This window comes from Erigeron canadensis, chromosome 4 (assembly GCF_010389155.1).
Source record: "Erigeron canadensis isolate Cc75 chromosome 4, C_canadensis_v1, whole genome shotgun sequence".
NCBI lineage: Eukaryota > Viridiplantae > Streptophyta > Magnoliopsida > Asterales > Asteraceae > Erigeron > Erigeron canadensis.
Window position 1 is genome coordinate 2,250,565 of NC_057764.1, and position 60,948 is coordinate 2,311,512.

At 33.6% G+C, this 60,948-nt stretch overlaps 2 protein-coding genes across 3 annotated transcripts; both read right to left on the reverse strand.

Moving 5' to 3' along the window:
• Positions 1–32,046: 32,046 nt before the first annotated feature.
• LOC122596320 (ATP-citrate synthase alpha chain protein 2) lies at positions 32,047–40,869 on the reverse strand. The gene is made up of 13 exons (XM_043768872.1): positions 40,770–40,869; positions 40,463–40,576; positions 39,377–39,553; positions 38,866–39,027; positions 38,677–38,757; positions 37,974–38,025; positions 37,734–37,848; positions 37,563–37,644; positions 34,285–34,380; positions 34,107–34,208; positions 32,970–33,086; positions 32,766–32,882; positions 32,047–32,333 (listed from the first exon to the last, which is right to left on the reverse strand). The coding sequence occupies exons 2-13, from the start codon at positions 40,559–40,561 to the stop codon at positions 32,262–32,264; spliced, it is 1,272 nt and encodes a 423-aa protein (XP_043624807.1). The 5' UTR covers positions 40,562–40,576; positions 40,770–40,869; the 3' UTR covers positions 32,047–32,261.
• Positions 40,870–46,458: 5,589 nt separating this feature from the next.
• Positions 46,459–60,544, reverse strand: LOC122594840. 2 transcript variants are annotated; one of them, XR_006323122.1, is made up of 10 exons: positions 60,433–60,544; positions 59,193–59,551; positions 58,399–58,432; positions 58,090–58,311; positions 57,677–57,766; positions 57,468–57,533; positions 56,812–56,903; positions 54,847–54,975; positions 54,700–54,747; positions 46,946–46,987 (listed from the first exon to the last, which is right to left on the reverse strand). XR_006323122.1 is itself a non-coding variant. In XM_043767147.1 (9 exons), exons 2-9 carry the CDS (start codon positions 59,516–59,518, stop codon positions 46,879–46,881), a joined length of 987 nt encoding a protein of 328 aa, XP_043623082.1. In that variant the 5' UTR covers positions 59,519–59,551; positions 60,433–60,535; the 3' UTR covers positions 46,459–46,878. The 2 variants fall into 2 exon arrangements, 1 of the variants encoding a protein (XP_043623082.1); XM_043767147.1 differs by lacking the exon at positions 54,847–54,975 and having other exon boundaries at positions 46,459–46,987; positions 60,433–60,535.
• Positions 60,545–60,948: the final 404 nt, after the last annotated feature.

A 60,948-nucleotide genomic window follows, 5' to 3' on the forward strand; every position in this document is an offset into this window, starting at 1 on the left:
TGACACGCATCACAAGTATCCACCAAAGTTTGAGCTTCCTTGAAAATCATTGGCCAATAAAAACCTGCATCAAACACTTTCTTATTAGTAACGGAAGGTCCATAATGACCAACGGTTGGCCCTCGGTGACATCCATCCAAGATCAAACGAGTCTCTCCACCCGCAACACATCTTCTAATCATTCCATCTGCACAAACACGAAACAAATAGGGTTCTTCCCAATAATAATGCTTAACATCGGAAAAGAACTTTTTCCTTTGTTGATTTGTCCATCCTTTTGGAAGTACCCCTGCAACAAGATAATTAGCAAAATCTGCATACCATGGAACATTAGATACAATACTCATCAAAGACTCATCCGAGAAGGTATCATCAATATCATCTCCCCTTGGTTCCTCACGATGAGGATCCTCTAACCTACTTAAGTGATCGGCCGCCAAATTTTCAGCCCCTTTCTTATCCTTTATCTCAACATCGAACTCTTGCAAAAGCAAGACCCAACGTATGAGACGAGGTTTAGCATCTTGTTTAGCAAACAAGTACTTAAGGGCTGAATGATCGGTAAAAACAACGGTCTTACTAAGCACCAAATACGACCTAAACTTATCAAATGCATACACAACCGCAAGCAACTCTTTTTCAGTAGTAGTGTAATTCTGTTGAGCACCGTTAAGAGTCTTGCTAGAAAAGTAAATAGGACAAAAATGATTACCTTCTCGTTGTCCTAAAATAGCTCCAACTGCAAAATCACTCACATCACAAATTAATTCAAAAGGTTGAGACCAATCAGGAGAAACCATAATGGGTGAGTGAGTCAAACAATCTTTTAATAATTCAAATGCCTTCAAACAATCCGAATTAAACTCAAAAGGCACATCTTTTTCAAGCAAACGGGTCATAGGTCGGGTTATCTTAGAAAAGTCTTTAATAAATCTACGGTAGAACCCGGCATGACCTAAGAAACTTCTAACGCCCTTTACATTAGTTGGTGGAGGTAACTTAGCAATAACATCAATTTTAGCCTTATCTACCTCAATCCCCACGCTAGACACCTTATGACCTAACACAATGCCTTCTCTAACCATGAAATGACATTTTTCACAACTAAGAACAAGGTGTGCCCACTCACATCGCTCAAGCATCTTATCCAAGTTGGAAAGACACTTGTCAAAAGAGTCACCAAAGACCGAGAAGTCATCCATGAAAACTTCCATAGATGTCTCCAACATATCTTGAAATATCGCGATCATGCACCTTTGGAAGGTGGCGGGAGCATTACACAATCCAAATGGCATTCTACGATAAGCATACGTGCCAAAGGGACATGTAAAGGTCATCTTTTCTTGATCATTGTTGTCAATGGGTATTTGAAAGTACCCGGAGAAACCATCAAGAAAACAAAATACTCGTGTCCGCTAACCGTTCGAGCATTTGGTCAATGAAGGGTAACGGAAAATGGTCTTTACGGGTTGCATCATTTCAATTTACGATAATCAATACACACCCGCCACCCGGTAACCGTTCTAGTAGGTACAAGTTCATTATGTTCATTAGTGACTACGGTCATCCCCCCTTTCTTTGGTACACAATGGATCCGACTTACCCATGGACTGTCAGAGATAGGATAAATAATTCCAGCATCTAAAATTTTTATTATCTCTTTCTTAACGACATCTTTCATATTAGGATTTAGCCTTCTTTGTCTTTGAACACTCGGTTTGAAATTTTCATGCAAATTAATCTTATGTTTACAAAATTCGGGGCTAATTCCGGGTATGTCAGTTGTACGCCAAGCAAAGGCTCTTTTATGAGCCTTCAACACAATCATTAACTTACCTTTTTCATCATCCGAAAGTGATGATGATATGACAACGGGAAGAAGTGACTTACCTTCGAGGAATGCATATTCCAAGTGCTCGAGAAATGGCTTGAGCTCCAAATCGGTTGGTGGATTGTCCACCGAAGTTTCAATCTTCAAACCATCCCTCTCAATCTCCTCGAAAGCCTCATCTTCCGGTGGTGACTCATTTGTGTTTAATTCCATGATTTCTTTCACCATATCCACAATCATCACTTGCTCCTCTTCACTACAAGCAAGCAAAGCTTCTCCTTCATTCGTATCCAAAAAATTCATCAATTCCATTTCCAAAGCTTCATCTTCTTCGATCACATCAATCCTGAAACATGAATCATCGGTAGAGTAAGGATGTTGCAAAGCTTTATCAATTGAAAATGAAATTCTATCATTTCCTATACCCAACGAAATAACTTTATCCTTAACACGAATGATGGCATCGGTCGTATACAAGAAAGGTCGACCTAAGATAAGAGGCACCTTGGTGTCCTCTTCCATCTCAAGAATAACAAAATCGGCCAAAAAGACAATATGGCCTACTTTAACACACAAATTCACAGCAATCCCCATGGGGTACTGAAATGAATGATCGGTGAGCCTAATGCTCATCCGAGTTGGCTTAAGAGCCGCTAAAGACAATCGCCTATAAACTGAAAAAGGCATCAAATTAATGCTTGCACCACTATCGGCCAAAGCATCACAAGTAAGCTTAGCATCAAGAGAACAAGTAATTAGAAAACTCCCTGGATCTTCAAGCTTAGGAGGGATTTGATTTTGCACAATTGTCGAACACTCTGCATTGAGGAAAGTAGCCTTAGCTTCCTCTAGCTTCATCTTGTCCGTTACAAGATCCTTGATGAACTTGGCATAATTTGGCATTCCTGAAAGCAAATCAACCAAAGACACATTAATATAAACCGATTTAATCATGTCTACAAACTTACCGTATTGTTCCTTGAGCTTTTCCTTCTTCAATCTTTGAGAGAAAGGAATCTTAGGCTTATATGGCTTTACTTGAGGCTCAACACCCGCCGGTTTAGCTATCGGTGTAGCAACCGGTGTAGTAGATGTAAGTGGAACGGCCGGTGGTTTCACGGCTTGGTTCGGCTCCACTACTATCTCTTCATCAACTTGTTCATCTTCATCCTCACTATCAACCTGTATAGGAACATTAGTAGCACTAGAAAGAGGAGGAAAAATAGGAGAATTAACTACCTTACCGGACCGAGTAGTAATGGCATTAACATGCTCATTCCTAACATTCGGGTGTTGATACTTATTACCTCCATCATTTGAATCGAAAGGCTTAGGATATTGTTGGGTATTACTTGGAAAAGTTCCTTGTTGACGATTAGAATTACCCATTCTATCAAGCCTCATAAATCCTTGATCGCCGCTTGTTGACTTTTGATATTTTGATTCATCTTATCATTCAAAGCGGTGATATCGGTTCGGTAGTTCTCATTCTTCTTGTCTTGATCAACCATACAAGATCCCTAAGCTCGGCATTAGGATCAACAACTTCAACCGGTTGAACTGAATGACCTCCTTGATTTCTTCCTTGCCATGAAGCTCCAAATGTTGACCTATAATTTCCTGCACCATTAGAATTAAAATTAGAATTTGAATTACCTTGGTACCGGTTTTGATAATCTCCATTCCTTTGAAATAGCCCTCGATTTGCAAACGGTGGTTGATATTGATTTTGAACATAATCAACTTCTTCATTTCGTGGGGCTTTATCACAATCTTCCATGTAATGCTTATCACCACAAATATCACAACCCGCAACCGCCGTCTTTAAATCCTTTTCAATCAACCCAAACCTACCATCCATACTTGCAAATTGCTTATCCATGTGACTTGCCAATGCCTTAATTTCAGCCACAACATCATTACTTCCACCACTATCAACCCGAGCCACACCTCTTCTTCCCGTTTTCACAAGATCCGGTTTAGTTCTACCCGCTTCTCGAATCACACTTGTATGAACCATATCTTCCATAATATTATAGGCTTCATTTTAAGTGACATTATTAATGTTACCTCCACAAGCCCAATCCAATTCCCTTTGAGTGCGGCTATCTAAACCCCGGAAGAAAAGAAGAATGTGCTCATTTAATCGAATACCATGCCCGGGACAATTTCTCATAAACTCCTTCAACCTTTTCCAAGCATCTACCAAATCCTCACCACTATTTTGCTTAAACGCCCGGATCTCCAACTTCATTGTTTCAACCAATTGTGCTGGAAAGAACCGCTCAATGAATCCTTCCCTCAACCCTTCCCATGTCTCAAATATGTTTTCATCGAGATTCTTATACCAATTCGCCGCCTCTCCGGTGAGAGACAACGGAAACAATTCAAGCTTAACACGTGGCATTTGAGTCTCCCCATACTTGAACAATCGACAAACCTTTTCAAACTTCTCCACATGATCATACGGATCCCACTTAACAACCCCGTCAAACTGATTTTCCTCAACCCGAGACAAGTGATTACTCTTGACATTGAAATTCGGAGCGGTGGTTGGTAGACGAATAGCCGAGCCCCTATTAGGTGCAATGACTTGAGTACTCTCCCCAATAGTCCTATCAAACGGATGAACCATGTCTTCGGCCATGTTTCTAGGTGTAGTAGGAGGTGTAGAAGGTGGAGTGGAGTTTGGTGTTGAATGTGGTGAATTTTTAGGTGAAGTTTTCGGTGGTGTTGGTTGTTTATTTTCCGGTGGTGTGGAATGAATGGAACTTTCAACTTCAACGTTTAAGTTTAAGGAATCTATTTTGCTAGGTGAAAGGTTAACGGTTTTAGAAGGTTTCTTCCCACGTCTCTTCGTCTTTCCCGGATTAGATTGAGGACTTACTAGTGGTACACTGGCAGCCCTTGTGGTCATCAACTAAGAAACAAACCTGAAAACACAAACAAAGAAAACCGTAAAACGCACCAAGTTACACAAACAAAACAAAACAGAAAAATTTAAAACTAAAAATAGAAAATTAACCTAAGAAAACAAGTAACTTTCTTGCACGTGAGTACAAGAAAGGATCACCTACGAAATCTCAAATTAAAGATCCTTAATTAATCCACGGCAGCGGCGCCAAAAACTTGATGTGTGAAAATCTAGTTAAATTAAAATCCTTAAAAATACTCCGAATCGAATACCACACACAATTAGGCAGTGGACCCGTCCGTATGCAATATACATTAAAGTAAGTAAAGGTTCGTTCCACGGAGACTACAAAGAGCTAGCGAGTTTTAAGTAGTTAAAGAGACCTTGGTTTTTAAAGACACCACGTCATCTTGATTTTTATATTAAAAAGTTAATTGATTAAAAGAGTTAGAAATTCCGAAGAATTAATTGAAAAGAGAATTGTTGTATATCAAATAGAATTAAAAGATCATCCACTTCGACTCCATGACACATATTATTTAGGTTGCATCTATATTAAAACCAATTCAACTTGTTGATTTTATAACGAGGTAAAACAAAGAACTTACTAGTTGCGCACCTAGCTTATTACCCTATCCGACCCATCAACCAATCTTTCGACCCTTAAGTTCCGGTTACCACCTGCCCTATCAAGACCTACTAGATTGACTAATTTGTATTGTTATTGTAAACAATCTTGTCTATCGATTTTACCAAACCGTTAACACTTTGAATTCTATTATCTATTGTTGTTTATTATCTTGTTACCACAAGTTAACACCTATCAATTGTACCAAATCGACTAGAATAATGTACTCCTAAACCTAGATACCTCTAAATCATTCATACATTATCAACAAAACAGTAGATAGGATCATAATAACTCAAAACATTAAGATTACGACAAAACGTTTAACAATCAACTTGAATTCAAAAGATTATGCAACCATTATTCAATGTGTCACTTCATCTCATTGGATGATGAAGTTATTTAGCTACTCATAATCATAAAAATAGCACAAAGAGTAAAAGTATAAGAGAACATATTGTACCAATGTGTAGAAAACAAGTAGAAGCTAAGAAAATCGATAACCGAATGCCTTGAAGCTCACGAACAACCCCTAGACCTTAATGGACGAAAAAGCTGCTAAATATTGCCTCAAAGAACCCTAAAATCGATTGGAGGTGATTGTATATCGAATGGGAGGGTTTTGGTCTTGTATTTATAGAGTTTACAAAAAGTCTTCACAAACCGACCTACAGGTGCGACGCACCAAGCATCAGGTGTGGCACACCTGGCCTTGTTTCCAAAAATTCTTCTGCCCGATATGCGACGCACCACAGGGTTGGTGCGCCGCACCTCCCTGCTTTCTCACATCTTCCAACTTTCTGAGAAGAAAATGCTCCGCACCAACCTTCCAGGTGCGACGCACCTGCTCTGTTTTCAGCCAAAACTTGTAGTTTTCATTCCGTCTTCACTCGTACGCGTCTATGAACCATCCTAATGCATCTTCTAATCATCCGAAAGCTGTTTCTAACCATTTCACCTGTTCTAAGCCTACAACCACTAACCATACCATCAAAGCATCAAATATACATTAAATTGCACATAATTAAACTTAAAACGACTTAGAAACGATACAGGAATGTATATATAAATGGACATATCACCTGGTAAAGTAGAAGATTGAGTAAAAGTTGGGAATAAGTGTGAAATGTCACATCAAATGACTTTCACACTTAACTTTAACATACACTTTTAAGGAATCAGTTTGAATTCCTTAAAATGTATCCCAACCAAGTATTGTACGGTCAAGTCCACATCAGCATGGACTTTGGCTATAAATACAAGGCTTCTCACAACTTGCAAAATGTTGGAACTTTTGACATTGCAACTTGTAAGATATACTATAAGTAATTCTTACGAGTTATTCCAAGTTATTTAGATCACTTATATTTCAAAGTTGTTTAGATATTTTCACACTTGTGATTATCTTTGTTCCGCAACAACCTTTGTATTTGTTTATATCAATAAATCAAATACATTGAAAAGTACATCGTGCCTCAATGTCACATACTTGATTATATATATTATTTATATAGTTTCAGCACTTTACGCTTTTGCAATTTACTTTCAGATTATTTACTTTGTTGTTAATATCTATATCTGGATCGCATTCTTAACTGGTCATATTCTAGGTTAGAATTGCTTTCCAGTCGAGTTTACTTGTTATTCATCTCAAATTGGGACTTACATTACTATCCTACCTACTTGATAGACTATTGGAAAACTTAATCACGGCTCAGATTCTCGATAACTTCACTTTGCCTAAGTAAAGTAGTCTTGTCCCTAGACTCACACTACTCTTTAAACAAATTCTCGTTAGATTCATTGTTTAAGCATTGATAACCTTAGTTTGTGTTACTAGTCCATCTTTTAGTATACCCGTCTCTTAAGCCATGACTAGATAATAATTCCCTCCGGTGACCACAGTGCACGTTTTCATATCACTGGATCGTGTCTGACATTGTTAAGCACCATGTTCAACTTATTCTAATTATTATGGTGACGGATCCCTCCGTTGGAAGTAAATCACCTTTTACATCTAATTATAGACCGATTAGTGTTTTCCATCTTAGCATATTAGTCCTAGTGTATGATCAGAGACAACCATCAGAATTAAACTAATATATCCAGATATAGAACCTATAATAATATGAAGAACTTATTAACCATGGATCTATGATAAACGGTAAACACAATCCAATAAATTTAACAAATAAAATAAGATAAATAAACGTCTACATGATTACATCGATCCAAACAAGTATTTAGCCTACTTGCCTGACATTATTAATGGCTGTAACAAAATCTGAAAAGATGAAAGACATTGTTTACCAACTGAAAGTAAATAAAAGAGATAGATCTAGGTTGAAAAATAAGATCGGAAGGTGTTAGAAGCTATGAAATCTCCTTGGAATATGCAAAATCGACCTTGGATTTGTATGTGGCGGCTAGGGCTGATGATCTGCGCTCTCTCTTAGGGTTTGAGGGTTTCTTCGTGTATTTAAAGGCTGAAAGTCGGTTTCTGATCTGGGCTGCCCAGCGGCTCTAGGGCCTCTAGTTGTTAGGCTAGCGGTGCTTGCAGCTCCTGCTTCTCTTTGATTTGCTTCATTCGACTCCCGAATTGCCTCCTTGTGTCTTGTAACTTCATAGACCCTCATGTTGAGTTGATTAATGCCATTCATCCTCACTCGCATCTTCCATGAACCTGCGTTTACATCGAATCCATTAAGTACCAATAGTTCCAGAATATTAACTCATAAGACATTGAAATGTGGCCTTATGATGGGGTAATTTATCACAAAATGAACGCTCATCAGGCGGCCATTAGTGAGGAAGAAAGGAAGTGCACCATGGACATGACTCTTTCGTTTATGGGTCAAACCGAGTGTGATGAGGAAGAGAAAAGGTTCATCAAAGAAGCGAAGAAGAAACTGATGGCCGAGTATAAAGGCTTCCTTTTTGGAGACAACGACAATTAGTTTAGCTTAGTTTAGTTTTTTTAGACTAAAAATGTCGGGGGTTTTTCAATTTTTAGGTTGTGTTTTTTTTTATTGTACTTTGTTTTTACGTTCTAATGTAATTTTTTATTTTAAATGAAGTTTTGTGTTTTATTTAGATTTTGTGATAATGAAGTAAAATGTGTATCATTTATATCATTTATATTATGCAGGGTTAAAAATATAAAATTTAGATAAAAGGATAGAATTAAATAATTGGTGGGTCCAAGACTAGTCCTTGTATTAGGTATATTTTGGGGGGATTAATCCTTGAAGTGATTTTTGCCGATGTGGCGCTGACTGGAACTAGTCCGTAAGGGATGAATCCTGACCATTGGGAAGCCTCTTATTGCTTTTCACGATTTAAATATATCTCTAATTCTTTTAAACAATATCGTAATACTCTGTATTAGAAAAATAAAATAGTTATAAACAAAACATGCATTAGTTGAAAAGAATTCAATCTCATCACAAAAGTAGGGGAAAAAAATAGAAAACATAATTACATTAATAAAAGCGGGTTCCTAATCCATTCATCCAGATAAAAACGAAATTTCTTATTTCTATCGCAGTTGGAAAAGGAAAAAAAAAATTTAATTCTCATTATACTAGCTCAGTGATTGAGCACTAGCATTATATGTCGGACGTCTCGAGTTCGAGACATATAACACCCATCATCCAAAAGTTTTCACCTAACGGCTTTTGGTATGAGACCCATGACTATTCATTTGACTTGTTTCTCTTTACCCAACTTAATCACATATTCTACTGGTAACACTTTGCCCTTTATGGCTTAGTGCACTTGCAGCCACGCTCTTATTACCATATCTCCAACTTTAGACTCAACCAGGCTTCTTTTCTTGTCGGTATAAGTTTTTTGTCGTTCTCTAGCTACACGAAGTGCTTCCTTAGCAATGTTAACTTTTGCAGTTGTGATCTCAATGATCTCGGGACCCGTAAACTGCTTTTCACCAGGCTCCAACCAACAACTTGGAGTCCTACATCTCCTACCATAAAGCTTTTTAAACGGTGACATTCCAATACTTGCATGATAGCTGTTATTATAAGCAAATTCAATCAATTTCAAATGATCATCCCATGCTCCACCATACTCTAATACACATGCCCTTAACATATCGTCCAATGTTTTGATTGTTCTTTCACTTTGCCCATCAATTTGAGGATGATAGGCGGTGTTTCAAGTTTACTTTTGTACCTAATTCCCGTTGAAGACTTTTCCAAAAAGTAGATACATACCTCGTGTCTCGATCTGAAACAATAGATAACGGAACACCATGCTTTGAGACGATTTCATCTATATACACCTTCGCCATCTTGGTCATTGGTATATCTTGTTGTGTTGCTAATGAGCACTCTTTGTCAACCTATCCACAATAATCCATACCATATCATTTCCCTTTGGTGTTCTAGGTAGCTTGGTCACAAAATCCATAGTAATATGATCCAATTTCCATTTCGGAATTTCCAACTATTGCAACATTCCATATGACTTTTTGTGATCAGCTTTTACACGTGCACAAGTCAAACATCTTTCAACACAATGTGCAACTTCTCCCTTAATGTTCGGCCACCAATAAATAGACCTTAAATCTGCCTACATCTTTGTAGTACCAGGGTGAACTGAATATCTAGACCTATGAGCTTCTTCAAGGATCAACTCTCGGTTACCATCAAGCAATGGTACCTATATTCGACCTCTATATATCCAAAATCCACGGTTGTTCGTTTCCATCTCAAGACGTTTCTTCTTCCCAATACTTTCCTTGTTAATGTTATCCTTCAACAAAGCCTTAACTTGGGCTTCCTTGATGTGTTCAAGTAACCCCGACTTTGCTTGAACAACTATACTCATCAATCTATAAGACAAATTCTGCACTTTTCTATTCTATGCATCCGCCAACGATTCATAAGATCCATATAAGCAGCCGGCACATTTTTCAAAGCAAAAGGCATGACCAAGAACTCATAGTGACCATATCGAGTATAGAAGGTTGTCTTGGCTACACTTTTCTCCTCAACTTTCAGTTGGTGATAACCCGAATGCAAATCACTCTTTCAAAAATAAGGAGCATCTTGGAGTTAATCAAAAAGATCATTAATAAGAGTAAGAGATACTTATTCTTGCCGAATGCCTATTAAGCTTGCGGTAATCATTATACATACCCATGGAATCATCTTTCTTATTTACAAACAAGATAGGAGCTCCCCAAGACGAGGAACTCGGACGAATAAACCCTTATCAATCAATGATTGAACCGGAGACAATAGCTCCTTCATTTCTGTAGGAGTAAGATAAATAAGGTGTTTTAGCAACAGACTAGTCAAAGCTCAATAGAGAACTTAGATCTCACGGTAGAAAAGAAGATCAAAGAGATTCCCAGGAAACGTATCATAAATATACGAATGATATCAACCCTAGAAACAAAAGGTGAATTTAATCACACAAGCGAGAAAATAACATTTCATCGATTGAAATAAACTTGAGAATCGTTGTCAAGGAAATGACCTGTATACAAAACTTTATTGACCGTTGATAGTGATAAAACCATCTTCCACGTAAACTCACGATTTGATAGAACATAGAACAACATCAACATCTTTCAATTACTTCAACGTCAATTTCATTCATTCCTCCTAGCGTAGAAGGCAAATAGAATTAATAGGGAGGATCCAACTTCAATCTTGAGGAAGTAACCGAAGTATCCTTCATGAACTAATGCAACACTATCATTACTAGTTAATCATATTGGCATCAAAATCACCATGTAAGGGGACCTTTCATACATACTCAACGAACATTACCTTCATTTCCTTTTCATAAGTTTCATGCGATAAATATATTCAACTACCATCGTATCTTAACTTATATATAGCACTTTCATCACACCTTAGGCATTATCTATAGGGTATTCACATATAACAAATCAAAATGAAAGAACAAATACGACATTCATCGCCGTGAGTAAACAATTCCACACATCTCAGGCATCCATATCACTAGAGTTATCACATGGTGTTTACTCTCTACCCATGCAGGTATAATACATAGAGATACCTTCAACTCCATTATCTTGAACAACGGTCAACACAAGCATGGATAGACAAACACGCTCGTGTCGGGATACACTTGCAATTATGTTCCGGACCATAATTGTAATTGCATCCTTTCACATGCATGTTTACTACCACAATTTATGTATCGCCTTCTTTTCACCAATTCCATTCACATAATCTTTATCATCCATACAACATCTCATTTCCGTTGCGGTCCTTGTCACTAACCTCGTGGGTTGGACACCATTCACGGGACACCATTTCACCTAATCCAACAAATTCCCTTTCAATTCAACCACTTCACACATAAATTACAGTGCACACTCATCAAATTCAAGTAGGGAAATAACACATCACTTCAAGGACCGTCTATCGTAGCAATTGAATAATCTAACAACAGAGAATCGAGAAACATGAGAATAAAAGCTAAAAGACATATTCACATATCAACAAAACAATTAGCGTATAGCCTTAATCCTACACTCTCACTCATCCCAAACCCTATCTCTGGCATTTTATCTCAAAGGCTAAGCATACCTACTTAAGCCTAACTTGATCTCTATCGGTTTAAGTCCAATTGCTATGGCCAACCTATAGTTATTGGTTCACTTAAACCATTTCTCTGATACCGACTTGTAACACCCATCATTTAAAAACCAAGGATTTCCAAAAAATTTCACCTAACGGTGTCAAAGAAAGCGCAACAAATATTTAAAAGTTCAAACCAATAATTTCAGTACGGTTTATTCATTAAATGGTGTTACTTTCCATATCATTGAAACACATCTAAATGAGAATCCATCAGTTGCCCAACATAAAATAACCGATCACAAGTCTTAACAATTCATAAAAATTTTAACATAAACTAAAGGTCTAAAGGAGTAGCCACTATGGGTAAACTATAATCATCTTCAAGCAATCTACCCATGCCTCGCTCTTTATTCATCAACACTCAAAGCTTGCTAAACCTGAGGGGACAACACATTTCAAGAAACAAGTGTTAGCTAACGAATTAGCTAAGTAAGATAACACCTCATTTATAAAACGTTTGTCCAATTAAAACATTATATAAGAGTCGTATTACATCATTAAGGCACATATCATCTCACATCATCACATCATTGCATTCAACATTTTTCATATAAGGTAGTTCATCCTAAATGTGCTTATACATCTTTAACATCTTTACATCTCACATTAACACATCATTATAGTGGTGACATAAGTCCCACCCGACTAGATGGTAAAACCTTATGGTTGTCCATCGATGTCGTTAAGGAATGACAAGTCAATCCCTGAATAATCCATATGTACAAGACAAGTGGGGTTGGTAACACCTCCCGTATTACTCTCCACGTTGTACCTCGTTGCAAGGAGCCACCCAAGCAACCATATCAAACGCACAACCCTGGCAAACGCATGTACGGGTTAAGCTTAACACTTCTCACATCATTTACGAGTTTGATTTACATCACATATAGTTTAGGTGTCCACGTTACCGAAACATCATCACATATTCATCTTTTACGTTTGGGCCCTTAAACGTGCACGTGTCATGGCAACTTAATAAGTCTAGTGAACTAGATGAACAAGCTATGTAATCATGCACATTTCACATATCATTAACATATATCACATTTCAATTCATCTCAAGACATTACATAGCATTTCATAGCATATCATTACGTCTCATATCATTGCATAACATAGTTCATTACATATCATATTTCATAACAACTCAAAGCATTTCATATCATTTCACATCATATCACAACGTCACATATCTTTGGAGTAGCATTTCAGGCTTAAATATGCATATACATAGCCCATATCACCTCCCGTGTAATCCCGATTAACCATAAGTAAACAAGAGATAAATTGGGAAGTTATTATACGAAAACCATGTTTTTGTTGAACCCTCAGCGTGTCAAAGTAATGTATTTTACCTCGTTGAAGAGCACAACAAATGATAACGTAAGTTACCGAGCTTTGCAAGTATTCCCGACTACCTATAATCATTAAACGACATAATAAGCTAAACCAATACCCACTTACTTAAGGTCATGACTCAAGTCTAGATACCTAGAAACACGACTCATGACAAGGCTTGATGCATCGGAGGTTCGAGTAATACTTTAGAGCTCACAAAACTCGACGGAACTCGACCTTCACTCACTAACTCAACCTTTCGGGTGACTTGACATTAGAATCATCTTTAAAAACATTATCATTAGAAAGTATACTTTCTCATGATTTTGTGGATAGCTTATTTGTCAAAAACGGAGTTACGGTTTGAAAGTTATACGCATTTCAAAATTGATACTTTTAGAGACTGTATAGTGATCTCGACAAGGGTAATTTTGATCTCGACAAGATCATCCGGCCCTCCAACCTTACTGACTTTTAGTCTCGACAAGGGTCCCTTTCCCCTCGACGAGATCAGATCGCAGGTCCCTTTTTCACTTGTTTTTCACTCCAAAACGAATCCAAACTAATTGCAAACCATCTCAACCCCCATGAACGACTTTTAACCCTTAAAATTCATCATTTTAAGAATCTAATGATGCCATAAAAACAAACTTAAACATCCAATTGATTTGCAATACAATAACAAACATTTTAGTTTACCGAATCGATTGAACTCACGATTTTGACTCCAATCAACCCTCTAAAGACCTAGATCAGCTATGAAACGAATCAAGGGATTGAAAAGACATAAAATCAATGTAATAATACCTCAAAATACCTGGAGATTACAAAGGGAGTGCAAACTATGGATTGAAACCTCTTCAAATCACCAAGAAACAATCAAAATCACTCGAAAATGGAGCAAGTAAGGGAGGGGAGGCCTAGGGCTGGAAGGATGTGTTTAGAACTGAATAATGAAAAAGGATTAGGGTTTAACTTAGGCCCTTGAACTATACATCTGTACATTCAAGGCTCAAACTAGCTAGCGGGAATACTTACCGACACATTAAACGCATCTTAAACATCTTTGGTGTCTTGAACACATTAACATATACATCATTAAGGCATTATTGCCGCACACATATAGCACATTAATCACAAATAAACATTAAATATCCTAGAGACTTAACGGACACGTAATGTTAACTTAACGACTCAAGTCAACCGTTAATTAAAAAGTTCGGGATGTTACAAGACATGAGAAAGACAATCAAGGAATTTCACATATATAGTCCTCTAGTGAAGCATGTTTGAGTTCTGCAAAAAGGGGCAGAGGTTTATGCTAATTAAATATTGTGCATTCAGGCGGTTTAGTTGGGGGTTTCTCCTCCTACTAGGTATTGGAGGCAAGGTTGTGAAAATTGGCCGATACATCCGCTTTCAACAAGTTTTTATGAATTATGTTATTGTTTCTAGATAATTATGTTTATGTTGAAAAGTTATGTTATGTTTATAATTTTTCTTAAATATAATTTCAAAAACTATTATTTTATACATAAAAAACTCACTATTTACCGATCCGATACTGATCCGATTTTTAAAAAATCCTGACTCCTCCTCACTGATCCGATCTCAATTCCCGAGTTCCGCAACCTTGATTGGAGGTGAGAGGGGTATCTAGCGCGAACACGGTTAAAGACAACATATAACTAGACTCTCCGCTACAAAAAATCCACATCTTTTTTATAAAAAAAAAAGTTAGAAAATAATCAAACAAAACTTTGTTGCGGTGAATTTCAAGAAACTTTCTAGTCGATCACCAAACATTGTATATTTGCGCCTTAGACTTGGAGGCCGAATTCACATGCGAAACTATGGAATTGAGAAAATCAATTGGAAATAAGATTCTCTACAAATCTATAAACATCATGATTACCAAAACATATAAAAGAAAGAAAAGTAAAAGCTTATATTGACATCATCATATATATTTTTCGAAGTTGTTCACTTGCTTCCACCTTATATTCTACCAATTTTTCAATAATTTAGTTTCTTTTTCCACACTAAGTTTGCTACCTTGAAATGTCTACACCTTTGAGTTATCTTATATAAAAAGGAAAATTTACATTTATATATATATATATATATATAATTATGTCTAAAAAGTATATATATATACTTTTTAGACATAATTACATATTTACTCAAAATGCAAGTTTTTAATGTATTAATACAATGTTTCTAAAACATAATTTAAATAGATATGTAATCTCTAATGTTAATAAATTCAATTAAAACTTTACTCTTTTTTGATTTTGTCTAAGATTAACAATACTAATGTGAACTCATTTGGGAAAGATTCTCCTTATAGCTTTTCCATGAATAACAAATTAATGGTAAGTAAAAAAGATTTTGCATGTTAAATAATTTAATTATGGTTAGTAATTTAGTATAACCCTAATAAATATTTAGAGTGTTTTAAACATTTATGTAGTTGTGTGATAAATATATATTAATAGCTTTTTTAGAAACTAAAATTCGATCCTTAAGACAGGTTATTGGGTTTTTTCGGATCTGAAGTAATCTGATGTGTCAATGAGTTACGGGTTTTGCTAAACGAAGCCTTAAGGGCTTTTGTTGATGTGAATTAAATAGTTGTACACCTATCATAAAATTTAGGGATGAGCTTTTGATATGAAAAAATATAATTATTTTATGCACGTTAAGTGAAACACTAAATGTTTTGTTTACCATTTTCCATGAGTTAGAGCACCTCCAATGGAACTTGATGAAAAACTTTTTTTGGAAAAAAAAAATCTTTGAAAAGTTTGATACCATTGGGTACCAAGGCTTTTTTTTATCAAAAGCTTGACAATCTTCAACCCTTTAAAGAAAAGTTTTTTTTTTCATTTCACACACAAAAATAATTTTAGAAAAAGCTTTTGAATTGGAGTGATGACTTTTCTTATTTTAAATTAATAGATTAGTTGGTTGAGAAAATAAAAAGCTTTTTAAAAGCTTTTTCTCATTGGAGATACTCTTATTACATGAAATATTTACGTCAACTTAATTGCACAAATTTATCATAAACAAATCAAATCTTTTAAAAAAGTTAAAAATTGAAAGAATAGAAAAAGATGGTATTGTCTATGTAGGGCATGGGAGACAGCGAATGAAGTGAAGAAAGAAGCTACAATCAGTGGCAACTGGCAGAGCAAGTGGCCACACATCACCCAGTATATGGTGACAACCTACCCTCCCTATATGTTTTCTACTTTTTTTTACTTTGCCAAAAGAATTCATGATTTAAGAATATATGGAAAAAAGAGGGATGATAATAAGAGCTCTCGGGTTATTTCTAATACGCTATTACATACATCAAAAATTATATATTTAATATCAATATCAATATATAAATATTAAAGGTGGTTATGTTTAATGACATCAATGTACAAGTATTATGCATTTAATAACGTATTAAACATAACTCCGGATCATTTCTCTTAAAAAATCATACTATTATTAATAAAAATAATATTTAATTTACAGAATATGTAATATTTTATCGAAGGAATATTTTCAAAGATGGGTTATAGTGCTAAAATGCGCAGCCAGTGTTCGTGGGAGATAAAGAATTGTCTTGTCTTTCAGTCTTTGTGAAACTTTTAAACCTTGATACTTTGATAGTTGCTATATGGAGGTTTCTATTCTGTTGTCGGATAACTTGCGCAACTTGTATGCATAAAGATTACAGTATATATGCATACATATTGACCCTATAAATATACTTTTTATGTTAAAAGATAAAAATGTAAAAAACAAAATCTTTTGCCTTCTCAAAGGAAAAGAAAGTGTACATATACTTTGTTCAATTATATATCCCACAAAACAACGTTAATTACTGTTTTTTGAAAGGTGAATTTCGCTTCAGAACTTTGTGTCGCGACTCGACAACGGGAGGTCTAACATATGTTGTCTTAACCGGGTCCGCACTAGAGAGTTCCCTCGAAGTAGAAATGCCTATTTCAAATACCCGATGGGGGAAAACCCCCTACTAATCCGCCCGAATGCACGACGATCAATATGGTAAACCATGTCTTCTCAGACTTGAACCTGGGTATACCCAAGCCAAGTCTTCATAGAAAGACTTCTTATGTACTTCCCAAGTCTTGAACCCAAGACCTCCTTGCTTGTAAGACAGATATTCAACCACTTAAGTTAACTAAAAATTACCGTTAATTACTTAATATCACAAAAGTTAATTTTACCAACACCACATAAATCGCATATCAATCACATGTTTATTATATCACTAAAAAAGTTATAAATAAATACATAAGGGTAAGTTAATTTCAGACCATATTAAAAGAAGAATCAAAAACTAAAATCTTATCCATTCATTTTTTTTTTCCATTTTCAAATCTCGACCATAACTTTTTTTCTCTCTTTCAAAAATCATTATATTCCTCTAATATATTCAAAATTTTTAATCTCAAAAATTATATAGGTGTTCTTAAAATTTCATTCTCTTTCATTAGAGATGTCATTGCATATACTTTCGACGAACTTTTTATACGGTACGGGCTTCGTTCTTTCAGGTATTAATAATGAGTAATTAGTGGGGTGATAGGTCATAAGATGTGATAGGTCATAGTGGATTATCGGTCATAGGGGGTGATAGGTCATACAGGATAATAGGTCATAGAGGATGATAAAGCATAGGTGTGATCGTTTTTTTTTTCCGATTTGATATGGTACATGCTTCGCCCTTTCGGGTATTAATAAGGGGTAGATAGTGGGGGTGATAGGTCATAGGGGGTGATAAGTCATAGGCGTGATCGGTGATAGGGTGATCTATCTGACGGGCTCCGCCCTCGGATTTAAAAATTCGTCGAAAGTATATCGAATGACTTCTTTAATGAAAGAGCATGAAAATTTAAGAACATCCATATATTTTTTACAATTTATCGATGTATAGTTTTTGAGATAAAATTTTTTGAATGAATTAGATGAATAAAATGATTTATGGAGAAGAGAAAAAAAAAAAGAATTGTTGAGATTTTAGAAACGATAGGAAAATGAGTAACTGATCTGTTCCTTTAGTCTCTTTATTTTTAACATGGTTTCAAATTATCTTTCCTCTACATACATAAATACGTATATACAATACATACATATTACATGTCATACATATCATAAATATCTACTTACATGTTACACATATCTACATATCATACGCCCATTGTTAAGGTCTTTGACCTTGGGGGATCTACCTGGGTACGAGTCCCACTTCCCACATTTGTGGGGGGTGGATTAATAAAGATTTTTCGAGAGTCCTGGATTCATCCCAAGCATACGTGTAATTTAGGAGTATAAGTAGATTAGAATGTCTTTCTAAAAAAAAAAAATAGTTTATACATAAATACATGTATACTACACATACATGTCATACATAGATACATAAATATCACCTCCATGTTATATATATCTTAAGGTCGGGAAAGTCGTGACTTGAGATCGGATCAGTGAAAGGGGAGTTAGGAGTTTTTGAAAACTCGAAACAAAATCGGGAAGAACTCAAATCGGCTTTTATATAAAAAATTCAATTTTTTGAAATAATATATATATGAAAATTAGAAACAGACTATAAACTTGAAAGTTAAAGATAATTGTTTAAAGATAAAAACATAATACTTCAAAGTTCAAACTTATTTGTTCAGAAACATATACGCAACACTTGAAGAAAAATAAACTTTATGAAGTTTGACCGAGTTATGACCGATTCAATCGAGTTTTGACCGAGTCTCCCAAGTTTGACCTGAGTCCAAGTCGTTGACCGAATTTTAGGCCAAGTCGGCCTGACTTGGCCCGTTTAACCCCCGTTTCCAAATCTGAGTCCGAGTTCTCAGTCTAGTTTTACAACCCTGTATCTACATGTCATACATACATAAATAGCTTAATGTCCTTAACCAGACACATTAAGGGCACGTTTGGTTCACAAAATGTTTTGGGAAGGAATGGAATCTTTCAAAGGAATTGGAATTTGAAGAAATGAAATTTGACGGAATGTTTTTGATTTTTTGAAAATTCAAATGATGGGAGGAATGAAATTCCTTCCTCCATCCCCAAGGAATGGAGATTCCATCAAATGATGGAATGTTTACATTCCTATGGAATGAGATTCCCTCTTCTTTGTGCAACCAAACGCACTAAGGAATGGAATTCAATTCCAATTTCATCAGATTCTGTGAACCAAACGCGACCTAAAGCTTTACTGAACCCTAAATTTTCCACACATTTTTCATTGCTACATCGGTAAAATATTATCATTTTTGCATTTATATTTCAGAAAATATCATTATTAAAATCATGCATCTTTCTCATCACTTTCTCAAATAATTTATTATTATATATAAAACAAATTAATAGTATTTAGAAATTAAAGACCAACAACAATAAAGAAAGTTGCTTTGACCCCATCCTAACCTCACTCTTCTTTTTTTTTTCACATCTCTTTACATAAAATAAATGTGAAAAAATATAAGTCTTGAAAAAACACTCGAAAAATCTTGAAAAAATATCAAAATAATGCGTTAGAAATGGTGCAAGTGTTTGGGTTAAAAAACATTTCATGGTCAATTTAACCATACTATAAAGTGTATCGACTGCGATACTTTTAAAACAACATTTTTAAAGTTGTTGCATTATTTAACAAAAAATGTAACATTCTCTATTAAAAAAACGTTACAATAAATCTAAGGTAACAATAGCTAATACAACATATACATTTTTGTGATAGATTTAGATACTCCAATCCAGAAATATCTAACTGTGAGCCATTTCAAAAAAAAATAATAAAAAAGACTAACCGTATATTAACCGTCTCATTTCACTTCTCACTCATTATTAAAAGAAAAACACTTTATTTTCCAATTGTTCACTATGCAATAACTTCAAGGAAATAGCAAAACATCTATTCCTCCATGGCTCGTTGACACACACTACATGGTCTCTCATCGTGGCATGGATTAACATCCCGCACATTGCCACACCTTCCACCATACACGAATTGCTCAGTTTTCACAAGGATCCCACCACTTATTCCTGCAAGCGACGACACATTAACATCATCATTCTTGCCTTCTGTTGGATGACATGGAAGCCAAGGAATAACTACATATCTCCAATAAGTTACCATCGCTCCGCCATGTTTTCAAAAAAATCAAGTCCATTAGCTATTTATGGTTATCAAACCGATCCCATAGTCAACATATAGCTTGGTTATGTTGTTGTAACTTTAGATTTAAGATTTTAAACTCCTTGTATCTTACTTTTGGCCGTGTCTAGCATCTTGCTAGTTTCACATATTTTTTAAGATAATTTTATGTTCAAAAATAAAATAAAAAATGAAAACATTTTAATGTATTCACCTTGTCATATTTTTATACTAATTGCATTAAGGTCTTTAGAATCTGTATTTTATAGCCTTTACATCTTTAATATATTATTTGACTTTACATCTTTAATATATTATTTAATACAATAACAAACTAAAGTGGCATTCAATTCTACTTTTTTTTTTAATAATGTTTTTCATAACTTTAGTGTTCCCATGATAAAACATAATAACTATACAAAATATAAAAAGAAAAAATATGAAAACTTTCATAGTTTCATATATATTATATAACATAAATAGAAATCTCAATGATGCATCTTAATGTACTTTGGTTATGTAAAATTTTTTTAATGTAATGTTTTTATGTTTTCTTATTTTATTAAAGATGTATCAATAAAGTCCGGACCTTAAATTCATTTACGTTTTTGAATTTTATATTCGATACGTAATAATGATGATACATAAGAATACTAATATATCGTTATTCTCAGCATCATATGTATAATACTGCTTTAGAATTACTTCAACTTACTATTAATATCTGTGAAGTGTGAACCATCTATATAAAATGGATGGTTATTTACTTTTTTAAGACATTAGTACCGAGTCGTTATAAATTTATCCATGTGTATTTAGTTATTTTATCTAATTATTTGTCAAGTATAATATAATCACAAAATAATTTTAAATTGCAGAGTCCGTTTATTAACACGGAATACACTGTAAACAATATTCAATGTGACAAGACAGGTCCTTTAACAAAAATCTTGTTAATTGATTTTTTTATTAGAAAGGATCTTAATATTTTCTTATTGTAAACATAGCTTAAATATATCTTTTAAAGACTTATGATTATAATTGTGTATTTTTGATTATGTCGTTTTAATTTTTGTGTGTATTTTAAGATTGGTTATAGTTAACATTAGACTTTAGACTCATGTCTAATACACGGACTTACAACCTTATCAATATTAGATGTTAGTTTACTATGATTTAATAGAATTTTTAGTAAATAAAAAATTGATCTATATTATAAAACTTTGAGTTTTATAGTAAAATATTTTTTAAAAATATGTTCATCAAAGTTGTTTACTGTGACATACATAACGATATTTGAAAATTACAAAATCATAATATGTCCATCAAAGTTATAAACTGTGACATACTTAACGATATTTGAATATTAAAAAATCATAATTGGTCACTATCATTTTATTTTATTTATTGTTACACAAGGTGATATTTCATTCTCATTTTACACTTTTAAATATAATATTTTTATTTTAAATGAAACATATTCTAAATATTTCAATTATAATAAAAAGAGAGTAAATGCCTAGGAACCCTTTAGTCCTACCGAGGAATTGTTTTTCACAAGCTAGCGACCCTACAACGCCACCTATAAAGATTATATTTTTGTATGCTTTATTTTTCGTATATGTGTCGTGACAATTACTAAAAAAAACTTTAAAAAAAAAAGGATTTTAAATCTTAATATATTACATAAAATTTTATTTACTTTTTAGTAATTAATTTATATTTATATGATAGAACATATAATTAAGATATATATTAGCTATTATTCTTTATCCATTATATTGGACTTAATGGTTAAAAATTTGTGATTGAAACAAAAAAAAAATGTAAATTAAAGTAAAAATTGAAAACAAAAGTCAACTTTGTGATTGGTCAAAAAGCGTAAATTTGTGATTGGTCAATATATTTTTAGAGCAAATGCCTTTTAGTATATTAAAAGATTTTATAAAAGAAAAAAAATTGAAATAAAATGTTAAAAAATTTTTTGTTAATTAAATGATGACAATCTAAAACAAAATTCTCAAGTTGATAACTATTGTAATAATTATATATTAAGTATTTAGTGGACAATGAAGGTTAGATCAACTAGCTGGAGTTATCTTTGGTTTTACCCCAGGTCATGGGTTCGACTTTCTAGAGTGACATGTCCTGGGGGTTTTTCCTTTGAATCACCTGTAACGACTTATGGTCTACATCTCGTAGTTTAGAGTACGTGCAGGGCTTCATCATTATACGGTGAGGTGTCCCCTGATATCAAATACCAACTGATTGTTCAAAAAAAAGTATTTAGCGAGGGTAAAAAATATAAATAATTGATGAAAAACAAAAAAGTGTAAAATAGTGAGATTTTTTTAGAAATATTAATAATTATATAATAAACTAATATATTTTGATAATGATTATTAAAATTTTTAATTTATAATTAGATTAATAATGACATTATCAATTTCTAATTTAATAAAATCGAGAGTTATGATTGATTAATATGTTATTAAGTCAGTTTTCTTTTAGTATAGATAAAAATGATAAATTTTCAAAAATTGTATAAAAAACTAGTCAAACTGTAAAGAGTGCTGACTTACTACTAAAACAATATAATTTTCCAACGTTTTATATTGACACATCTTCAAACAAAATTATTAACTTAACGCATTGTGATTAGTCAAAGAGATTGAAACTATTTAATATAATTCAGCGACAGGGTTGAAAGTTATCATATAAATCCAAGAAATCAACTAATTATTAAGTTATCAACATAATAAAATGACAAAGCCGTGTGTCAAAACTTAAAAGATTCGAAAAGCTTGAGCTAATATGATACTCCTCAAATACAAACACTAATTAAAATTTCTATGGTAAAGATAATTTCTATGCCTTAAAAATTTTTGACCAGTCCAATAGACGGGTAGTCGCAAAATATATTAAAAAATAAGAAATTAGGAGAGACACGTATTAGGCTAAAAGAGAGGATTAAGGGTGCTAAGTGTACCCCCAACCCCCTCTTTTAGTTATATATATATATATATATATAGAAAATGGAGTATGTGGCTGTTAGACACCCAAGTTTGGGTGTAGAACCCCTCACATACTAATATTTTAATATATCTATAAATGTTTGGCTCCCCATGCTTTTTATAGATTAAAAAAACAAGATGTGAGGGGTTATACACCCAAGCTTGGGTGTCTAACAGCCACATAAACCCTAACCTCATATATATATATATATATATACATACTAGTTCTCGGGTCCGTCCAATGAACGGGTGGTCCTAAAATATATTAATCAAAGCTAAAAAGTTAGAATTCAAGTATATTAAATCCCTATGACCAATATCACAATTTAATTAATATGAAAACTAAAGAAGGAAACGTATGAAAATTAACTCCATGTAAATATTGACTCCAGTTTACCTTTTTTTTCAACTTTAGTTAAATAAAAAATTTGCAAGTTGTTATATTTAAACTTACTACAAACACAAACAATAATTTTAGACTAAATGATTTAGAGTTTAGCTCAACAAAAAGAGAAAAAAAAAGTGTACGGTATATAATTTGAAAAATACATACCAATTCATCAACAAAAATCATCTCAACCATTTTGATTTTCTTTGAGTTGTTCCACTCCGAAACAATCCATACAATCATACATGCATAACACGAAGTTGTAGATGATGATTAACATGTGTTGGCTTAAGATCTTCAAGATAAACTAATGTGGTCTTATTTTTTGTTGTTGACGAAAAAGCCATAATAAACCTATAATGGACAACAAACTAAATTAAAAGAGATATAATAATAATAATAATAATAATAATAATAATAATAATAATAATAATAACAACAACAACAATAAAGATAGTAATAATAATAAATTATTATTATTATAATACCACTACTACTAATAATAATAATATTAATAATGATAATAATAATTTAAGTTCATAATATATTGAATTTTACAAAAGTGATGATCTTTAAAAAATAAAAACATGTTACTTGGTATAGGAGGAGGTCGAACCTTTTGGTAGTCGTTTTTTTTTTTGGTCGTAGGTTTTTTTTTTGAGAATACGTGAGGATTTTTTCCTGTGTTGTGTATATATAGATAATTTTTAGGAGACTTTTAAGAATAAAAAGATTTATAATTAATAATAAGGTCGGCCTATCTAGATTTAATTGTTTAAAAAATATTTAAAAAATAGAGGATTAATTAGGAGGGGGAATTAGTCTCAAAGTAGGGGATTAGGGTGCTAAGTGTACCCCAACCTCCTCTTTTAGTTATATTATATATATATATACATCAATATATATAACAAGGTGCTAAATTCATTCTTAAACAAACATGAACTTTTGGATGGATTTCATCTTTGATTTAGAACCGTTAGATCAAATTTAGTTATTTCATCTTTTATAAATGACAATATTAATATCTAGGTGATACCCGTGCGTTGCACCGGGCTATCTTATATCAAAGTATTAAACCTTATTTCAATGGAAAAATCACAAACATATTTCAACCTTCTTATAACATATACGGTAGGTTTTGAATATGATAAGATAATTTTGATAATCTTTATGATACTAATCATCAACAAATCTTTAAGTTGGACTTGAGTTTTTTGAATACATATAATGTTATAAGTTCGTTATAAATAATTAAATGCAGCCTTGATCTCAACAAAAAAAAAAAAATTTAATATAAAATTAGCTATGAAGCTAGCTTTAAGTTGGACTTGAGTCCTAAGATCAAGCAACATGGGAACATAACGAATCCAAAAATGAATCTTAAAACCAGAAACGATACTAATTTTATGACAGTGGGTAACATTCTTGCATGTACTTCATCTATTATCCAAGACAAATGCATCAAAATGAATTAAGTTCTTCATGTGGATAACCATCATTCTGGTTATATAATTAACATAAAAAAAAAATAAAATCCACGAAAGACAGGTGGCTAATCTAGTACTAGAATCATTTACGTTTCACTAAAAAAAAAAAAATTCACTCATCCACCCATTTTCAAAAAAAAAAGACCCCTATATAAGATAAGAATCGAGATGGTGCAATTCCATCATTAATATTACAAAGTTAAGTATATGTTTAGCTTATTATACTACGATATCATGTGTGAATTTAACTAAGACATATGCATGAATATGGACAATGGCCTAAGAGTAGATAGTCTAATAAAGTAAGACCACAATACAATACCTTTGCAAAGTAGCTAATGTGATATTTACAAAGTATAGGGATCTCTATAAAATCGGTTTTTGTTGAGATAAAAACTAAATACGTAAGAAGTCAATATATAACCATAGGAGATACATCTCTATACAAAATGAGTAAAACACAATACAAAAAGAGAATACAAAGAAATCAATTTGGCGAAAACACAAAGAATAATTTTTTTTATACATTTTTGCAAAAGTTAATAATTATTCGATGTAGATACATCTTATTACTCACTCCAACATTTCATCAAACATATATTATATACTTCAGCGAAAACCCGCTATTAAGAATCAAAAACATAATCAAAACTAACAAAAACTTAAGCTTTAATCCAATATAGAATCAAGAATCGAAGACTGGTTGCATGTTGCCAACTAATCAATGATACATCCATAAAAACTAAAAAACTCACTACAAACAATATTGCATTTGTTCACATTTTTACTTGAGTGTGAACAAATTAAAATTTTTATCACGCTTAAAAGTGTGAACAAATTAAAATTTTTGTCACGCTTTTTAGTGTGTAGAAATATATTGAATTAAAAGTGTATGAAAATTTCTACATATTAAAAACTGTGTAGAAATAAAAGTTCATACTTTTTAGTGTGAACTTTCATAATTATTTTGTCATACCTCATTTGTTCACGCTAACTTTTTTAGTTACCGTGGACAAATGGGGTGTGACAAAATAATTATGAAAGTTCATACTAAAAAGTATGAACTTTTGTTTCTACATAGTTTTTAGTATGGAGAAATTTCCAAACACTTTTAATTCAATATAATTTTACACACTAAAAAGCGTGACAAAATTTTTAATTTGTTCACACTCACCTAAAAGTATGAACAAATGCAATATGATTTGTAGTGACTTTATAAAAACAACAATCACCTATTTTTTAACATCATGCCTAATCATGCTTTCATAATCTAATCAAATATCTTTAACTATACAAATAATTTTGAATTTATATGATGCAGCTCAATTCAAGAACAATAGTATGATAAAAAATAAATATAGATAAACCCAATTGATTAACATCATTTTTGGATAAGAAAAAAACTAAATAGATAAAATAATCAATTAAAAAAACTCCCTAGTAGATACAAAGTCAAGATTGAAAAATAACAATAAACAATATAAACAAACTAACCTGATTACTTAGTTTATTCATAGTGATTGAATAATTTGTCAAAAACAAAAAATTTTAAGATATTCATTCATTCAAATTAGGTGTTTATTTCTTTCCTTTATTGGTTATATACGTCATTACAGTTTAAATGAATGCTCATCAAATTCAAATTAGGAGTTTATTTCTTTCTTTTATTGTTTATTTCTTTCCTTAATTAGTTTGTTCTGGTGACACCATGTAAAAAAACGCTGACATGGCGGGCTAAGAGAGCGTCAAATGAGTGTTTTCCTTTTATCTATATATAAAGATAGAGATTATACTTTATATAATTTATTAAAATATACCCTTACCATTAACAATAATATGAACTGACCTTCCTTATATTCATATGTACATAAGTCTATAAATCTATATATAAAGTAAATTAGCTAACTTATGAACCTTTCTTATAAATTTATTTATAAAATTAAATTAGCTAATCTTCCTAAATCTCTATATACGTAAAAATAGATATATTATAGTATTTGAGTCTCTATACTCTATTCACCTTATTTGCCGGAAACCTTTTGTTTAACGGTAAATGTTAGATATTGTTGTTTCGAACCTTAACAGTAATCTTAGGTGTTTTGAACCTTAACAGTGACATCTAAATTGAGTAGTATGCTGAAGAGGGCCTCAATTGACCATTTGATCCTAAACCAAGTGGTTTATTAATCGGGAATCTAACCTCTTTTATTTTTCTTTTTTTCCAGAAAAGCATATTAACGTACCCAAACTATCTCTATCATTTAACAAATATCTTTCACTTAATATATCTATAATAGCTTTAATGAAATTTTTTATAACACATATCAATCAACTCTTAAAATAACTACATCACCCCCTTTTACATCAATTACGTTGTTTTACATTAATAAGTTAATAACTACAACGCTACTGCTGCCACCACCACAGCCACAACTGCCGCCACATTCCCCATTGACCGTCATTGTTGACGTCGCCACCATCACTATCTGCAGTAGCCACCACACCGCCACATCATTTATTCTTAGATATATTTATATCTTTTTTTAAAATCCTTTTGATGAATAAATTAATGAAATAAATTAAATAAATTTCTGACTTAATAATAGTAATACATAAATATATTTAGCAAGTAATTATTTGATTAGCTTAACTCTTAGATTATCCGATTCTAAAAACCCAAGTATTATAATATCTTCATTTTTTAGCAAGTAGTCACTACATTTAACTTTACAACATCATTAAATCTCTCTTTCTTTATAAAATTACAAACACCACATCCTTTTAGAAAGGGAACAGATAATTGTACAATAGCTTTTGTTTATTAAGTCAAGAAGACAAGAAACAAACATATTTGATTGACTCTTTAATTAAAACATTATCAAACACTACCTAAAAGTACTTACCTCTTAGATTATGCTATAAGAAAGTTAGTTCGGAAATGAGACAATTGTCATTAATGAACCTTCAATGGAAAAAGTTATTACAAATTACCTAATTCGTTATTAATGAACTAATTTACACCCGAAACCACATACATCACTCGACACTGTCACCACCACCAATATTAACCGCTATTATCACCCATCGTCGTCACCATCTCCGCATTACATGGGTATCTGTTATAAAGATATAACATACATATCCTACTAACTATTTTTGATACAAAACATTTTCCGAATGATAATATTATCAAATTTTAACATGTTTTATCCATAACTACTTGATTATGCTATAACAAAAATTAATATGTTTAATAATCTAGTATGTGTGTGTGTTTGTATATATATATATATATATATATGGAAAAGTGAATATAAGGTTGTCTGACACCTAAGCTTAGGTATGGAATCCATTAAATACAAAATTTTTAATATTTCTTGATTAATGAAAAAATGCTTGGGCCCCCATGAATTTTATGAATTATAAAAACAATAGGTGAGTATTCCACACCTAAGCTTAGGTACCTAACAGCCTTATATTCCCATCCCATATATATATATATAATACCTTGTCCTAATACCTGTACGATATACGGTAGCTAAATAGATTATATTATAACTATATCCGAATATGCCTCATACATGATTTGTTAGTATGAATAAATTGTAGTGAAAGTAAACTTTGATGTAACACTTTTATTCACTCCTTTGGTATCTTGCCGAAGAGTATTTTAATGAATTTTTTTGCTTCTTATTTTTAATGCATTACCTTGTAGTTCCATAAACTATGACTTATATAAAAACAAAAGACGATGTTCACCCAATACAACTTTTCGAATCTTTACATATATAAACTTAGTAAACACAGTAAAAAATCTTTTATTTATGGCTAACTAACAATATTGTTCAGGTATCCTATACAGAATGACCCAATGGTGAAACTAAATATTTACGGTTAGCCCTAAATATGATTAGGATAGATTCGAATATTAAAACTTTTCTGAAGAAACCTAGGACCAATATAAAAGGGTGCCCAATGGGAGAGACGAGTCACTCGTCCCCACTCGTCTGCAAGGACGGACGAGTCCATATCATTTGGTGGGACTCGTCCTTTAACTCGTTCTTTGGGGACTAGTCCTTCTTGGAACGAGTTGTTTTTTAAGAGCGTGTGGTGTTTAAGGGATTAATGGTATAAAAGGTGGATAGAAGGTGAGTCCAAGATTAGTTCTTGTATTAAGAGGATTAGTCCTTGAAGTGTTTTGTATTGATGTGGAGCTAATAAAGACTAGTTCTTGAGGGATGAGTGATGAGTATTGGATAGCCTCTAAGTAAAAATTAGATAGGTGTTAAGTAACAAATCAAATTTATATTTAGAGAAGGATTTTTTTTTAGATATATATTATGGAAAAAATATTTTAGTATTTGCATAAATGTGCTCAAACATTGAATGGTGAACCCAAAGGTATTTTTGTCGCATTGGGAAAGCATAATATTCTCCAAGCTCCATTCTCTTTATTATTCAATCATTAATTTATCTTATTACTACTTAGTTAGAATATTTTTACAAGAAAAATATTAATCTTTTTAATAAAATATTTTAAAAATTCTCTTAATTATTGGATTATAATATGTAAAAAAATCAAGAGGCAAGATTAGGAAAGAGAATTAGTGGATACCACAAGTTATCTTCTTAAAGTATTAGGAGGAGTTTTAGGCTATTTTGTTAAGTAAATTTGTTTTTTTTTTTTTTTTTTTTTTTTTTTTAATTTTTAATAATGTGGTTTAAGATATTGGAAGAAGCAAGAGGTTCTGTTTTGTAGTACAAATTTTTATATTGGGTTTGTTGTATAGTTGGTCAAAAAGTAATAATTTGGTCAATAAGTTCTTGGTTTTGCTAACACGATTGTATGCTTATGATTGTTTGTAACTGGACCAGATCGTCGTAGAAAAATAAAAACATAGAATTTTCATAAATGATTTGCGTGCCAAGTCGTGTACATGTCTTAGACTAATTGTTACAGAATCGTGTTATGCATATGTTTTGAAGAAATCATTTATGTTTGAAGAAATTCGTATTGTATTATATTGTGTTTTATTGATTTACGAAAGGAAGCGGATCAATGATATATATAATGATTAGACTTCATTTTTCTAACAGAAACTTGACCCAGCTACGCCAGATATCATTGCCAAAAAAATGCATGGAATTTGGTGCAGACAGGTATAATATCAAAAACACCGGGTGAAAAATATTGTACCAGAACCGGTACAATATAAGCATTGTCCACACTTATGTACAAACCCGTCTTCTTCTTTGACGTGCACTTTTTACCATGATTCCCATCACGGTGCCCTGTCTTTTTCTTCCATAAAAAGGTTTGTGTTTGTATAAGTTTCTCTTTTTGGACCGCTTGGCTGACTTGGTTCTAGTTCCACCATATCATCGTCTATGTCCTCAACTTTGGTGTCATAAACAATGTCTATGTATCCGGATGAAAAAAACAAATCATATAAAACTCGGCAACATCATGGCTGATTTAGATTTTACACAACATCCATGCGTAGCCAAACTAATAATATGATCACAATTTTATGATAAAACAGATTCATGCTTACTAAGTTGTGATTTGAATCCAGCAACGATGTCTCAAGGATGAAACCGATAAAACCCGAGTCCTAACTCCTAAGTCCCAGATTCTTTAAAGTTTTATGGTTTTGTGTACGCTATAGATATATACAAATAAAAAACCTAGAATTTTAAATTTTAAATACACTATAAGTAACAAAACGCCCATTTGAAAATTTCCTTTTAGGCTTTTAGCTATCACAGCAAGCTTGAAGCCTTAGGCGTACTTCTAGATTCATTTTTCTGGAACCAACTGGGCTAAATTGCTACAGTTTCAGCTTTCAGCGGAATACAATAAATGTGGAAAAGTAACACCAAATATTGAAAGAAAAATAAAAAAAATGAGGGAAACAAAATGAAATGGGCTAGGCTGGACTAGATCTAAATTGGATTTGGGTTGACAATGGGTCCGTCAGATAAATCATGGAAAAGCTTTAATGTATACCTAGCCTTGATTTGACATTTTCTCTTCGTCCTTTTGGTGGAAATGAGTTTAAATTTATTACGAGTATAGATAGATAAGACAAAGTACGTAAACAATAATCCTTTTTTACTAGTCTTACATGCCAGGAACTAAATTATTTAATATGGGCCAGATCATGATCGTGTTCATGTTTTATGAATAAGATGTCTTCTGTGTCAGTTATACTGTGAAAACAGGAGCTTTTAACTCAAATTAAAAGCATAGCCAAGAAAATTTTTGGTTAGCGATAATGTTGTATTAAAGCTATAGTCCCTATGGATCCCAATTGGTTTTCGGCAGGTAGCAACCATCGGCATGTCCTAAAAAGTATACAAAGCAACGCAGTACAAGGAATTTGTAAGCAAGACGTCAGATTCCACAGAAAAACCAGTTTCTAAATTACACATTTAAAGAGTGTTTTTGAAAACGTATAATCTATTTTAAAAACGCAGATTTTATTTTGTAATCGTACCAAAAACCCCCTTACACCTCTTTGACTACAGCATAAAAACACATTTGGTTTTTTTTTTTTTAATGTAAATGAGACGACATTTTTTTTTTCAAAAAAAAGAAGGAATTAGATTCATTAATTTATGATTGTTTCACAGAATTACAATATTTCAACAAGACTACGAGTCTGGTATACTATACCCATGTTTACAATATTACCATTATGTTCTTTTACTTCAAATATCTACGAATGTTCAGAAGAATAATATAAAGAAACAAAAACAAACAATCACAAGACTTCCATTTAAACACGACAAGGCATCAAAGCAGAAAAACCCAAAGGTAGTTTAGGCCGAGGCAGTGATGCAATCAATTGCTTGTTTGCATATTCCTGTCATTGTTGCTTCAGGCCCATATACCTGCATAACAGGTCAAACCCAAAGTGATAGACGAGCTCAGTGATCTTCAAAAGGAGTCCGATTTATCAGTGACTTCTTAATTATTACTGTTAGGAGTACTGTTTATCACTACTTAGACTAACCGCCTAATTGTCACAATAACAAAGTTTAAAAACCTTGACTTTAGTTGTCATGGCCATCTAAACATAAATCATTTGATTGTTTAGGTTTTGGAGGCTACTTTAGTAAAAGAGTTCATATCACCAAGTGTATTTGTCAAAAAAATTTTACTTTTCCCCCCACAGCCGACTTTTGCATACACAGAGTGCTAATTTTTTCTTGCTGACTCGCACAGTTTTGGCCAAAACCCATTGGAGTAGAGAGGATAATATTCCCATCAAAAAGGATCAAAGTTATTGAACATATATTCTACATTGACAAATCCATCTATACCTCAATTGGGATGCCGATTTCCTGCCCGAGTTCACGCATCTTTGCAAGCCCTCTTTGGTAATTTGGACCTCCTCTCCTTACGTAGATATGCATGTTTGCAGCTTTCAACTTAGACTCCTATAAGGAGTGTCAAAATCCATCAAGATTTTTGGTAAGAAAACTAACTTTCGAGATCAAAAAAATGCAAATGAGTAAGCAATTAACCTTCTCCTTCATGGCACGAATGATGCCATTGAATGTGGCTGCAACATCAGTGAAGTTAGCAATACCACCTCCTACTACAAGAGCTCTCTTTTGACCATCAGGATCAGCAGTTGCACACTGTACATAACATATTTCATAAGAAATGGATCAGAGAGAAAAAAATTAGAGCTTAATTTTAAGTTTCGACTAGAGGTGGCAATTTGGACCATTTATTCGCAAAAAGGATTACATCAGGTAACGTTTTACCTCTTATGTTCGAATGAGTTAATTAAAAAAAGACTGGCTTAAAAGGGAAACAAGTCAAAAGTGATCCATGTAATCTTAAGGCATAAAACCCCCTATATCATTCCGAACAAAAAACATAACAACAACAACAACGGAATCCAAATCCCAACGAAGCGGGGGTATGGGGAAGGTATGATGTACACAGCCTTACCCCTACCCAAAGGTAGAGAGGCTGCTTCTGAAGGACTTCCGGCCTAGGGCTTTACCCTTGAAAAAATAGTTTCGACGGCAAGGCAAAGGCAAAGCCAAAGGAGAAGAAACCAGGTCTCAATCTCAGATCTAGAGAGAAAGAAGAGAGAACTCTCTCTAGCTGTTATTAAAATAGTATGAACTTAAAATCAAATATTACACACTGACCATCAATAAAACGTTTCAAAATTTTTAAACAAATTTCTTCATTCAACTCATTATGCAACCTGGCCAATTTCCCAGCTCTAATTTCGATATGTTCGAAGAGAGAACATGAAGGTCATGAGTTATCCTAATGATAATTCAGCCTCTTGTCTAACATCACGATGCAATTGATTTTTGAGAGGTAAAATGGATGGGCAAGGTGGATTGGGTTGACCCGCAACACTTTTTGTCCAATGATTTAAAATTATGTAGTGTGTGAGAGCAATATAATTACAGATAATGTAGAATTACAGAACTTATAATCTAACTATTTGTAAAGCAATTTAATAGGTTGTATACATTCAAAGAGTGAGTTGGGTGACTTATGACCTGTTTCCATGTTAGCAGCTTTTTGTTTGACCAATTTGACTTATTAGAAATAATACATAGCCCCAATTGACTAGTTCAAAAGTTGTATTCATATACAACCTTTACTTAACATAAAAGCAGATCACTTACATCAATGACAACTCGAGCATACTGTAAAACCTCCTCTTCGTTTGGTGCTCCACTGTATTCTGCGTAGTTTCCAAGCTCAGAAGCATAACCAAGATCTCCAACCTAATTTACATGATGATCTCATAAGCAAGAAAACTTCGGCATTGCTTAAATCAAATTATGAGGACCGGAAACATACCGTATCAGCATATATGACACTGGCCCCACCACCTGCAACCATAGTCCAAATTCGTCCCTTTGGATTAAGAACTGTGAACTTCAAAGATGCACTAGTCTGCAAGGTACCCAGATAACTCAATTAATTTCATCATGCGGTGACATTGTACGAGTTCAATCAGACATTTATAAATTCAGTTGAATAAAGCAGGGAGTTTAGAAGTTCATTTCACAACCAAGTTGTTTAAGAGAAATAGGTACTTAACTTAGTTGCCTAGACTTAAACTAAGGATCCTAAAGTAGTAGCTCATAAGAAACTTATTATGTGTAGTAGACACAATGCTAGATAATTAATAGTAGTTATAGAGATTAACATTATGATATTTAGTGGAAATAGCTAGAACACTTATGTAAGGTAAATTGAAAATTATACCTGATCAATATAATCGTAGTTTTACATGTACATATGTGTGCTAATTAATTTCTATTAGGTGGACTAATTGTTGTTTTCTGTAATTCTATTAATGTTTAAAATTTGAAGGCAGCTTATGTGAGTTAACTTGTTAACATATAATTCAGTAAGAATGTCCGAAAGACCAGAAGGATTAGGTAGTCCAGAAGATGCTTTCGAAACAAATCAAGACCGGGGTGTAGGAAGGCTTCCAAGAGGAAGAGGGCGTAGACTTACTGCACCAGTTCGTCGAGGTAGTGTGGCTAGAGGAAGTGTTGGGAAAAAGTTGAAGGATCAAAAATTTAGGGCAACAATAAATGAAGAAGTCACTAGGGCTCTTCTAGCTGCTTTACCAGAAGTGATTGCACAAGTTCATCAAGCTGATAAGAGTGAACGTGAAGACGAAGCAAGCGAGACGAATACCAGAACTAGAACTATTACGAGGAACACGGAGAACTCTAGAGATACCCGGAATACCAGAATTGAGGAAGACACTTGGAATAATGATGAGGAATATGAAAGTGAGAAGAAGAGAGATTGTAAGAAAAAGGGGTGTAATTATAGAAGTTTTTCTGTATGCAATCCACCCGATTTTAACAGTGAAGGTGATGCAACGGTTACCATGAAGTGGATAAGGGAAATGGAATCGGTGATTGAGACTAGTAATTGTGCCGATAATGAAGCGGTAAAGTATGCAGTGCATTCTTTCAAGTCAGAAGCTCTATTTTGGTGGGATAATGTAAAAGATGTTCGAGGGCCAGCTTCTATTTGAAGGATGACATGGGAAGAGTTTAAAGAGATTCTTATGCAAAAGTTTTGTCCAGAGGGTGAGATTAATCAACTAGAGCAATAATTTTTATCTTTGGAGCAAGGAAACATGTCAATGCGCGAGTACACTAACCGATTTAACGAGAAGGCAAGATTTGCCCCACATCAGGTGTCTACGGAGAAGAGAAGAGTTAATCGTTACATTTGGGGTATGAATCCAGAAGTCAGAGAACTTGTGAGGGCCATGAAGCCTATGACTTATCAGGAGGCATTCGATGCAGGTTCGGAAATGGAGAAAGAGAAACTTCAACAAAATATTAATACTGGTGGTATTGAGAGAAAAACGGATGAAGACAGCGAGGAGCAAAGAGATACCTCTAGCGAAGGTTGAGTGGCGGATCCAAGTATCCAACAAGGTACCACAGTGAAAGTTCGAAGACGGACTTTGCGATAAGAGTGGAGGAGTTGTGAGACCCAAAATTTAAATTAATAATTATTGTATTTTACAATATATATTGTATTGAATGAATCTTTATGCTAGAACTGGTAGTCATTTAGTTTGGAGGGTTATATATGCCAATAAATGAAAGTTAGAACGTATTAGTAAACAAAATTGAAAGTTGGATTGCGATTAGAAGAGTAAAGTCGGTTTAGAAATCTCGTAATAGCCTAACCCACATTAGGTATATAAATATTCATACATCTCTAGTGGCTACACGTACAACAAAAAGCAAAACCTTGATTAAGTGTATACGAATATATAGAGACGTAATCTAGGAGAAGTCGAAGCGGTGGATCATTGTGAGTTTCGTCGGGATCATTCGGGTGTAGACATAGCAGTCGCATATTCAAGTAAGGTAATATATGTTCCATCCCAAAGCTGTATATTCTCAAATTTAAGGAACCGTAAAATAGTAGATTGGTTGAGCTTTCGAATGTTACGTTAAGTACTAGTCTAGTTGTTCCGTAAAGAGTATTGTTTTTGAGTCGAAATTAACCACGTTAACTTGAAAATATATAGATTACTTATAGTTACACTTGTATCATGACATGGTTGTGTATGTATATATAATGCAGATTTTTGAACTGTTCTTTTAATAAACATGTTAAGTAACCATCGAGTCAGAACTATCTTTGAGCAGTAGTCGTGAAAATTTGTAGAAGTCGATTAAGTATTTATGTAACTAGAAGCTTACGTATGTAGTTAATTTATAAAGATTTGTTTATCTCAAAAGATGTAGTTGGCTGCATTTGAATTGAAACAAACTTGAGTTAATAAAAGTTTTAAGAAAAGTAATGGTGATAGAGGACATGAACACGTACATTATTAATTTGTAGAATTGGAGTTACTAATTAATTAGAACATATTTTAAGCTAGTTAGATTAATGCTTAAAAGAAAACATACAGTAACTATCATTTATAAAATCTTAGTTATTAAACAAAAAGGATGATGTTTAAAAGCGGCTAAATGAATGAGCAGTGGCTTACAAGTCCAAAACAGGAACATATTTATTTGGCCTATAAATATATTGAAGAAAGCTCGACTAATCACTTAAGGTTCCTATATTGAAGAAAGTTGTAGTTGATAAAAGTTAGTAAGGAATTATGTTATAATTTGTAGGAGTTTTGTAGAGAAGGCAGAAAAGCTAAGCAGACATCATCAGGTGAGTTCATCAGATTTTCTCAAACTGGGATACATGCATAGTTAGTTTTGTAAAGTGTAGTTATCATGCTTATGTTATTTGAAGTTGATCTGATATTTGAGAGTTCGGAAACTTCTGATTATTAATGGTATTAATATATAAAAATGCCAAAAAGAAGACTTTGGTTAGAAAGGTGAGAGGGAGTATTGTGACATGGGAGTTGGGTTAAAATAAAAGATAAATTGTGATCAGTTTTGTTGCAGGTGGTATGAAACTGATTATTTACCTTAAATTTTCAGATAATCAGAAGAGAATCTGTTTACCCAGACACATAAAACCGACTGTTGTGGATTAAAGGCATGATAGTAAAGTAAGTTGTTCAAAAGAAGCAAACCCAGGCCGTTATAGAGGCGTTATAGGTGCTACATATTCCATACCTTTTCATCTAGTCCATGAATAAAGCTTTCAGTAGCACTCATAACTCTTCCAAAAGGCAATGGGAACTCAATGTTGCCCCACCTGAAAGATTAGATGTTAATAGGAATGTAACATGATTACATGACCTAGAAGACTGCTATGTATTAATTACATGAAAAAAAAATTCATACTTTTTGAAGTTCTTGAATGCTGCGGTGTCATCAAGCTCTCCTCTCATATCAAGAGGATATGGCTTTCCATCAATCAGGGTGAAAGGGTTCATTTCCAGGAAAGTAAAGTCAAGATCTGAAAACACACAAAAATGAGAAGATCAATCAGCACTTTCGGCCAGAAATTATAAGATGATTTATGCAAATAATAGAACTATAGAAGTAGAGATTTGATAGAAATTCAAAAAATTGCAACTTTACCAATGAATAAAGAGTATATGGATTTGATAAACTCTTCAATTACAGGTTTGATCTGCATCATAGAATGACCAAATGTTAAATGCATAAATAATCATCAGTGCCTTTGTGCCTTAGCTAAATGTTGAAGGTTAGCTTGTTAGCAACTTGGGAAAGAAAGCCTGTGTATGCATTTCCCTTATATATACATGCAAATATTCTGTGTTCCTACAAGTGAATAACCTTGAAGGTGGCAAAATAAGCGATTCAGATTGGTTGTGAACTGGTCAAATGAGTGATTTTATACGGGTCTGGTTAGCCCAAACCCTATTTGTCTGGAAATATATTTTTGCGAATAATCTATGTGTCAAACTTGATTTAAAACACCATACTTTTTCAATAATAATCAATTGACTTGAATACAATTACTTAGGAGGTTTTAAGCATCAATAATACACTTTGGAAAAATTTAATCAATACGGCTAAAAAAACACAAGTCCAACGGGGTCGATATGCCACCCTTAACAATTTTAGTCAAGCAAATATATGATATTTTATATGAGCTGTCACAAATCCTGAAGATAAAACATAATACAGATCGACCCATTCACAATAAAATGGGTCAAAATGTCACCTCTAGAAGGCATCTAATGGTTTATTAATGGGTCACCCTCGAATTGTAGTTTTCTTTCCTTGTGTTAACTCTTTTTGGCTTTAAAAAGCTCACCTCCAATGGAAGGGTTGCAACAAGTGGAGCACATATCTCTTGATTCAAAGACATTCCAGTTGGCAAAAAAATTGTCTTAACCTGTAAATAGGGATAAATGTGAAGGAAGGATAATATAGGATTAAAATTGGAATTTTAAATAGAACTAAAACTCTAAAAGCATAGAGGTAATAAGTTAAACCCGGGTACCTTGTCCCAATTCTCTTCGATATCAATTCCTCCACATTCTGAAAAGCTAAGGCTACATCCTAATCGTTCAGATACAATGTTGATATAAAACTCTTCGTTGTGTGGAACAAATGGCTCAACAATGAATGTGGTTATGGGTCCTTTGCATCCTCCCATCTCAACCTATTAAGTCAATGAAATACCTTAACAAGCATATTCAATAGTCCCAAACATGTAAAATAGTATAAGTTGGAAGGTCGGAACAGGTTGAGCAAAGCCTCGGAAATGATATAAATAATATATGCTTGTATGTGTGTCTCGTAAAAACCAACACATATAATTAAGGTTAACACAAAAAATTGATTTTGACAGAGAGTCAGAAATTAAAAAGTTGTAAGTTGGAGAGTTGTACATTTGACTCTCACTAGGTCAGGCTTGTGTTCTTTTTACTGAAAATAAAAGAGTAATAAAATGCTACACCAACCAAATACATTAGAGTTGTAATATAATAAAACATACAAGCAGTGACTACCTCTTTGCCAAGCCGTGCCTTTACAAATTCAGACACTTGGGCCAAATCAAGATTTAGAGCAACGAGCCCACTCTTTCCACGCTTTCCAAACAACATGTCGGGTTTAACAACCAATTTTGATGAAGAGAGCCATGGTTCTCTCTCTATTAGCTCAGTCAAGTCGGTTGATTCTGTAACCTAATGTTCCAAAAAAAGCATTAATCAACAATCTCACTAAAGAATCATGTGACTCGTATAATATTTAATATATGAGGCCATGAGGGCAACACTACACCGTCTTTGCTATATATTCTGTACACTACTTGACCTTGAATATATTCTTTCTAATTTATCAGTAACACACATCTTGCATGTCAGTGAATAAATTATTTTAGCAGTTTGTGAAGTTCCCTTCTAGCTAACAATCATGAACATTAATATATTAACCCTTTTAAGATCATATCGAACCAAATACTTCCATCATTAAGTTCCATTTCTCATATCCATATGCCATCATAAATTAATCAACATCTAACAACATTAGCCAAAATTACAGCAATCAAGAAAACCAGCTAGTATAAATTGTAAAAAAAATAATATTGGGTGCTCTAACTACTTAATGTATGAGTGTGCATTTTCTAAGTGGTTATAAAATTAATCTGTTTTCTAACAGAAGTTCCCTATCCGAATATGAAAGAACTACATATTGGTTCAATACCACATCCAAACACCCCCTAAAGTACAGATCTTATGCATCACAAAACTGATTACATATAAGCTTAAAATCACTTCATTTCATATCACACACACATATAGATTACATAGATCGAAAATATCAGTACATTACTAAATCCACTACTGCAGAAATTACGACAAACAACATACAGTAGATCTTATGAATACCAAAACTGATTACAGATCAGTTTATAAACACCTCATCAGACATTATTACATATGATACACTAGTGATCAATAACCAGTTAATCTCAAATTTCGACATCGAAAATATCAAGCAAACTAAATTGATTCAAAAATATTAAAAACTGAACTAGAATAATAATAATAATAATAATAATAATAATAATAATAATAATAATAGATATATACCTGTGCAGATTTGATAGCTAAATCGGAGCCGGAAATCCTTTTATAATGCTCTTTCGCTAATCTCTTTGAATCATACTCTCTGATCTTCTTTCTCGCCATTATTTCAATTAAACCCTAATTTTTAACAAATAATCAAATTAAATCACCACAGATCTTAATTCTAATCATACTATACACACACACACAGTAAATACTAACACGGAACAGATCAGATCATTAAGTTAATTATATATACAGATATATGGATATAGATATATACATATAGATATAGATATAAAAAATCGGGTGAGGATTTGGAAGAACTTACAGGTAGGTGTGGGAGAGGGAGTAGGTGCAGAGTGAAATAGTTACTGACAACCAACTCTTGCGTTGCTGCTATTTATTTATATTTATAGTTACAAATATTAATCTTTACGATTAGTTTTTTTTTTCTTTTGGGGGGTCCGGGCGGGAAGTGAATCCTGTCTTGCTGAGTATTTTATTGCTAAGGAGATCTTGGATGGATGTTTAAATTAAAGTTGAGAAATGTTAATTAAATTGCGTTTTTCTAACAGCAGATTAAATTGTGTTTTTAGGGCGGGTAGACTATGCGCTATGCCTACTTGCCTAGGCATAGCTGTTAAACGAGTCACGAGTCGTCGATTTACATTTTTAATGAGTTGATTTATTAAGTGACTCAGAATTTTACGAGTCGTTGTGTGGACTTATACCAAGTCACGAGTCGTAAACTTATAATTATCATATGGTTATATATAATATATATTATATTTATTGGTACATTATTTTGTGTACTATTTATGTAATTTCGATCTTCTGATTGCGAATTTGAAGATAAATTATTAATTTATGACTCAAAACTATTAAATATACAATATTTTGGTAAATCTATTAAGATAATGGACTTATACTTGGTTTATAAAGATGTCAAATATATATAATTATACTATATTATGTAATATTTAAAAATGTATTGAATAAGTTTTTAAAAAAAAAGGAAAAAAAAAAGTTGTCATAATGTTAAATACCTCATCTTTTCTCTTATTAAGGCTAAAAGGAGTGGTGGGGATGGAAAAAAACCCGACCTAACGAGACAACTCGATACCAATGAGAATACCTGATACCTGAACCCATTCGGGGCAGTGACTGGGGTATGTCTACCTCGACTTAACCTGACCCGATATCAATACATATATTTATATACTTATAGGTGATTAGTTCTGAATGTATATTCCATCTCTATATATACAATGTTACACACTAATATCAACTAGGGATGAGCATTTGGACCAAAACTCGTGACCCGACCCGAAACTGACCCGCCCGAAACACTAACGGGCCGGGTCACGGGTCACGTTTTTCAGTGCATTTGCAGGTCACAGGTTGGACGAGTCGGGTCGAGCCAGGTGAAGCCAAAAACCGAAAAATTGTGAAGGAAATCCGTGACCCGCCCGAACCCGACCTGAACCGACCCAGGCCGAGTCACGGGTCGGGCCGGGTTTCAACCCGTACACATCCCTAATATCAACTAATTTTGTACCTTAAAAAAAAACTAATTTTGCATCTATATTCTATAATTTGCGCATCTATTTCTCAAAGCATCAAGAGCAAATAGTATCATTTGTCAAATCATACAAGTTTTGGTTATTACTCTTAAAAAATAGATATCCTTATCAGGTCAGGTTTTGGACATAAATTTATCCCGATGGGGTTCCTAATAAGGTACCCGATGGTTATCGGGTCGGGTTCGGGTCGCATATTCATTATCGGGTTCGGATTCAGGTTTAACATTACTCGCCCCGAACCTGACGCATTGTCATTCCTAGATGGAAAGAGGGAGGGGCGACTTGCGCCATGTGACATGTGGAGTAGAAAAAGTTGCCACTAAAAAAAGTGAAAATGAGTGAATTTTGGAGAGTGGGACAACTTGTGTCATATGGCATGTGCGGTAAGAAAATGTTGTATATATATATAGAGGAAGAGAAAAAAATAATTAAAAAAATCAAATTTCATGTACTTTTCTCGGTCCATGCGATAGTCAATGGAACAAAGGTCAACGGTGAGGAGTCGCCTAAAGGGCATTTCGCTCCACGGAAACAGTGTTGGGGGCAACTTTGGGCGAAAAAGGGTTGTGTTCGCTTTTTTTTTCTCCACCCCATTTAGTCTAATTGTGTAATTCGAACTTTTTTTTCTTAGTCACCCTCAACCAACTACACTAATAGATATTTGAGCATAAAACCTTGTGATGCATTAAGATTCATAATGTATGACCATTATCCACATTTGTGACGGTTGTATTTCTCTCTTCATCATGCTTATGATTGTGTATATATTTTTATATATTTGATTTGATTTATGTTGTGTCATGTTTTTAAGATAAATTAGACTGTTTCTTTTTTACATTTTCGTCAATTTAAATTATTTATTTATTTAGATTCAAGTTTGGGCTTTTTTTGGACTTACAAAACGTCTTACAAGACCAATATAGAAGTGATTGTATATGAAAATCATGTTAAAACATTCAATGACGGAACATATTAGATCAGATTAATAAGTGAACATAAGTTAAACCATAAACCATTATATTTTGTGCTTTAATTGACTTGTGAATTTTCTCTTATATACATATTTGATAGCTTGCGTATGATATCAAAACGTCCGTAAGTTTTCTTTACTTTTTTTCCTGAATTTGACAAAAAATATTTAAACTTTTAAAAACTTTCAAAACTTTCAAATTATAATTACCATGTCACTGCTTGCAACATAATGTAGTTTAAACTTGACAACCAACAAACTAAATTCAACCAAACTTTACATGACTCGATTTGTTTCAAGTTTCAAAAATGACAATATACACATGATATTTATCTGAAACTTTATAACTTTCGCAAAATGGCGAACATGGATATCAAAGAAGGGTTCAAGAATTGTCTAGTACCCATCCATTGAGCTACACTGTTAGCCATAAGAGATTTTCATTCCATGCTTGTTATTAGAGCCACTTTATACACCTAAAAAAATAAAATATAAAACAATAAGTAAAACTACTTAGTAAGTAAACGAGAATCTATATCATAAAATGAGTGCATATTCTAGTATTTATTCTAGTACATAATCTGAAACATATTCAGATATGTATTCTAAATGTAGCCTGAAACATGTTCAGACACATAATCTAACATATAAGGATTTACTTTTCTAATACTTCAATAAATGCATTCTAACATGCATATAACATGTGGCCTACCCCATAAGCGAGATATCTAGATCGATTCCACATGGAGTTATCTTCTAAAATATAATAGGTACGGACCCTCATACATGTCTATATGCATTCCGAGTACTACCCATTATTTCTATTCTATAATTTCTGGTAATTCTATGCATTCAAATATATATAATATATGACATACCCATACGAGAGACAACTGAATAGGAAAACATGTATAAACGTATATTAACTATATATAAAAGAACTAAAACATTACTGCTTAAGAGGTCAGCAATATGCATAACCTCAAATTTCCATTTCATCTTTATAATTATGGTGTTTAATAAGTCTAGGCACCATACTAAGTCTACTAATTGTTTCGAGTTTTTTCTTATCAAAATTAGTCATTTTATCATGAGTAGTGCTTGATTATAATAATTCTGAAAAAAACCATTCAGTCATCATAACTATAAAATCTTTCAACCTATCATAACTGAAAATCATTTATAATTTGGGTGATCGTAACTTCTAATTTTTATATAAACACACCCATAATTGGATGTTTGGAACTGTTTTCTTTATACAAAGTTCTTACCAAATATACTTTTATGAGCATGTTCAACTTATCGTTTAACTATCATTTGTATATAGAAGTTTATATCGTTATTATCTCCAAACCCAAAACAACTAATTTGGGGTTTTTTCATGACACATAAACTCTAACCTTAATTCAACTAAAAGATGGGTTTGTACCTGAATCAATCATGGTAAAAGTCGCCTATTGAGTGTAATCAATTAAAGCTCCATTTTAATCACCAACTTAGCTCCTCTTGTTTCCATTGATGGCTCGACACATATGTTGAAGATTACAACCTTTATTACCAAAACTCACACACTTACTAGTGTTTTCAGGTTTGGGAGTCTTGTGACAAGTTGATCAAAGTTCAAGGTCTTTACTGAAATATTAGAAGCTTTGGGCTAGTTCTGATAAGAAGAAAAGAAGAAGGAATGAAGGGAGGCTAATGCATAGTTGACGAGTATATATACCCGATTAGAGTTCCTGATGGTGAAATAAATCACATTTTTTCACACACATATTTTCTCTCTCTCTTGTTATTTTCAATACATATATTCTGTATAATTTGATCATCTAGATCAAATTTATTCGGTTTTGTAATTTGTAGAGATTAAGATCATTATTTCTAATTGTAATCAACAATAAACTAAAAGTTCTAATCGGGCCGAGTGATTGTTGTTCAGATTTCGTTCAACATACACAGAGAACATACTACACACTATTTAGCACACACACAAACATGTATCTTATTTTGTGATAGTAAAAATCTCGTAAGAGCTTTTATCAATTTTAGAGGAAATGACTTTGTTAGTCATAAAGAAACCTTAACTTACATATTTAACCCTTTAACACTTAATAATTGTCTTTTTGTTCTTTCTTTTAGTGAAGTCATAACCATAATCCAATACTTCATACATATTAGAAATACAATTTAAACTTATTTATTTTACTAAAAATTGATATATTTATAATACCTTAATTTTTCGAGACGTTACAAATATATAGTTAAATCATACAAAAGTATCATTGTGCTAAAAAAGAAAAATAAGAAATTTGATCCTACACAATTATACCAACTTTTGCTTTTGTTAATATGTTAATAATCTCGTCGTTTTCACATCCGTTTGTGATTCCATGTGTTGGGGTGTCCAAAATTTGGAATATTTTGGGTTGTTGGTAAAGACGTTGGCTAACCATTTAAATCAATCTATCCACTTCAAAATGTTTCCAACAAAAGTCATCTATTTGGTCACAATTATAATAATTATTGTACCAACTATTAAACAATTAATTTAATTCATTTTTAGTTGCAAGTTATCAGGCCTCATTGTCCAATGTCAACTAAAGTTTTAAAGCTAAGCAACATTTGGTTAAAGATATAATAATTCTTGTGTAAATTATCAAACATTAAATTCCTTTTTTTCTACACATTGTTGATCTTACATCTAACTCAAAACCATTTGTTTGGTCCCCATATGTCTTTTTCACATTATGATACATTTTTCATTCATATTTATTAGAGCAGGATGAGGAATTATGAGGATAATAGAAGGCCATGAATACCTATTCCTTACCTCTTACTAATCTTGCCATATGTTTTTTACTATAATATCTAACGGTCGTAACACACAAGTATACAACAACCACCACCCCAGTTCCCCGTTTCCTTTCCACCAGATTTAAAAAAAATGATCGAATCATATCTGATGATCCCAAAACCAATCTTATCTTATATATATATATATAATGCACCAGTATATATAAGTTAGAACTAACAAGTTATTATATTTTGTCGTTGTGAGTTTTGCTAATCAAAACTCTAAGGGCTGTAATTAAGGTTCATTAAAATAGTTATATAACACCATAAAATTTAAGGATGACTTTTGATATAAATGATACAATATTTTTATGCACGTTAAGTATATCTCTAAAGACCGCATTTAAAATTTTTATTTTATTTTATTATCTTCAATACACATCATAAAACATTTGTTTTTCAAATTTTTTCAACCAAGTAACGAACGAATATTTGGACCAAGTAGTCCAAGCAAGGCAAGACCGCCTGACCGGTCCGGGGCTGGGTTGTCAAACAAATATTGAAGCTTTTTTAAAATTTATAACTCTTATTACTATATATATACTTGTACATAACAAAAATCATGAGTCACACTTTCAACTTTCAAGATATTAAATTGAACTTTAATACATTACTTCAAGCCAAAATTCCTGATCACACAAGGGATCCATACTGTCATACAACCTGATCCATACAAAATTACATTACTTCAAGATACTCATTTGACCCAACCCGACCGATTGTCCAATAGGCCTACTTTACCAATCAACCGACTAATACAAAATTACTCATTTGACAGGGCCCGTTATTAAACATGTCCAGTTTATCACTGCTACAGGCCTACAACAATCGAATAAGATAAAATATCACATTGTAGAACTTGTGTTTCTATGTAAGTAGATGTTATATCATTTCAATGTGTGTAATGAACCCATAAAGATAAAGTAGTAGAAAAAAAAATGTCCAAATGGACAAAAGAATGGGTTCCACAACAAATAATTATCCCTACTCCGTTATAGTATAGTAGTTTGCTTGTTGCTACGATACATGTTACTTCATGCTGCAATATTTTCAAAAGATCTTGACAAAAGTAACTCCTTCCACTTCACTATGAGGGCAAAGACGCCAAATGCAGGGAGATGAATCAATCCCATTCCAAGATACCTGAAATGAGTAATTCATTCAAATAATTTCAGCATATGTATTCTGAAAAAACCTTATCTGGTTCCAATATCAGAGATCAAGCTAAGAAAAGCAAATAACTGGCAAACCAAAAAAACAGCTTCAGAAATAAATAAGAAGATTAGGGTGCAAAATAGATGGATATAAAGTCACAAACAAATGTGCAAAAGGATCAAAGCCCAGGCTTTCCAGTCCCAAGGGCATATGCAGAGCTCGGTTATAACAGGGATCAGGCCAGACGAAGTGAGGATCAAGATCACCATCGACCGAGGCCAAGCTCAAAATCAGGACTCTGATTATAGTGTTCCTGTGCTTATTATCCGATCCCACACTTTTGTAAGCATCTATTCCTAAGTACAGACACTTATGTCCCAGTTGGTGGTGTTAAAGAAGATATTATTTTACCAATAAAATAAACCATTTCATGATGTGTAACAGACCAAAAAACAGCAACAAGTAGACAATACCAGCAGATTGTATATACAAAAAACAAATAATAACACAAACAAAGCCGACGGAAGTCAGCCGCTACATAGATAAACAGGAATTAGAGCTGTAACTCCCTAAGTCTGAATCGGACAATAATAATAATCTCCATTACCTAAAATTCAGTGGCACAAGCCTTATTTAAATAGGATACAACACTAACTTGGAAAATAAGTAATTAAATAATAATTATAAACTTTCAGCCGTATCAGCCCAACCCAGCCCAACACCTAACCCACTTGATCCGTATCATTACTCCCCGCGCAAAACACACCTTGTCCTCAAGGTGTGGAAACCCGACTTCACGTGATTCCAGAATTCCAAACTTTCACTTGGAAATTCGTCTCATTTGAACCCTTGGGAGGTCCAAACCCATATATAAAAAATTTGATACGAATCTTAATATTGGGGGATAATATTATTTTGGTATTTTTTTAAGTAGATACATTCTATTTTAGATATATCCAAGATATAGGTTTAGTATTTACAGAACATAGGGCTGTAATTTGAGATGTGGAATATTATTATCAGTTTATTGTTTTTGTTAATAAATTTGGGAATTTACTCATTCTCGAATACCAGCCTATCTTTCTTATTGTTCTAATCATTTGATACAAGTCATTGGTTCGTATCAAAATTCAGCAGCAAATCATATGGTAGATTGAAAAAACAGTTCCTGGAGAGACCAGCGCTCACTATTCAGTTGCAGTTGATATCCAATATAGGCCCCTGCCAAATAACTCACCACCACCTTCTTGCTTTCCCCTCGGCCAACGCCAATATCTTCCTCTTTCTTTGCCACACTCGCTGCAAACCCTGTTATTGTCTCTACAGAATTTTCAGTCACCACTGTCGAGGTCGACTGTTACAGGGTCTAAACTTGATCCTCCTCCGTCTCAATGCCCGTCACTTTAGAAGTCGAAACCCCAATAGTCGACAATGAAGTCAGACGAGAATCAGGCATAGTCGGCTCTGACTATGAAATAGGCTGTTTATGATTTACTTGCTGGTCTGCTTCTTCCGTGCTCTTCTCGACTGCCTCGGTTTGCCAAACCAATGTTTGGCCAATCCTGGCCAAGTGTGCATCCAGTAAACGGATTTGTTTTCTGGCCAACCGTATCTCTTCTCTGAATTCCCTTATAAGGATCAAGGCTTGTTCGACATCAGCTGATATGGCTTGTAAAGCAGCATTGACATCAACACTCGTACAAGCCATTATACCCACAAGTTGCAAGAGCCAAAGCTCTGATACCAAGTGATGTGTAACAGACCAGTTTACAGCAACAAGTAAAAAATACCAGCAGATTGTATAAATGAACAAGTAATAACACAAACAAAGCCGAAAGCCGATGGAAGTCGGCTGCTAAATAGATAAACAGGAATTAGAGCTCCTGTAACTCCCTAAGTCCGAAATAAGACAATAATAATCTCCAATACCTAAAATAAGGTGGCTACAAGCCTTATTTAAATAATAAGTAATTAACTAATACTAATAAGCTTTCAGCCGTATCAGCCCAACCTAGCCCAACACCTAACACACTTGATCCTTATCATTTCACAATACGCTTAACATCACCCACTCAAAAAAGGAGATTCTAGCTACTTTACTTATAACTTGATTGCATACTAATGAATGGACTTCTAATATTGTAATACCAAACCATTGAACATTGCTAGTTACTCTAGAACATTACTAGTTCTCTTCTCACTTGAGAGAGAGAAGAGATTTGTTTAATTTTCTGTATATCCATTATATTGATAATATTGGTTTATATATATACAACGACACTAATAACCGTCCTCAACGGTTAGTTGTTACAGACTTTCAAAGTTGACATAAACGCCCCCTCGACTTATTTTTTTTACATATCAACCCTCTAACTTGGAATTACAATATTAAAACTAATATTTTGTAACAAATGCTCCCCCTTAAGAATTTTTGCCCTCAAAAATTGAAATGAGGAAACCTGAGCTTGAGATCATCTAGATACTCCCATGAAGCATCTTCCGGATTAAGACCATTCCAATGAACCAGCACCTGCATTGCAGCTTTGGAGCCCCGCTTAACCATTCTTTTGTCAATCACTGATCTAGGCTGCAATGTGAACCTTGGCCCTTGTGATAATGGAGCAGTGTGAACAGGCGACCCATGAGCTTTTTTAAGTAAGGAAACATGAAATGTGTGATGAATTTGTGAATTGTCAGGCAAATCAAGCTTGTATGCAACTGCACCAATCCTCTGAATTACCAAATATGTCCTAAAATATTTGGCAGACAATTTTCGATAATGTGAACCTTCAGAGATTGTTGGATGTAACTTCACATATACCCAATCACCCGGAGCAAATTCCCTATCACTCCTATGCAAATCTGCAGTCTGTTTCATCCTGTTTCTTGCAATTGCCAGATGTTGTTTCAATCTTTGAAGCATACCTTCTCTCTGCCTATGCAATTCCTCTACTGCAGATATAGCAATGTCACCAGGAATAAATGGAATATGAATAGCTGGCTTAACTCCAAACAAAGCCTTAAAAGGAGACATCTTAATAGCAGAATGCCAGGAAGTATTGTACCACCATTGAGCCAGTGGTAACCATTTTACACAATCTGTAGGAGAGTCACTACACATAGCCCTCAAATAAGCTTCCAAACACCTGTTTAAAACTTTTGTCTGACCATCTGATTGTGGGTGATAAGCAGATGACATAGCCAGCTGAATTCCTTGCAATCTCATGAATTCTTTCCAAAAATTACTGACAAATATGGGATCTCTATCCAACACAATGGTGTTGGGTGACCCATGTATTTAGAAAATATTATCCAAGAACACCTTGGCAACTGTAGTAGCAGAAAATGGGTGAGAAAGAAGGATAAAATGGCCAAATTTGGTCAATCTATCCACCACAACCAAGATAGTATCCTTCCCTTGAACTTTAGGTAAGCCAGAAACAAAATCCATGGATATATCAGTGAAAACAGATTGTGGAATTGGTAGTAGTTGTAGCAGGCCTGGATAAGGAACCAATTCATATTTTGCTCTTTGACAAATCCCACATTCTTTCACATAAGTCTTAACATCTTTTGTACACCCCTTCCAGAAAAACAAATCAGAAATCCTCTTCAAAGTAGGCACAATCCCTGAATGACCACCCACTGCTGAATCATGAAGTAAAGAAATAATATCTTTCCTTGATTCTTGAATTTTTCCCACCACAATTTTTCCTTTCCTTCTCAAAATCTGTCCATCCCATGACCTATTTGGAACATTCCCACCAGTTTGCAAAATTTCCAAAACCTTCTTAATTTCACTATCCTGCATCCATGAATCTTTAATCCTATCTAATTATATAGGATCCAAAGAACTAACCCCCATTTGTAACAAGGATAAACCATGTATTCTGGATAACCCATCAGCTGCAATATTATCTACCCCCTTCCTGTACACTATCTCAAAGTCATATCTCATCAATTGAGATAACCATTTTTGTTGCAGTGGAGTCACAATGGTTTGTTCAGTCAGATATTTCAGGCTATGATGATCAGTTTGGATAATAAAATGATTACTAACCAAATAGTGATGCCATTGCTTGACTGCTAAAAGCTCCTTTTCATATACAGACCATGCCAATTGTCTATTGGACAAAGCTTTACTAATGAAGGCAATAGGATGTTTATCTTGCATCAAAACTGCTCCCAAACCTTTTCCAGATGCATCAGTTTCAATAAAAAAGGATTTTGAAAAATCTGGCAGGCTTAACACAGGGGGTTTACTCAAAGCCAATTTAAGTTGGATAAATGCTGCTTCAGCTTCAGTAGACCAACCAAAATTATTTTTCTTAAGCAATTCAGTCAATGGCTTGGCAATAATCCCAAAATTTCTGATAAATTTTCTATAATACCCTGCCAATCCTAAAAACCCTCTTAACTGCTTCACATTCAAAGGTACTGGCCACTCCATTATTGCTTTAATCTTGTTGGGATCAGTAACTACCCCTTCCTTATCAATTACATGACCCAAGTACTCTACCTTTTTACCTGCAAAAGCACACTTAGTCTTTTTGGCTTTTAATTCATTCTCCCTCATTATTGATAAGACCAACTCCAAATCCTTCATATGCTGAGACCAACCTTGACTGTACACCAAGATGTCATCAAAGAATACCAGTGTGCATTTCCTCAATAATGGTCTAAAAACATCATTCATCAAAGATTGAAATGTTGCTGGTGCATTTGTCAAGCCAAATGGAAGCACCAGGAACTCAAAATGGCCTGCATGAGTCTTATAGATATCTGCTTCATTCATCCTAATTTGATGATACCCTAATCTTAAATCCAACTTAGAAAAAATAGAAGCACCCTGCAACTCATCCAAGAGCTCTTCAATCAAGGGTATGGGATATACATCTTTAATTGTAGCTGCATTTAAGCTTCTGTAATCAATGCACATCCTCCATGTGCCATCCTTTTTCTTCACTAACACTACTGGGGCAGCAAATGGGCTATTACTGTGTCAAATGACCCCAGTGTCCAACAATTCTTGTGTCAAGCTCTCAATCACATCCTTTTGTGTTCTAGGGTATCTGTATGGTTTGAGGTTGAGGTTGACTTTTTCATCTTTCAGAGGAATTTTGTGATCACATTGTCTTTGTGGTGGTAATCCCTTTGGTATTTGGAAAACATCATCATATTTAGCCAACAATTCCTCTAATTGTTCAGTAGTATGACACTCTGTGAGTTTTGGTTGACACATGCTATTGGTACCATCAAGCTCTGTTAAAGCCAGTAATTCTGCTTGAACCACCCCATCATGACTTAAAATATTATTCATCTTCTCCATAGAACATAAACTGACTCCTTGTTTGCCCACTCCTTTTAGCTCAAACTGTTTGCCTTCCAGACTAAATTTCATTGTCAAATTCTTAAAATTCCAAACTATATCATTCAAGGTGGCTAACCATTGTACTCCCAAAACAATATCATAATTGCTTAGCTCTAATAATAACATATCTGCAGAAAACCACTCTCCCTGCATCATCCATTCAAATGTTTTGCACATATCCACAGTGGCCATGTCATTTCCATTGGCCACAGACACCCTAACATGTGGAATTTGGAGCAGAGTACACTTAATTTTCTCTGAAAGGGCTTTATTCATAAAATTGTGTGTACTGCTACTATCCACCAGAATATGCAAATTCCTAGTACCTACAGTTCCCACTACTTGCATTGTGGAGTAGGAAGGAATTCCTAGAATTGCATTCAATGAAATGTGAGGTTCACCTTGTATCATCACAGCTTTTTCAGGATTTCTCACAACAATATCTCTACATTCCACCACTTCTTGCACCTGATTAACCTCCTCTTCCACACCTTCCTCAACTTCTATCAAAAAGAATTGTTTATTCCCCTTACAAACCTTAATGTGACCCGGTACAAACTTCTCATTGCAATAGAAGCATTCTCCCTTGGATCTCTTTTCCTCTAAATGTTTATTAGTCATTTTCGCAGGCACTATGGCATTTGATGGTACTAAACTCACAGGTGTAGCCAATATTGGTGGTTTTGAAGCATTACTTAACTGAGGCATATTCCTAATTCCCCCTCCTTTATAACCATAACTACTACTACCAGTGGAAGCTTTGCCTAAGGATTTATTGCTTTCATTCTGCATTTTTGCTAAAATATAGGTATCACTAAGTGTTTTTGGCTTAAACATTCTAAGAGGACATTTAATTTTAGGTTTCAGGCCTTCGATAAAGCAGCTAATAGTGTGATCTTTAGAAAGACTAACCTTGGTGAGTAGTGTATCAAATTCATCACAATAAACCCCCAAATCCCCAGTCTGAGTGAGAGCCTTCAAGGAAGCCATAGGATTCTCCATTTGTGTGGTTGAAAATCTGGCAGTAATAGCTTTAGCATAATCTGTCCACAAAATAGCTTCCATAGTCTTGCCAATTGTTCTCATGTAATCTAAGTGCCATGAAAGTGCTCTGCCGTCCATATGCACTGCTACATACCTCACCTTACTGGTTTCCAGAGTTTCATCAATGGTGAAAAAATGATCACACTTATAAAGCCACGAATCCACCTCATCACCATTAAATCGCGGAAATTCAAGTCGAGTTAACTTGTTAGCACTATAACGTTCACCATCACCACGCGCCGTCGTCAATTGTCGTTGATTTTTTAAAATTTCAACCTCCTTTGTCAATTCCTCAATTGTAGCTCGCATCGTTAGTGAAGAATTGATCTGAGTAGCTAAATCCTTTTGAGTTTGAGCGAATTCCTTCTGCAAACGTTCGTAATCCTGATTGCGAGTGTCTGGCGCCATTGATTTTGATGAGAAGAAGAGAATTCAATGATTCGCCGGAAACCTAACCGGAATTATGATCGGAGATAAAATTCGGTGGTGGATATCGGAAGCGCTCCACTCTGATTCCAAATGATATGAAGAATTTGTATAGAGAGAGAGAAGAGATTTGTTTAATTTTCTGTATATCCATTATATTGATAATATTGGTTTATATATATACAACGAAACTAATAACCGTCCTCAACGGTTAGTTGTTACAGACTTTCAAAGTTGACATAAACGCCCCCTCGACTTATTTTTTGTACATATCGACCCTCTAACTTGGAATTACAATATTAAAACTAATATTTTGTAACAGTGTGGTAACAAAACAATCCAACTGGTTTCGAGGTGTGCAAACCCTCAACCGACTCCATTATGGGTATTTTTCACAGGAGAAGTTACCTGATGCACAAAGGGGACCAAGCTTAGCTGCTAGTGGTGGAAACTTGGACACATTAACTACTTAGAAAAAATCTTTGGGTCTGGCTCAACACAACCCGTAATAAGAACAACATGATCCATTTGACCCACCTATTATGCCACCTCTATTAACTGCAAATCCACAAGTGACTAGGTCAGGGGCTCCAGGCCAAGTATCACTGACCTAATCCATCGTACATCTAACCTTGCAATATTTATCAACACTACATCAAACTGGGATCTGATCATCATGTTAAGATTTCCTCATTAGAATTCTAAACACTAAAGATTATGAGTTCAAGGTCTCACTTTTGGAGTGAATTGGGGCAGACAATGGGCAGCCAAGCATGTTTTGGCTTCTTGAGCCTTGGATGTGGTACTTGGAGACTAGGTTTTTAGCAGTGGTATGAAATTTAAATCCATAGATTCATACCAGATGGGAGCATATGGAGATGACAAGTCAAGGAAGACATACGGCCACCTGCAATTACAGAAACCATGACAATGTTACAGTGCTTGGAATCAATTCAGGGGAACATAAACTTGCGGCTGTTAGCAAAAAAATCACAACGATAGTTACCAGAAACAAACATTAAACATGCAATATTTTGCGGGCTGGCATTTTGCTTATATTCATGGTCGTTGCTAAGATATCTATTATATGCTTCACAAATTCATCAGTTTACTCATTGGAAGAAGACTACCCTTGCTACAAGAAAAAGATCACGAGTAAATATATCTTAGCCACAAAGTCATAGACCAGTTAACTACCCACCTTAGGCTCCATTTCTATCACTAGAAATTCTAATGCAATTAGCCAAAGGTGGCTCCTTTGGCCCATTAATATAAAATATAGATAAACGGGGGCAGGGTCAAATGGGTTGAACCGGTTGAAAGTAGCTCAAAGTCTATTATGAAGCATACAACATTACAACCTCCTAAAATGGTTATTTTCATATATAACTTTTTATTTTCTTTTCTAAACAGCTACAAATTTTGATTTGTTGGAAATGCTGGCAAAAAGGTTGAGATAGAGGTTTATATTGTATATATACAAGGGATAGATCAAATGAGAAGGTGACTTAAGGAAAGAAGGTGTTTTTTTTTTACCTTTTATTTTCATTTTTAATTTTTTTAAATAAAACCCCATTCCAAAAAAATAAAAAATAAAAAAAATTAAAAATAAATTTTTTTATAAGAATTACCATACACGTGTAAGTAAAAACCTTCTTTCCCTTCTTTCATTAAGCCACCTTCTTCCAAGATCCCTACCCTATATATATGTGTGTGTGTGTGTGTGTGTGTGCGTGTGGTGTGTGTGTGTGTGTGTGTGTATAATCAACCTAGCTGATGATGGTGTTTAGGAACAACTAGGACATGTCAGCGCATTTTTTGTTCATTTCATATTAGGGTGTCTAGCTAGAGCTATATCTTCTGGAACTAATATGTAATGATGTGTTATGGGTAATGCTAGAGATTAGCTTGCTACATATACGACTGTATAAATTAATGTGACACACAGTCACTAAACATTTATTGTGTTGTTGGCATAAAATTCACCGGAGTAACCCTTTACCCAAAATATATATACATACAAGGAAAAGTTTATATGAGAACCATTTGAATTGAAAGAAGCACGCGAATCTTTAAATTATAACTTGATGTTCATATGTGAATGGTATATGTGAACATATTCATGCACATATGGACATATTAAGTTATACCTAACATTACTATGTTCATATGTGAATGGTTCTTATATGAACCTTACCCATACATGTATACATATATGAGGAATGGGAATGGGAGTATGTGGATGTTAGATACCCAAGCTTAGGTATAGAATCCCTCACAATTTATTTTTAAATCCATAAAAAACATGGGGGCCCAATCATTTATTAATTGTACAATAAATATTAAGAAATTCATATGTGAGGGGTTCTATACCCAAGTTTGGGTATCTAACAACCACATACTCACTTTTCTCTCTCTCTGTCTCTCTCTCTCTCTATATATATATATATATAATCATAATCAACACATAAAGTATTTAAATTATGGAGAAAAAATGTTCGTTGTCCAATCCAACTGGACACGATCCAGCTCAGTTGATCGGAAGTCCAGACCCATTTTGACCCATTACCCAATGAAGTTCCAATATTAATTAAGATTTACATCCACTTGAAAGTATATGCAACGTATCACTTAATACTTGAGGTTATCATCCAGATTGACCTAAACACCTAAGAAGACATGTGACGTCTAATTGGTTACTCCCTTTCTTAAAACATTAATACAGGTCATAAATATTGAATTCTTGATTCAACTGCTCTCTATTTGATAAAACTTATACACTGACGATTACATAGTCGTAGACTTGTAACTGTATGTTTATGTGTTAAATGCTAACCTATTTGATACTGTTTAGATAGTAAAATCCAAAATTGGGGTGAAGATGAAATTGATCGAACTAATGCGTGCTGCTATAGACGGAAAATTTGAGAACAAGATTACTGTTATACATATAAAAAATAAGTTGACTTACGGTATCGATACACAAGCATGAAAAATCCACTGGAAGATGACAAATATACATGTCCATATCGCAAAGTATGCTAAACGGAAGAAGGGAAACCGCTGAAAACAAGAACTCAAGATGTAAGTAAGACAACAACATATAACTTGCAACGTAAGATATCTACATATACACAATATAAGAGCTATTGTGCTCAAAAGCACAAAAGTCCTTAATAGGTTCCCCTTTTGGGGGTTTTAATGATGAATTTTGACTTTTTAATTATTAATAATAGATATGTATGCAATGCTATCTTTTCTAGAGATCCTTTTGGTGCTTCCACATTGTCCAGCATGTAGTGTAGTGGGATTTAACATAATTCACTGATTGCTAAAGATAATAAAATCGACACTAATCTTGGGGTGTTGCTCTGCATAAACTGTATCCATCGAGAATTTGAGATGCATTATTCATGGTTCATATATTCATTATTCATAACTCTTACTTCTAGTCAACTTTTATTTAGTTTGTATTATGAAGTGCAATGCAAGCACTTGAAAGCCAATGGATAAATAAATAAATAAATAAGACTTCAGATAACTAGAAAGAGCAAACAATAATGGTTATGGAGGTTGAAGAAAAAGACAAAACGGATTAAAATGGTCCATGAAAAGATCATAACTTACTAGGCGATTTAGAATCACATCAATGAGGAGAAGAACAGCATTGACCGAATGCAAGGTAACATGCAACTGTGACAGACATGGATACGATAGCACTCACATTAATTTACAAAGAAATAGAAGATATCTTTATAAGCTTATACATAATGAATTACGAATGGATATTATCAAACACAGTTTAGTGCCAAAAGAGTGAGCAAGTAAAAACATACAAAAGTCAATTTGTAACTTGCAGGAGTAAGAAACGGATAGATTATGAACCAAAAAACACTATCAGTCAGCCCCACAGCACCTGCACATATCTGTGTATTATGAAAGAGTAAAAAACAAATTTACGAAATGCTGCACCAGGAAATAAACAAACCGAAATCTGGCGGGTAATGTAGAGGTGCTATAGAAAGGTAACCAACTATGGTTTAAACTTCCGTATTAGATAACCAAATCTCCGCAGATAAACAATTAATTTTTCAAAACACATTGATATAGTCCTTAAAGCCCAAAAGTCCAAAACTTTTACCTGAAATCAAATTTTCTGAAACTTTGGTTTTCTCTTGGCTAAAGAACTTTGGTTACCTTACCAAAGCATATTACCTTTCTATAGAACTTTCCCCATTTAAAAACATGCCTGGAAGACTATTTGACAAGAAAACCCCCATACGCCAGCAGTCTTGTGAACATGAATTTCTCCCTGGTAACTTGGTTTCATGGGCATATGCGGAGTAAAACTCTCTTCTATTAGAGGAGCCACTAACGAGCCTTCTTGTGTGTCTAAATCCACATGACAGATATCATCATGGGCTTCATTACAATATTGGTAGCATCCATAAATAGAAAGTGAAGACGCAAGCTACAGCCAATAGTTATCCATGAAAATGTGCCTATTGTACAATGCAGTGTATAGAGCTCAAAGATACGATTCTTAAAGATTGCATACCCCAAAATAGAAAGTGACCAACACAAACGTCCACCTGTTCATTATCACAAATAGAAGAAGATATTAATGAAATTGACATATAAATACTTCATATATTAACCTTCTGATTATAATCACGCGTACTAACTTCCAGTGAAAAAGATACATATGACCACAAATTGAATGCTTTTCAGCAAGATTCAAAGGTCTACAAGTTAGAAAATGAACCTATTATTGGACCTTTTGAAGAAAAAGTATAAAAAGTTGCATGAATGAACATAAAATATCTTAGGCTTCAGGACCTGAAATTGTATAAGATAAAATGCTACTTCCCAGCATGACTTGGCAATTTGACTAGGACTCACAAGCAGAAGCATCGTAGTGTCACAATGAGCTCAAGAAAAACTTCTATTATCATACATTTAACAGGACTTCTGATTAAAAAAAAAAAGAGTAAAGGATAATTTTGCCTCATTAGATTGAATTAATGTGTGTTTTTCTATATAGCTCATTATTGGAAATTTACTCCCCAGCAAGCTTAAAACAGCAGGCACGCAATATATGTTATGTTAAACAAGCAATATGATTAAATCATCAATGTTCCATTATCATAGAAGCCAGGATAGTGGCTATAGCATTTCTACAGTATACTTGCTCGATAACTAGCAAAGATATTAGGGATTAGTCAATTATAGCCATTTAAGCATGTTGTGATATAGGAATGTGTTATAGATAGATAGATCATGCACGGTCTTTTGGACAACATTACTCGAGCACTTTAAATAAGGATCATGAGAGTTTAAATGTAAACTTACTGAGTGTAAAAGAACAGTTTCCCGGCCCCAGCAATAACCAGATCATATACAAGAATTGTTAGTAGCAAACAGAAAGCAATTAATCTGTAACAAAGCAGCCAAGCAGGATGCATTTCTTCAAAAGAGGTCCTCCAAGTTTCATCCTCGTACAAAATCCCAGTGGGTTCCGTGTCCAGTTCGTCATCTTGTTTCTGGGTTCTCTTTTTGTTATTTACTTCATACTTGGCTATTAAAATCCCAGATACTGTAATAGTAACGACGACCCATAATGCACATAGGAAGAACCTCCAATTCAACCAGTAACTCAGGACTGTCGTATCATCCATCAGTGCGTCAGTGGTCGATACAAATTAACGCTCCTGTTTAAATGATATTTGTCAATATATAATATTGAGTAATTAGGTTAACTATATCACAAGTTACAGATGAAACATCCATAAATAACATTAAGATTCATCGCGGATGCATTAAATTGAAGACTCATCGGAACTACATTAATTTTCATTTTTCAAATATGTTAAGACTTAAGATTTATGAACACGATAAAATGAAATAAAGCTCTATCACAAATTAGATACGATTGATAACTAGGTTCATTCAAAATATTAATCCCACGTAGTTATCTACGCCGGAGGAAAAAGATAAGCCAAATTTTGATTTTCTATAAATGAAGCCACTATTTCTATTTTCTAATATGCAAACTAGACCACCAAAGACCCTTTGACCTAAAAGGTAAATCAGGTCCACCTAGTGGAAACGGTGGCTCGACAAACGGATCCGACCTCACTGACAAATATTTTGATAAGTCATGTCCTCTTTGGCTTAGCTTGTGATTCAAAATACACCTATTTCGAGAAGTAGCTAGTCTACACATTGAAGGCAATTATATAGTCCATGACAATTTTAATTAAATTCTCGAATTTGCTTAGGAATGTTATGCATAAATCACATTTCATAGCTATAATAATGGTAACACAGGGTTTCGCCATTTGGTTACGTAAAAAGGCCTATCTATAGCAACCTAAAAAATTGCTTAATAAACAAAAACCTAAACCATATATATAGAGTCTGTATAAAAACTATAGGTTATACATATACATGATTGTGTGTATGTATGTGTGAGAATAACAGCATAATAGTCAAAGTTCAGTTCAAATAATGAAATAATAATCATATATATACAGATATACCCAAATATACAATCAGTGGATATAGGTTACTAAATATAGAAAGTAATTACATGTGTGTTTAGTTCATAGAGATCGATCTTCCATCAAAAGAGGAGCAAGTGAGATTTTTGGATTTAACAGTGGCAGGCAGGCAGTTGGCAGATTTTCAATTTTGCAGTTGAGGATTTGATACTCAACCATAATTGCAATTCGGACCCTTCTAATATCTAGAGTTATCATATTTGGGTACCAACTACAACACCCTTATCCGTCATATTAGGCAGAAGGGAATATGAGGATGTTAAGCACCTAACTTGGGTGAAAAATTTTTCACATACTTTTTTTTAAACCATAAAAATAATGAGGGGCCAAACATTTATTCAAAATATTACAAGTAAAATATTGGTATATAAGAGGTTTTTCACCCAAATTCGATGCATAACAGCCTCATACTGATTTTTCTCACATAAGAAAAGTGATGTTGAACAAAAAAAATGTTTTCTCAAATATTAATATTAATTAATAGAATAGTCATATTATGCTTTAAGAACTATATAGGATGATAAATTGCTAAACAAGTTGGAGTA

What these genes read in the sequence shown, in the direction of transcription:
- LOC122594840 (XM_043767147.1), bottom strand. Translation starts at nt 59,518, where the DNA reads ATGGATGATACGACAGTCCTGAGTTACTGGTTGAATTGGAGGTTCTTC. An exon ending in CATGCTTGTGTATCGATACC is followed by an intron (nt 54,748 to 56,811) that starts GTAAGTCAACTT and finishes CTGTAATTGCAG; the next exon opens with GTGGCCGTATGTCTTCCTTG. An exon ending in TCTCCATATGCTCCCATCTG is followed by an intron (nt 46,988 to 54,699) that starts GTATGAATCTAT and finishes TACTCATTTCAG; the next exon opens with GTATCTTGGAATGGGATTGA.
- LOC122596320 (XM_043768872.1), bottom strand. Translation starts at nt 40,561, where the DNA reads ATGGCGAGAAAGAAGATCAGAGAGTATGATTCAAAGAGATTAGCGAAA. An exon ending in GTGTCATATATGCTGATACG is followed by an intron (nt 34,209 to 34,284) that starts GTATGTTTCCGG and finishes CATGTAAATTAG; the next exon opens with GTTGGAGATCTTGGTTATGC. An exon ending in TTCGTGCCATGAAGGAGAAG is followed by an intron (nt 32,883 to 32,969) that starts GTTAATTGCTTA and finishes CACTCCTTATAG; the next exon opens with GAGTCTAAGTTGAAAGCTGC.